Source organism: Leguminivora glycinivorella, chromosome 18, assembly GCF_023078275.1.
Source record: "Leguminivora glycinivorella isolate SPB_JAAS2020 chromosome 18, LegGlyc_1.1, whole genome shotgun sequence".
In the NCBI taxonomy this organism is placed as follows: domain Eukaryota; kingdom Metazoa; phylum Arthropoda; class Insecta; order Lepidoptera; family Tortricidae; genus Leguminivora; species Leguminivora glycinivorella.
The window spans coordinates 12,026,571-12,098,659 of NC_062988.1; the positions used below are offsets into that span (position 1 = coordinate 12,026,571).

The 72,089-nt window shown below is 37.2% G+C and overlaps 2 protein-coding genes and 1 long non-coding RNA gene across 5 annotated transcripts; 1 reads left to right on the forward strand and 2 right to left on the reverse strand.

Moving 5' to 3' along the window:
- Positions 1-38,895: 38,895 nt before the first annotated feature.
- On the reverse strand, positions 38,896-40,313 carry LOC125235949. Its single transcript, XR_007178144.1, has 2 exons — positions 40,082-40,313; positions 38,896-39,843 (listed from the first exon to the last, which is right to left on the reverse strand). It is a non-coding gene; the product is annotated as an uncharacterized LOC125235949 (long non-coding RNA).
- Positions 40,314-41,038: 725 nt separating this feature from the next.
- Positions 41,039-44,027, forward strand: LOC125235947 (protein ANTAGONIST OF LIKE HETEROCHROMATIN PROTEIN 1-like). 2 transcript variants are annotated; one of them, XM_048142603.1, is made up of 3 exons: positions 41,039-42,323; positions 43,041-43,692; positions 43,850-44,027. In XM_048142603.1, the coding sequence occupies exons 1-3, from the start codon at positions 42,048-42,050 to the stop codon at positions 44,011-44,013; spliced, it is 1,092 nt and encodes a 363-aa protein (XP_047998560.1). In that variant the 5' UTR covers positions 41,039-42,047; the 3' UTR covers positions 44,014-44,027. The 2 variants fall into 2 exon arrangements, with proteins under 2 accessions (XP_047998560.1, XP_047998561.1); XM_048142604.1 differs by having other exon boundaries at positions 43,041-43,992.
- LOC125235948 lies at positions 42,356-44,586 on the reverse strand. Of its 2 annotated transcripts, XM_048142605.1 has the most exons (3): positions 44,270-44,586; positions 44,025-44,116; positions 42,356-43,007 (listed from the first exon to the last, which is right to left on the reverse strand). In XM_048142605.1, exons 1-3 carry the CDS (start codon positions 44,511-44,513, stop codon positions 42,375-42,377), a joined length of 969 nt encoding a protein of 322 aa, XP_047998562.1. In that variant the 5' UTR covers positions 44,514-44,586; the 3' UTR covers positions 42,356-42,374. The 2 variants fall into 2 exon arrangements, with proteins under 2 accessions (XP_047998562.1, XP_047998563.1); XM_048142606.1 differs by lacking the exon at positions 44,270-44,586 and having other exon boundaries at positions 44,025-44,110.
- Positions 44,587-72,089: the final 27,503 nt, after the last annotated feature.

Below are 72,089 nucleotides of genomic sequence, written 5' to 3' on the forward strand. Positions count from 1 at the left end.
CTAAATCTAGATTGTTGCTCTATAGTTTATGTAATTAACAGAAAAGCAATTTTTTTTTAATGTCATGCTTAATTGTCGTCACAAAACTGACATCGAGTTAATTTTTGTTAACAACTTTCACTAATTTTAGGTCCCAATTTTTGAAAATGCCCAATTCCAGGTAATTGCTAAACCTAGTCATGCAACGTGTTAAAATTAAGCTTGTAAAATAAAGTATATAAAGTATACGAGCCCCAATGCAAATGATATCGTCTAGTATGAAAAAAATATTATGTCCTAACTTCGACCTCAAAATTCAGGATGAATTAGATGATTAGTAGAACATGTAACATAAAAACAAGAGAGCTTATAATGCATATTTTATTTATTCAAAACATAAATTAACAATTTTCCTCACTAGTAAACAAAAAAACATAATTTCACCAAATGTAACACTCGCAAAAATGTTCGTCTTCAGCGTAGCCGATGCAGAAAAGAACAACTACCACTTGGTGGCGTCACCTTTTGCATCTAAAACGGCCTTAATTCTGAGCGGCATTGTATCTACCAACTGTCTATACTCCTCAGGGGTTATTCCATTCCAGACACCCACAAGTTTCTCCTTAAAATCAGCTTTGGATTTAGAAGGATCTTTTCGCAACTTTTTCTTCATTTACCACTACAAAGTTTTTATGGGAGACAAGTCTGGACTGCTGGATGGCCATGATATGGTAGGAATTTGTTTTTGTTTCAGCCACTCCATCGTTGTCTTGCCAGTATGACATAAAGGCACCATCTTGTTGAAAAGTAAATCCATTTATATACTTGAACTTTCTTATAGACGGTAGTGAACTCTATTCCAAGATGCTTTTGTATTTCTCTGCATTGACGGTTCCATCTATAAATTGCAGACATCCCACACCCTGTGCCGACATACAGCCCCAAATCATTTAAAGATACTGGAAACTACACCTTGCGTTCAAGACAGTCTTTGTGAAATGCATCTCCTTTTTCTTGAATGACTTTACTTCGTTCATCGCCAACTATGACCTCAAATTTGGATTTGTCGCTCCATATTATTTTTCGCCACTGATCGGCAGTCCAGTTTCTGTACTTTTGTCCAAATTTCAACCTGTTAGTTTTCTGCTTTTGAGTAAGTAATGGTTTCTGTTTAGCGGTGTGAAAACCGAAGCCCATTATTTTCATTACTGTCTTTCAGGTATCGACTGAAATGTTTATTTTGATCGCGTCATGCCATAGTTAGGTAAGTTCTCCTGCTCTTGCATGACGATTTTTCCTGATGATGCTCCTCAAAATCCTGTTTTCTCTTTGGCAGTTATTCTTCGACGGCCAGATTTATTTAAACAGGAGACGGTTCCGTGTTTTAGTTGATGCTGGATGATTGTATGCGCCGTAGATCTTGGCAAAAAAAGGTCTTTGGATATTTTGGAACGTAGATTTGCCGCTATTGTTACTGGAAATTATAATTTTCCTCACTGATTCAGGCACCGACTTACCTCTTGCTATTTTGGTATAAAAATGTTGTAGAATAATTATATTTTTTACAGAATTTACCTTTTTATGTAGCCGTATATCATATCAGACGACTTATAATATTATTAATTCAATCTATATACATATATAAAATGCTAACGCTAATGTACGTATGTCCGGGGTTTTCTCTATCACTATCAATTCCAATCAACCCCCTGTTGGGGTGGTAAATACGCCTTGGTCTCTAGATGAAAGTAAGGGAGTTTGGTCGCGGTGGGTGGAAGTGGGTGGCTGTAGGTGGCGAAAATGTTAAAAAAATATATATCTGTCCTTCTTCTGTACTGTACATCTCTACTTCTGTATCACGCAATATAATTTTAAATGTGTCACGCAATATAAAAAATGTGGGTAAGTGCATCTGTACTTATATATCTGTACTTCTGGAAAGTTCTAAAAATTTCTGGAATGATCTATAAAAGTCCAGAATTTGTGTAAATGTTTCAATCGATCTGGAATGTTCTAGAAAGTTCTAGATACTTCTGGAAAGTTCTAATATTTTCTAGAATAATCTAGAACGTTCCAAAATCTGCAAAACTGAATGTAGTTGATATAGAATGTTCTGGAAAGTTCTGATATTTTCTAGAATGATCTAAAACGTTCCAAAATGTGTAAAACTGAATGTACTTGATATATAATGTTCTGGAAAGTTCTAATATTTTCTAGAATGTTCTAAAACGTTCCAAAATGTGTAAAACTGAATGTAGTTGATATAGAATGTTCTGGAAAGTTCTAATATTTTCTAGAATGATCTAGAACGTTCCAAAACGTGCAAAACTGAATGTAATTGATATAGAATATTCTAGAAAGTTCAGATATTTTCTAGAATGATCTAGAACGTTCCAAAATGTGCAAAACTGAATACAGTTGATATAGAATGCTCTGGAAAATTCTAATATTTTTTAGAATGTTCTAGAACGTTCCAAAATGTGTTAAACTGAATTAAGTTTTACATATTTATGAAATTTCTACATTATTCCATAAGTTTTCAGAACTTTCTAGAACATTCCATATCGATTGAAACATTTACACACAATCTGGACTTTTCTAGATCATTTCAGAAATTTTTAGAACATTCCAGAACATTCTTATGAACAACATTAAGTTTTACACGTTTTGGAACGTTCTAGAACATTCTAGAAAATATAAGAACTTTCCCGAACATTCTAAATCTAAATATATAAAAGAAGAAACTGACTGACTGACTGACTGACTGACTGACTGGCTGACTGGCTGACCAACATATCAACGCACAGCCGAAACCGCTGGTCCTAGAGATTCCAAATTTGGCACGTAGGTTCCTTATATAATGTAGTCGCTACGGGACGAGACGGGACGGGCCAGGACAGGAACAAGGTTAGGGATAAGGATAGGGATAGGGACAGCGACAGGGACAGGGATAGGGATAGGGATAATATGGGTATCGTTAGAGGGATATGCAGGCAGTCTAAAACGCAGTGCAAAAAGCAGGCGGCTCAGTGGGAAGGGATCATTGTTGTAAGGGATAATGCAAGAAAGTACTTTTTACCCACCGACCATTAGTGTCGAAATACGGGCTATGTGGGTTGTTTATAAAGGTTTCCCCAGCGTATATAGAATACATACCTACTCATACCTACTACCTACGCTGTGGTCGATGTGGCAACATTTCTACAATCATTGCAAGCATTTCTTAAAAAACAATAGTATTATGTGTAATCGAAATAATCGCAGACAAATGTACCTACAGAGAAACCTACGGATCCAAATGAAAATCTTCATTTTTGTATACGTTTGAATAAAAATACTTTTAGTACGCGGGCGAAGCAGCGGGTAAAAGCTAGTTTAAAATATTATTGTATAATATAAATCTTACTAAACTATTTTTATTTAAAATAGACGACCTATTATGCCTCAAATATGAACTAGGCGTATTTTTTTGCTTTAGATATGTTATTTTTATGATATGATTATATTAAAACATATAACATTAGGGCATTTTGTACGGCGCAAGATTAAACTAGTTTTAATGGCTTAGTGTGTCGTGTATTCCATTTATCATCAAAGTCAATCTGGGTTTAAACACCAGTTTCGGAAATAAATATCGCACGTTGAAGTGTGACTAGACGATATCATTTGCATTGGGGCTCGTATTTATATTGATATAAGAAGTATGTACATTATTTTTCATTTTATCAGTAAATTTATTGATTAAATAGAAGGGGTGACATTGAAAGAAACGTTTAAGTTTATTTTTTAATTCTGTGCTACCTATAAGTATTGTCCGTTAATTTCATAAGTAGACCCTGTTATCTTGGCGCGTTGATATTGTTTTTCCATTGAGTTTGAATGTTTTTTCTTCACCACACCAACTGTTAAAAGACTCTCTTTGTTCTTCGAAAACAGATAGCAAAATTGCAATTTCATAAAAATTTTAACTTGATGTCTTAAGCTTCTGGTAGAATTTACCTATAAATGAAATATTTTTTATTAAACATGATATCAAATCATAATATTAATACCATCTAACTTAGGATATTATATCCTGCAGGATATCAAGTTAAAATTTATATGAAATTACTTTTGAACTGCAAAATCGTACAACTTTCTCATCCGTAAACCTTTACCAGTTGGTGTGGTCAAAAGTATTTTGTATTTGAAATACATTTTTAGAAACGCTATATTTTGTATTTGGTATTTGAAATACATTTTTTTAAACACTATATTTTGTATTTTGTATTTGAAATACCCGTCACCAAAGTATTTAGTATTTTGTATTTGAAATACTATTGGCCAGTTTTTATCCATGTATGGGTTAACCCTGTAAGGTGTTAACCCATACATGGATAAAAACGCATGCATTAAAGTATAAGCGTTCAGCTAGTTTTGCAAAAATTTAGAGTTGAGCTTAATGATTATTGTAAAAACACAACTGGCTATTTAGCCCGTAAGCTAGTCGTAAATAGAGTTAGCAATTAATTTTTTTCTATGGTCACAGCCAATGCACTCCAAAATACTGGAACATTGGCACGAGTAGTCTGTAAATTGTGCTAACAAATACTTTTATTAAGGTGTACACCTTATTGCTAGTAACTGAGAAGTTTGTTGCGTCTATTAATTCTTCTTCTTCTTCAGGTGCCATATCCTCTTCGGATGTCGGCTACCACAGACCGGAACTCCTCTCTATTTGCAGTTTTTCTGCCTAGCATGGCAGCGTCTATTCCCGTCCAGCTCCTAAGGTTATCCATCCAGGTTATTTTTCTTTTTCCTCTGCCCCTTTTGCCTTCGATTTTTCCTTCTATTATGCCTTTAACAATTTTGTATTTGTCATGTCTATATACATGTCCAAAATAAGCTGTTTTCCTTTTCATTATTGTAAGTACTAATTCTTGTTTCTTTTTCATTCTTTTTAGTACTTCTTGATTAGTAACTTTATCTTGCCAGGTTATCTTAAGCATGCGTCTATATATCCACATTTCGAAGGCATCAAGTTTTTTAACATTTGTTTGGACAGAGTCCAACACTCCGATCCATACAGAAGTACTGACAATACATAGCATTTAACCATTCGCCATCTTAATTTTAAATTTATATCTTTGTTTAAGAAAAAAGACTTCATTTTCATAAATGTGCTTCGGGCAATTTCTATTCTAATTTTAATTTCTTTGCTTGGGTCCCATTCTTGGTTAACCCAGCAGCCTAGGTATTTATATTTTTCTACTCTTTCTATGTCCTCACCGTCAATTCTGACTGGTTCACACTGTTTCTTTTTCTTGCTAACCAACATAAATTTTGTTTTTGAAATATTCATCTTCAAGCCGTATTCTTTTACTTTGATGTTTAAGAGATTTAGTATGTGTTCAAGGTCTTCCTTTGATTCCGCCAAGATAGCTGTATCGTCGGCATATCTTATGTTATTTATTATGGTTCCATTTGATTTCACGCCAATGTTGATGTTATCTAAAGCTTCTCGAAAAATGAATTCTGAGTATAGATTGAACAGAGCTGGAGACAAAATGCATCCTTGCCTGGCTCCTTTTAGTATATTGAGCTCTTCTGTGCAACATTGGCCAACTTTTATATGTGCAGTTTGCTTCCAATACAGGTTTTTCAGTACATAGAGGTCTTTGCTGTCTATCTCAGTTCTATTCAGTATCTCCATTAATTTATCATGTCTTACATTATCAAATGCTTTTTCGAAGTCTATGAAGCATATGAATACGTCTTTTTTAAATTCTAAACAATTTTGTACCAGTACCTGAACGGAAAGTAGAGCCTCTCTGGTTCCCAGTCCATTTCTGAATCCAAATTGTGTTTCACTGATGTGCTGGTCAATTTTGTTGTATATTCTATAATGAATTATCTTTAAAAATATCTTGAGAACATGACTCATTAGACTTATCAGCCTATGTTCACCGCATGATTTGGCGTTAAGTTTTTGGGCAGGGGCAGGAAGGTGGATACTAGCCAGTCCTTAGGTAGGTTTCCGGTGTCATAAATTTTATTAAATAAGTTAGTTAAATTACGCATGCTATCCCTATTCAAAAGTTTAAGTATTTCAACATGAATTCCATCGGGGCCCACCGCTTTTCCATTCTTCATAGATCTAATTGCTCTTTCAACCTCTTCCACCAAGATTGGAGGACCTTCCAGGTCTTCCATTTCTTCTGTATTTTCATTCATTAGGGATCTGTCATCGTTGAAAAGATCTTGTATATATGTTGCCCAAATCTTACATTGCTTCTCTTTTTGTATAATGGGCTTATTACTATTGTCGACTAACTTTGAAGCCATTTTCTTTCTGTCCTTATTTGTGAACTCTTTAATTTTCTTGTGTAAGTTAAAGCTGTCATAACATCTATCTAACTTTTCTATTTCTATACATTTTTGTTGTAGATATGTATCTCTTTCCTTGCGGATTTTATTCCGTATTAATATATTTATTTGCTTATACTGGTTTTTATTATTCACGATTTTAAATTTCCTACGTTCTTCCATTAATACCAATATTTCATCTGTTATCCACTCTAAGTTTGTACTTTTATTTTTACTTCCTACACATTCTTTCGTTGCGTTTATAGATACAGTTTTTATACAATCCCATAGCTCCTCGATGTGCTCATTGTTGCTTGCAGATTCCAGATGTTCCTTTATGTGATGGTTGATGAACTTTTCTGTTGTCTGTTTAACGTGTGGTTGTTTCAGTTTACGTATATCAATTCTAGTGCTATTTTTGTCACTTAATTGTATTTTCTTTAACTTTATCTTAAACTTCGCCACCAGAGGGTTATGATCCGATCCTATGTCGGCCCCAGGATATGTTTTAACATTAAGAATAGCGTTTCTGTATCTGGATTTTATCATTATATAGTCTATTTGATTTCTCACTATCTTATCTGGTTTGTCCTGTGGCGATATCCATGTATACAATCTTCTTGGTGGATGTTGAAAAAATGTGTTGGTTACTATCATGTTATGTTCAATACAAAATTGTAGCATACGTTCTCCTCTATCATTTCGTTTGCCAAGACCAAAGGCTCCGATTGTTTTTTCGACTGCACCTTTGCCAATTTTAGCATTCATGTCTCCTATTACCATTGTTATCTCTTGGGAGTTGATACTGCTGATGATATCTTCTAGTTCTTTGTAGAATTTTTCTATTTCCTTATCATTACTTTGTGCTGTAGGAGCGTAGACTTGTATTAAGTTAAGTTTAAATGGAGCAGCATTTAATTGAAGAAGCATACACCTTTCGGAATATGGGATGAAATTAGTTACGTATTTCGCAAGCATTTAATTCAAGTTTATTAATATTTTTATTACAGATCTTGCCGACATACAATCAACACCATCACATACTTTGACACAAATACCAGATCCACTTGAGCCAGTCAAAGGTTTGTGTTTTATGAAGTTGTGTTTTTCAATTTTGTATCTAGATGGCGTCTCTGTAGATGTCTCATCATTCTGGCGTGACTTATGCTATGAGAGCCGTGAGACTTTCATACATCACTGATCATCTAGATACATGTACCTAAAAAGGAATATTTTTTTGCGTTTAACGCCGTTTTGCACCGAGATTGTCAATCTTTGTATTCTAAATTAGTCCATATTAGGTACATACAATAAAGTCGCCGTCAATAGAACTTGTGAATAATGTAAACAAACCTTGCAGTCAAAATGTCTTTAATTTCCATTGTAACTCATCAGATACTGGCTAAATCCATGTGTAATTTAATCAATTCATATCACTTATGATCCTCAAGCTTTAAAATAATAAAATTGTGCTAGAATATTGATATTTTATATTTTATATAATGGTTTGTTTACATTGTTGACAATTTCTATTGACAGCGATTTTATTTGCTCCCAATGTATACATACGTATTCATTTTTAATAATTACAGTGCCAAGCGAATACTTTTACAGGCCATAAGAAATATTATCATTCATGCCAACCTGTAAGCGATAAAATAAATAAACAAAATGGATAGGTAAATTCTATGTCTAAGAATTCATAGGCAGGTATTGACAATCCGGTCTCATTGTTTGTCTATCTTTCAGAATCGAATACTGGAACATCAAACAAAGAGCCAGAAATGACTACTGAAAAGAAGAAAAAGTCACTGAAACGCAAGCGCTTAGTGCTAAAAGTAAAGAATCTCTCACCGATGTGCAAAATACTGTACAAAGAATAATTACGCTCGAAGAAAAAAGCAGATTTTTACAAACGAGCTAAGAGAGCGATGAAATTCGTTGAAACTACCGCGTTTGATAAATTAACGTCGAGTATGAACTCCTTGGCCAAAACGTTATTTTGGATGCAGATAAAACAGGCGTCCAAAAAAATGAAAGGGCGTAGATTTACTACTAATGAAAAAGGGCGTAGATTTACTACTAATGAAAAATTAATAGCCCTGTCTTTTATGAAGCAGAGTCCTAAATGCTACCGATTTTTAAAAAAAATATTCATCCTGCCATCTAAAAATACTTTGAACAAAGTGATCTCAAACCTGAGAATTAATCCTGGAATTAACCAACAAGTGTTCGACACAATGAAAAAAGAGGTAAGTGGCGCGCACTTTTTTTATACATCTACTTTAATGAAGATATAATGTTACCTTGTGACTGTAGTTTAATATATTTTTGTAAATTTCAGGTGACTTCTCGGACTGAAAACAAAAAGTTTTGCTCAATAATATTTTATGAAGTCTCTCTAGAAACTGGACTTACGTACGATAAGTCAAGAGATGCAATAAATGGTTTTGTGGAGTTGCAAACCAGAACGAACGACTTTGCGGACCATGCCTTGGCATTTATGATCCGAGGAGCAGCACACTCAATGAAGCCTATCTCGCGGGAAATAATTCGTGTATAGGCGAATTTTGGCATAGTTGTAGGGAATGGTGTTCTAATCCACATACTCAAAGTACTGATGGGTAGCGGAGGAGCTAACGGGTGGAGGGGGTGTAAAGGTCCCTTTTTTAGTTTTTCGCGAATAACTCTTAAACTGTGGCACATAGCAAAAAATGTTCTGAAACACAAGTAATCTTCATAAAATTCTCTACAAAAAAGTCGTATACACTTTTTATCTGCGACCAATCGTTCATGAGATATGGAAGGGAAAAGATGGACAATAAAGGAATAAACTCATTTGTTTATGAACAATACGTTTATTCTTTACGCCTTTTTTTTTTCGTGTCAATAAGCCAAATTTACCTAAAAAAGTTGTAAGCAGCACGTGCATTCAATATTCAAGCAGGCGAACAAATATTTTGTATTTAACGTACCATTTATTTACCACCTACTGAATGGGGATGAACTAGAAGAGGCGATGGCATATTAAAGCCAGTGACAACCAACGACCCAGTGGCACCTGACTCCATTCTCAAAACTATATTTTGCCGATGCAAGACTGGGTGTGGGGTGCGATGCGGCTGCCGAAAAGCAGGAATTGCCTGCTCCAGTGTCTCTGGTGTATGCTCGGGAGCATGCACTAACGGAGCTCCCATCGAAGTAGAGACGGAAGATAATTAGGAATTTTATTTATGAATTTATCCCATCAAAGCATCCGGTCGTGATGCTTTGCTCGTCAAGTCAGCTACAATGTGATCGGATCGCTGCGCGAGACAAACTGAGCGAGCGCTCCTGTAATGTCGTTCAACACCCCTGCTGGGGTGTGAGTAGCCCCTTCCGCGCTGGGCGCTGTGAGGGCTGTATCTGGTCGCGCCCCATCCTTGTGGGGCGGTCTTACGTCGACGTTTTGAGGACGACTGGGATGAGCGAGCGCCGGCCGCGCGGTGGCTTATAAAGGGCTGCGCGCGCGCGCGGGGTAAGTGCGTTTTCACATTATCCGATCCGATATCGGAAGTAGGATCCCGTACATTTAAGGCGCCGTCTTGGATTTTTGCCTTTGAAATCCTTCCGACATCCGATATCGGATCGGATAATGTGAAAACGCACTAAGGCGGGCTGCTAGTACCGGGCTTATTGAGGAGCGCTTATAGTTCATACTTTTACTACGCGCGTTGGTTTCTTTTTACGTTGCATTATAACACGTTTATGTGAAATAGTTTTTGAGTTAGAAGGGGGTCAAATGTGGCTCCAAACGGTTCGTGTAATATTACACACGGTGCTGCTTGCAACTTTTGTTACTTGAACCTGGCTTGACACGCTACCGCATCTCTATAAGAATAAACGTATTGTTCATAAACAAATGAGTTTATTCCTTTATTGTCCATCTTTTCCCTTCCATATCTCATGAACGATTGGTCCCAGATAAAAAGTGTATAAGACTTTTTTGTAGAGAATTTTATGAAGATTACTTGTGTTTCAGAACATTTTTTGCTATGTGCCACAGTTTAAGAGTTATTCGCGAAAAACTAAAAAAAGGGACCTTTACACCCCCCTCCACCCGTTAGCTCCTCCCCTACCCATCAGTACTTTGAGTATGTGGATTAGAACACCATTCCCTACAACTATGCCAAAATTCGCCTATACACGAATTATTTCCCGCGAGATAGGCTTCATTGAGTGTGCTATAAGGTTGAATTTCGCACTTGATTCGACCTCTTATGATATACCTCGTCAAGATTGAGTTTGGCGCATCGTTTTAAAAAACCGAGGTATCTACAAACACAGAGGTATTTCCAGACACACCTCGATTAAGGTTGAATTTCGCACTTGATTCGACACTTACCAGCATTATTGTCTGCTTTAATTTGTTCACGTCTGGTATCTTCGGCGAGAGAGTTTAGGGCTGACTGGAAAGAAGCTCCCTGGTCACAAATCAGTGCCACAGGAAGCAATCCTATGTCCATGACAGCTGCCACTAACTCTTTAATAATTACTTTTAATTGGTCCTTTTTGGTGGCGCCTTCAAAAATAGTAGGCAATGGGCTGTTGCCATTTGTGAACTGCTCCTCGGATCATAAATGCCAAGGCATGGTCCGCAAAGTCGTTCGTTCTGGTTTGCAACTCCACAAAACCATTTATTGCATCTCTTGACTTATCGTACGTAAGTCCAGTTTCTAGAGAGACTTCATAAAATATTATTGAGCAAAACTTTTTGTTTTCAGTCCGAGAAGTCACCTGAAATTTACAAAAATATATTAAACTACAGTCACAAGGTAACATTATATCTTCATTAAAGTAGATGTATAAAAAAAGTGCGCGCCACTTACCTCTTTTTTCATTGTGTCGAACACTTGTTGGTTAATTCCAGGATTAATTCTCAGGTTTGAGATCACTTTGTTCAAAGTATTTTTAGATGGCAGGATGAATATTTTTTTTAAAAATCGGTAGCATTTAGGACTCTGCTTCATAAAAGACAGGGCTATTAATTTTTCATTAGTAGTAAATCTACGCCCTTTTTCATTAGTAGTAAATCTACGCCCTTTCATTTTTTGGACGCCTGTTTTATCTGCATCCAAAATAACGTTTTGGCCAAGGAGTTCATACTCGACGTTAATTTATCAAACGCGGTAGTTTCAACGAATTTCATCGCTCTCTTAGCTCGTTTGTAAAAATCTGCTTTTTTCTTCGAGCGTAATTATTCTTTGTACAGTATTTTGCACATCGGTGAGAGATTCTTTACTTTTAGCACTAAGCGCTTGCGTTTCAGTGACTTTTTCTTCTTTTCAGTAGTCATTTCTGGCTCTTTGTTTGATGTTCCAGTATTCGATTCTGAAAGATAGACAAACAATGAGACCGGATTGTCAATACCTGCCTATGAATTCTTAGACATAGAATTTACCTATCCATTTTGTTTATTTATTTTATCGCTTACAGGTTGGCATGAATGATAATATTTCTTATGGCCTGTAAAAGTATTCGCTTGGCACTGTAATTATTAAAAATGAATACGTATGTATACATTGGGAGCAAATAAAATCGCTGTCAATAGAAATTGTCAACAATGTAAACAAACCATTATATAAAATATAAAATATCAATATTCTAGCACAATTTTATTATTTTAAAGCTTGAGGATCATAAGTGATATGAATTGATTAAATTACACATGGATTTAGCCAGTATCTGATGAGTTACAATGGAAATTAAAGACATTTTGACTGCAAGGTTTGTTTACATTATTCACAAGTTCTATTGACGGCGACTTTATTGTATGTACCTAATATGGACTAATTTAGAATACAAAGATTGACAATCTCGGTGCAAAACGGCGTTAAACGCAAAAAAATATTCCTTTTTAGGTACATGTATCTAGATGATCAGTGATGTATGAAAGTCTCACGGCTCTCATAGCATAAGTCACGCCAGAATGATGAGACATCTACAGAGACGCCATCTAGATACAAAATTGAAAAACACAACTTCATAAAACACAAACCTTTGACTGGCTCAAGTGGATCTGGTATTTGTGTCAAAGTATGTGATGGTGTTGATTGTATGTCGGCAAGATCTGTAATAAAAATATTAATAAACTTGAATTAAATGCTTGCGAAATACGTAACTAATTTCTAAACGTGTCACGTAGTTTGGGTATGTTCCCTTATTCACTGGAAAAGACTGGATTTTCCAACAAGATTCTGCCCCGTCTCATAAAGCGAAATCTACCCAAAAGACAATTTACCCAGCTTTATTAGGACCGACGAATGGCCTTCGTCAAGACCCGATTTAAACCCGTTGGGTTTATGCATTGTGGACAGAGTTGGAGCTAAGAGCATGCCGAAAAACACATCCGAACCTTCAGTTCTTAAAACGCACGCTAGTGAGAGAATCGAAACGAATCCCCATAGAAAAGGTGCGTGCCGCTATTGACGAGTGGCCAGCCCGCTTAAAGGCCTGTATAAAAAAACGAGGCGGTCATTTCGAGTAAATTTTATTTATTTATTAATTATTTATTGTATATCGATAGTCCTATGTTTGACATATTACAATAAATTGTTTCAGTTTTTTATAGTGTCAGTTTTTTTCTCGTCTCAAAACTTATGAACACACGAGGTATAAAAAAATCTCGTTTTAGGATTTTCCCATTTTCTTTTGTATTTTTATTTTAGAGGTCATTTTTTTTTGTTGCAAACATGAATTCCTCGTCCTTCATTTATCCGAAAATGATATATCGCATGCCCTATTTTGTATAGTTTTCGAGAAATATGGTTTCAAAGGAAGCGCGGATCCCCCCTCCCCCTGCTCTGACCTGACCCTGACCCCCCTCCCTCTCAGGCTCCCTAGCCTGAGAGGGAGGGGGGGTCCTTAATTAAGGGGCGCTCTCGATGCTTCCCGGTCTTTATCTACTCACGGCCACCCAAGGAACAACTGTGCCAAGTCTCAGTGCTTAATCATAAAATGCAGGGTGTTGTGCAATAGCCTCCCAGCTATACAGTTGGCCCGACGCTACGCTTGCGAGACGTTAGATGTGGGGGGACCCTAAGTACTAGACTGGGCAGATCATAGGTGCAGCACGGAGGACTGTGTACTAGTTTATCTCTTCTTTTCTTAGTAATAAGGTGTTATTAACGTATACTGTAACTGTTCTAACAAACCATGGAATGTTGTATTTTGAAATAAAATTTTTGATTGATAATGACAAAAGAAACGGTAATGCCTCTTGACGACGACAGACGTATAATGTCAGAAAACTCCACGAAGTTGAATAAAGTTATTCAAAACAACTTCGACCCGATTCGATTTTCGCTTGTTTGCCACCGACGTAGTATAAAACAACTAAAAATATAAAAATGAAAATTTGTGTAAAGTCATTATTTATTTATTTATTATTGAAGTGTAGGTGTAGTTAAAGAATAGATGTAAAAAGATAAATGTAAAAAGAAACCAACCATATTAGGAACAATGGAATGTGACAAGACCCGAACCATAATAAGGAACAATAGTATGTAACACCTACTACCATTAATAATTAATTTACTTTAATGAAATGTAAGGGGTACACCGAGCGGATGTTGCCCTTACCCGTATCATGGGACACACGCAGAGGCAACACCCGCCAGGGTGTAAGGACTATTTGAGAGTTAATGGAACCTAAAATGAACTGGACTATTGGATGAAAGTGATGGACTAATACTGGCCTATGGGATAAAAAACCACGCCTTCCAGGCTTGCCTAATAAAACGGTATCCAAACTTATTTCTGGCAGACGGTGACTCGTCCCCACAAAAAGCGACATCCAAGATGGCTCAAGGGCAACACCGGTGTGAGAACTCAAGGGTGTCGAGAGGTGTACACCGATTTCTGCCCAGTGGCCGTTAAGCCACTGTACCAACTCGCGTCTTAGGGATCATCCATAAATTACGTCACACGTTAAGGGGGATGGAGGGGGTCGACGAAGTGTGACAATGTGTGACAAGGAGGAGGGAGGGGCCCTAAATTTCGTGACGTCACATTTCAAAATCTATCATAATCTAAGGGTTAAAACACAAACTATTAACTTTCTTTATGAAAACCTCATAAACATATACATCTTATACTTTTAAACGAGCGAGCAATTCTTGTATATTTATTTATTTATTTATATATTTATTTATTTACACTGACGATCTCGGAAACCGCTCTAACGATTTCGCAGAAATTTGTTATGTGGGGGTTTTTGGGGGTGAAAAATCGGTCTAACTTATCCTTAGGTCCCGGAAAACGCGAATTTTCGAGTTTTCATGCGTTTTTCTTCGCGCGCCATCTCGTGTGCAGTAGTTGTACTGTTAAGACAGAATTCTTTCGGTCGATGTAAGTACAATTTATTGCAAACACTAGATGGCGACACAGGTCAAGGCTAAAACGAATAGAAAATACACTATTTGAGTTTTTGTGGCGAAATGCGCGCCATCTCGTGTGGAGTAGTTGTGTTGTTAAGGCTGAGAATTCTTTCGCTCGATGTAGGTACTATTCATTTTTGAACTAGATGGCGACACATGTCAAGGATACGAAACAGAACCGAGCGAAGCTCGGTTGCCCAGATATTATATACAAATACAGAATGTTCGGTAACCCTTTATACTCTAGGGTAAAAAAGTGGAAACCCGCCGTGATGGCGTCCGAATCAACGAGTGCGATGCCCGCTGAGCAGCAGAAGACTACGACAGAGGAGAAGCCGAAGAAGAAGCCTTACCCACGACCAAAGGCAAAATTGCCTAAAGATGTTAAGGTACCAAAGCCAATGAACAAATCAACAGAATCAACTACATTAACGAATGATCCATTATGGCTTGAGGCTTTCATCATCGAGGGAGAGACAGGCTTAGCTAACTCCAAGCCTAGAAGCCTTGAAGAGGAATACAAGGCGATCAACGATTGTGACAAGCATTATGGGAAGTCAATTCCCGCTTCCGCGCATGCGTATTACTTATCATCACATCTTGTGGTGGTACAAAATTGCAAAGCTAGCTGAAAAGCATGGCACTATTCTATTCGTGGAGCTGTATACCACGACCATGGGATCAGGTGCGGCATCATATCATCTAGCCGGAATGGGTGATTACGAAGACGCAACAGGTGTTAAACACATCCTGAACGCGAGTGAACCCAATGCACAAGGTCATTTTGGACGTGCCGTATCCACTCATGGGGCTTACGAGTATACAATTGCACCCGCCTTCTCCGACGTGTCAGCGAGGATGTAGACATGACGAGGGAGAGAAATCCAGACAGCAGGGAAAAAAAAACCGGACGAAAATCCAAAAGTAGGCGATAGTCCAGGCCATTTAGAACATTCTTATGTCTTGGACAAAATTTGATTTTTAGGTTTTTTTTAAACTTCTCGGTGAAAACTCCAAAATTTCAGACTAAATCGATAAGCATACTCTTGTTACTGTAGATAGTTGTTTTGGTTTTATTTTGTATTGTAAAATGTCTATCGTATACCATAAAATAAATTAGACATATCTGGGTCTAAAGAAAATTAAACTACAGCAATTTGAAAATTGAATAACATAAAAAAGTTATTTGAGCGAATGTGTGACGTCACACAAGGGTGGGGGGGGAGTCTAAAAAATGTGACCAGCTGTGACAAGGGAGGGAGGGGTCAAAAATCACGATTTACGTAATTTATGGATGATCCCTTACGCAAATTTTCACTTCCACCCCTGGGGCATGTAGCCCTAACGACTCCACTCTGGACGGCCAGCTAAGGCAAGCCAGAGGTAGTCATTATTTTTATCATTTAGAATTATTATTAATCTAAACAGAAAGGCTAACAAAACATGCGGAGAAATATATACCTTATTGTTGCCGGTCGCAAATCCGTTGGAGTTGCCGAAAGTAATCCTTTACCTATAATATATACTTTGGTAGACCTCTTACCTCTCGCCCTTGTTGATGGTGGAAAATGCGTTAATAGAATAAAAAGCATGTGCAAGTTAAGAAATCCTAAAATGCTTGTATCTACTGGTATTAAGTAGTAGGCGTGATACATATTGGTACCAAATTTCAACTTTCTAGTTCGGTCACTGAGATTATTATACGGACGGACAGACAAACATGGCGAAACTATAAGGGTTAACTACGGAACCGTAAAAAAACATGCTTTAATAGCAATCAAACTTAAAACCCGAGTGCCCTGCGGTATCGGCATGTATGGATGGGAATGGGGAATGTCTGAAAATTTTAAAAGTGCCTGCTATTTTTTCTGGTGATAGGAATGACCATTTCTAATTTACAGAAAAAAGTTACAGATTTTTTGGTCGCACCATACATTTTATAAAAATAAAAACGTGTTGCTTGACTGAATGTACGGCCCACTCCGGCTGTTATGAGATTTGTCTGAGTCTAAAAAAGTAAAACCTTTTCGAATCTGTGCTGGCCAAAGACACTGACAGTTGATTGTCAGCTTGACATTCTTTTCGGAGAATTCATAACCTTATCTGGTGAACTGTTTGCGACTCACTTTCTCTCCCTGACCTCTGATTTTGCCTCCTTCTACGACTACCTTCGCTCGCGAACCCCGGACTTCGATTTTACTGGCTTAAAACGAACGACCTTTGACTTTAAACCCGGATTCTGCTTGCATTAACGAAGACGTTTGCTTGCCTTAAGCTAGGTTTAGACGAAGCCAGTGCTGGCTGCAAGCACTGGCGGAAATAGAGCGCCGGCCTATTTTTCAAGCCAGTGACCCCCGCCCGCATGCCCCGCAATCCCGGCGTCAGTGCTAGGACGCGTGTAGACACGCCGCGCCAGTCGCTGGCGCATATCAGTAGATTGCACACGCGCTTGTTTTTTTCAGAGATTTTTCGCGATGTCTAATAAATGGAATGAGGACGAAACATTAAAATTTGTTCAATTATATAGATAGCATGAGTGTGTAAAAACACTAACAGCACTCACTACCGGCTACTCAAAAACGTTTCGCCGCGAAACTTGTATTGCGGTTCCACGTTGCTGATTTCGCGGCGGAGGTGTGCTAATAGCCTAAGTACATATATTTTAAACAGTTACAGTGTCTATAAAAAGTAGTAGCTATTCGAGAAGATGGTGTCGCCATATTATTTTGCGCCCCTGCCCAACACCCGCCGCAAGATTCTGCAAATTTCTAGCGGACATATCCAAAGTGTATTCTGGATATGCCCATATCTGAGGCGTGGTACTAAAATTAATAACTGGCGCTGTCGCGCTGACTGTCCCCGTCGATTATCGCTGTAATAATTCGTCTGGTAAAAAAAAACAATAAACCTAACGTATGCGGAATGAAATCTGGACAAAATTCAATGTCTTATAAAATTAATATAACATAGTTTATTTTTGATATATTTCGTGATTTTAATTATGTATTGAATATCGATAAATAAAAGAGTTAGTTTTCGCCAATGTGAAGCTTCTAACAGAACTTGTGATACTTTATGTCCATCGGTGTCGACAAAACCAATGTTAGCATTTTTTAAGGTCCGAATTTATCTTCCATGTGATAACTTTTTAAAGAAGCTTCGTATGCTCGACATTTTTCACATTCTTCTTTTGGGCTGTAAATACACTAAACTTAAAATACACTAGTAGTCAATATGCTACAATTTCAAAACGACCTTTGCTCATAACACACGAGACCCTAATTACTATATTCCCAAAAGGACCCTGTCCTCGATATGCACCATTCTCGTTGCGTACTATTTCCAAAATACTATAATCCCAAAATACCCTAAATGATCTCCACTCGGAAGTGCCAAAATACTCTACTGTCATAAGGCATTAATTCCAAAATACTCTAATCCCAATATACCCTAGTCCCAAAATACACTATTTTTTTTAATGCCAATTTCTCGTTTCACGGGGAGGGCTCACCTGGCGTTATTGGATTGAAATATGTTTTTTTTAGCAATGCCACTACTTACTTAACTTATTATTGGGTTCCATCGTGGTGCGGGCGGTGGGCTGGCAACCGGTCACCATCACAATTTCGTTTAATTTCAACTTCTTACTTAGGAATTCATAATCATATCATTTCCTATTCCTAACCATTTGCACCGGCCGTAGCTTAAGAAATTAAATTAATTTTAATCCCAATGCCAATTTCTGTTTTTACGTTATTAAATTTTCTTTCAACTCCTTAATTGCCAAGAGTGGCACTGAAATTCATAGTTTCATTTGCTCTGTCTACACGATTTGTGAGTTTATGTACGTAAACTTATTATACAGGGTGTATTTTGACAACACCTGGTTTCAAGACTTAGCCGTAAAGCGTTCAAAAAGACACAGTCGCGATACTCTCTCCTCGGCGGTGGGGCCTCAATTTACGTGTACGAAATGCGGACGGGCATGTCGCTCCCGGATAGGTCTATATAGTCACGCGAGGCGTTGTCTCTCGCATTCGGACGCTGCTTAAATCATCTGTCAAGATGTAAGAGGCCTTATGATTTTGATAGCGGGTCAGTAAGGGCAGCTATGAGATGCCGTAGTCCGACGTGAAAATGGTCTCCACCCCCTCCCCCACCCCCGCCCTTCCGCTTAACGTAGAAACGAGAAATTGGCATTAAAAAATAGTGTATTTTGGGACTAGGGTATATTGGGATCAGAGTATTTTGGGAATAATGCCTTATGACAGTAGAGTATTTTGGCACTTCCGAGTGGAGATAATTTAGGGTATTTTGGGATTATAGTATTTTGGAAATAGTACGCAATGAGAATGGTGCATATCGAGGACAGGGTCCTTTTGGGAATATAGTAATTAGGGTCTCGTGTGTTATGAGCAAAGGTCGTTTTGAAATTGTAGCATATTGACTACTAGTGTATTTTGAGTTTAGTGTATTTACAGCCCAAAAGATTATTAGTCATTCATAAACCCAGAAATGCAAAAACAGCTGTTTTTTAAATTTTTTGACTTAACGGCGTAGCAGCATTTTTAAAGTTTTATATTTTATTTTTGAAGACTATAGATCTAACTTTCTTTGAATGTGTATCGATACTCATGTCTTCAAGATAATTTTTATCACTTTCGCTGCCCCATTCGAATGCTGTCTCGAGCTCTCTGTAAGATTTTGTGCCTTAGGGGGCCGACATTTCTTTTAATCAAATCTCTCCCAGAAAACTTGCCAATGCTGTAATGTTTTCTTGAACCACGCTTTGTTGCGGTAGTTTTTGTAAAGAAAAAGGACGCAAAAATATTATAAATTGACTGTTAGCTTCTAACCCTTCCTACAAAACTTTCCTCGGGCTTTTGCATTCGGTCACAGAAAATTGGTATGTAGAAATTACAAACAGTTTCGCTAGGTCGTCCTTCTCGATTGACCATCATTTCGAGAAAAGGAATCCAATACTCATGAAACTTACTAGTTTAAATGACAGATATGTAAACTTTAATCTGGCATTTATACATTATTTTAGTTTATTTATTTACTTACTCTTCTACGATATCAAAACTTTGTCCAGATTTCATTCCGCATACGTTACTCCTACCCAGACACAGTCCGATTAAGCAACGCACGCCTGCGTCAGGTCTGACTGTCAATGGCGAAATTTCCAGATGAAGGCAGAGCGGGAGAGGAATAGGTCAAGAGAATTAGAGATAAGGATACAAGAAAGGTTCAGTCAATTTTTAGTATCAGTTAATATAATTGTAAAAAAATACAAATGGTTTAAATGTGAATGAATATTTTTTTTCTTTTACCTGTGTGCCCATACAATATTTTAATTGGACCAATTGTTTTACCGGGAAAAATAAATGGTCCCAGATTTCTAGAATTCCTGCAAACGCAGTTCCAGGACGCATTAATGGAACTACCCATTGCTTACAGAATCTGGATGATCTTGCAACTGGACAGAGCTTCCCCACACATATCAAGAGATGTGCGGAAACGAGCACCATGCTCCGTGGGTTGGACGAGATGGGCACATATCGCCTGGCCACCTCGTTCACCAGACTTAACACTTAATTTTTTTTGGGCACTGTGAATTAAAGAGTACGTCAATATGCCAGCGACCAGAGAGGAATAAAATTGATAAGGAGAATCGTGGAACAGAAGTGTTAAGAGAAGACAATGAAATGATTCTGCTCCGCAGCATGTTGCGATAGGAGCAGCTGCTTGTCTTAAAAATAGAGACTTCACTTTTAATTAGTTTTCTTTGTTGGGTTAACTTATTCAGTACGTGAATTCCAAAGCAGAATGTGAATTCCAGCAAGCAAGCAAAAATTATAAAGACACTGAAGGCCAAGCTAACTCAAATTCTTCCTGGACCCGTTATGATACCACGGAAAAAAGTATGGCGAATTCCAATGAATGTAAGTATTGCTTTTTATTTACGAAAGATTTAGTCGTTTAATCTGCTTAGGAAATGCGGTTCAAATGGAGAACGAATCCTTTAACAATATCAAACAAAAGAGGCTAGCGAAAGTTCTTTCGCACAGAATGAAGTTGATCGGAATTCACAAGAAACTGGTTTGTTAACAACCAACTACAAAATGAAGAAATCGATATCGAGTAATTGAAATCTACGAAGGAGTTAGTGTACAATGTGTGGCACCACGTAGGGCGACCACTGTAAGATTGGGCAAGGCAATCCATTCGCTCCGGGCCGAGCCCGTAAAACTCGACTTAACACAAAAATATGTGAGCCAGCAATAACATCAACAGAAAAATTAAACAGCCAGTCTTATTTCGCCTTCTGTCCACCACGCTGCCATGTGAGTACGTGACGGTGACATCCAAAGGATAACAATGAAAACATCCAGTGTTACTGGGTGTTTTTAAATGGGTATATGTTTCCATATACCTAGCCTGCTACAATCCTGATTTAATGTCCTGAGCTGAAGTTAGCAGTTTGCTGTAAAAACTAATCGTGAGGGAAACCGTCCACGTTTAAGAAACTGGTTAATACATAAAGCATTTTTATGCCTGTAAAAAAAAATTTTAATTAAGGAAGGATATCCAGTGTTAAGGACAATTTAATTTAGTGACAATATAGACATCCTTCCCTTCGTAGAACTTTTAAATAAATAATTCCATCACTGTTGGACGGTGTATTGGTGAAAGAGTGGACTATAAATTAGTGTCTCACTCAGTGGTTAAAAATAAGAAATTAGTTAAGGTTGTTTTTTTAAATAACAATATATTAGTTAAATTATTCAAAGTTGTTTTCTTCAATTGCGATCATTCGTTAGCCAAGAGAGTGAGGAAAGGGGCGCTCAAAAAAAACATCAATTTGTCCGCTAGTATTCTCTTCCATGAGTTTTTAATAAAAATACCTACCTCATTCTTGGCTCCCAGGCGAACGATATCCCATGACCCTGCTCGAGTTTCTTTAAATTAGCTGAGGCATAAATAAAACTGGTGTCCGAACTTATCCCCATAGAAATAAAGTGGGTGTCCGAACTTATCCCAATCTTACAGTGGCTGCCCTACGTGGTGCCACACATTATAAGTTTTCCTGTAAGGCAATGTCATACCAAGATGGCGACACCCTTGACGACTTGAGGTACTAGCCACATGGCCAACCAACGGAAGGAAATTTAGATTGTGAACACTTTCACCAAAAATTAAAAATAACAACCTACCCTTCCTTTTAAAATTTCAAGTACACTCGGGTGCAAAGAAATCGGACCACCTCAGCATTTTTAACGTTTTCTCAATTTGTGTAAAAACTATAAGCGTGACTGAAATAATTTTAATACCACGTGTTAGATAATTTTCTGCCCTATCAAATGACATCAATATTCAAGGGTGGGGGTGGATATTGAGTAAAATTTGGGCAGGGAATTCAACCCCCTCCAAATGTCTCGTTGAGACATGTACTGACAAGAACTTGCAATTAGGCATAAAACCAGTAATTGTCAATGTGTGTGCATCATTCCTGATTGATACGTCATCTTGAATACTGCTCTCATCGAATTGCCCCGGAAAAACTGAAGAAAAATGGATACCACCGAGGCTGAAGCTGGCCAAGCAGTTGCCCTGTTGCAAAATGGTCTTAGTCAGCGTGAAGTGGCTCGCCAACTCAACCTATCGAAATCATCAGTTCAACGTGTGTACCAGAGGTTCCTCAACGACCACATTCTCTCCAGAAGACCCGGATCAGGCAGACATCGCATCACTTCAGAGAGAGATGACCGATTCATCGTAACATCCTCGCTGCGAAACCGTCGACTGAATGCTGTTCAGCTTCAGCAGAAGCTACGAGACACCCGGAATGTGGTTGTTAGCAGATGGACCATCAGAAGACGACTGCTAGAGAAGGGATTGACAGCTCACAAACCTGCCAATGGCCCAAAGCTCACCCCAGACCACCGAACTGCACGACTTGCCTTCGCTCGGGAACATGAAAATTGGACCGTTCAGCAATGGAGGCCTGTGCTTTTTTCTGACGAGTGCAGGATCACTTTGTTCGGCAACGATGGGCGGACACAAGTCTACCGAAGACCTGGAGAGCGGTTTTCGCAATGCTGCATCGAAGAACGTGTCGCCTATGGAGGAGGATCAATAATGGTCTGGGGAGGAATTTCTTTGGAAGCGAAGACGGACATCGTTTTCATAACAGGGCCAGGTACCAGGCCAAATCCGGGTGGTTTGACTGCTCGTCGGTACATCGAGGAAATCCTGGATGAACACGTGATCCCATTCGCGGGATACATCGGCGACGAGTTCATCCTGATGCAAGATAACGCTCGACCACATACGGCCCGGATCACTAAGGAGTACCTGGAGGAGGTCGGAATCGAGGTTATGGATTGGCCAGCACGAAGTCCAGACCTGAACCCGATCGAGCACCTATGGGACGAGTTGAAAAGAAGAGTTCAGGCCAGAAATCCCGCCCCTGAAACCTTGCTGCAGTTGCGGCATGCGATTGAAGAAGAATGGGCGGGCATCCCTCAAGACGTCGTGGTGAAATTGATAAGGTCAATGAAAAACCGAATGATTGCTTGTCGTAAGGCTAGAGGAGGCAATACACGTTATTGAAAAGCTGAAAATTGTTTTCATTTTTCCTTATTTTCCCTGCAACCCCACTTTTCCCGTTAGGCATAAGTTTAACTCCAGTACGCATTTTTAGGGCAGCAACGATCGAAGCCCTGAAAATCTGAAAATGTTGGGCGGAAACTTTTGAAAAGCATATGAATGTGTAAAGGAAAGCCGTAGCTTTCATTTGGTATATAACACATCGCGGTGTTGCTAACAGTTTTTACAGAAATTGAAGAAATGTTAAAATTGCTGGGGTGGTCCAATTTCTTTGCACCCGAGTGTATTTTTATATGAAAAGAAATATTTAACTTACAATAAACCAAAACTTTCAATCTTGCAACGCAAACAGTCATCTTTGCTATGACCGTATCATAACACAAACGAGAACGAAGCCAACGCCGCAGAAAAGGAAACAAATCATCGACTAAATTTTATTTCAGTCCAGTATCCTAAAATTACTTTGCATGTAAAAAATGTTAATATATACTTAAATGAAAAGGAAATCGGATTTCATCCGAAAAAAAAAACTTCCATTGAACGGATATATTCGTAGTTCAAACCTTTCCCCATAGAAAACGGAACTTCGAACGCTTCCCTAAACGTCAAGCTGTCAGACGTGACAGTTTTGGCATGTCGGCCGTCAACAGACCTAACCATTACATGGCCCCAAAACAAAGCAAATTCATTACGAAATGTGAGCGAAAACGAGATTAAATATGCGTGGTGAAATACTAGTGATGTGTGTCTCACCGTGCCGTGTTATCAGTGTTGTGAGTTACGTGTAAAATGGCAAACTAGTGCACCAGTTCCGGCGTTAGAATTTTACCGGTATGTTCTTACACTTTAAAACTACATTCTAGGGCTCAGTGTTATGAATCAATACTGCATTACGTTTTCCATTTACCCATCCATCTACCTTCAGCTTAATACGTTAGAAACTATAGAGATGTGTAACCTCGAAATTGTTACAAGTGAGTGACTTGGAACGTTCCGCGGTGCCACGGCGCACATATAATTTAGCTATAGCGGCGGATAGCGGAGTAGGCAACATTTGACTTCAGACTTGCCGCTACTTTTGGCTCCAAGTCTAAAGAAATAAAGAATATGAGTTCACGAGATAAATAAAAACAGAGAACAATCGGGGAGTATCACCGACTATGCCGTTAGTTGAAAAGCGATGCCGCACATAACGGGTTGGCTTAAAGTAATGAGAATGTATTCGGTGGACACAGGCCGGCGAGAAAAAAGCATAAATCGATTTTCTTTTGTTTTAATATACGTCAAAAATGTCAATCATTTTCGTTTATGACTAAAAATTACTAAACTATTATAAATAATGTCTGCAAGAGGAGTTGTTGCGTGAACGTGTCTATGAACTTCTTGGACGACGTGAAAAATCTGAAGTGATTGCACACTTCAAAACCGAAAATGTCCCTTTGTCTACAATTTACCGCCTGATCCGCCGGTGGGAACTTGGTGTTGATACAAAAGATTTACCAAAACAAGGTAGACCTCCAATTCTTCCTGCTCGTGTTCAGAAGAAAGTGGCTAAGTTTGCACAAAACAGGGTTGGCGTATCACAAAACAAGTAAGCACTAAAATATAAGGTGTCCCGTGGTTGTATAAGGAATATTTTGAAGAAAAACAACATTCAACACTTTTTTTTTTATACCCCGTCGGTGGCAAACAGGTATACGGCCCGCCTGATGGAAAGCGGTCACCGTAACCTATGGACGCCCGCAACTCAAGGGGTGTCACGTGCGCGTTGCCGACCCATTAGAAACTTGTACACTCCTTTTTTGAAGAACCCCATACTACATAGTTCATCGGGAATACCTCGACAGGGAGCTCATTCCACAGCCGGAGCGTTCGTGGGAGGAAATTCCTCTGAAACCGCACGGTGCGCGACCATTTAGGTTGCAAGGTGTGTGGATGAGCGCCCTGTCGATGGCGAGCGGTGCGATGATGAAAAGTGGCCGTTGGCATCATGTCAAACAGTTCTTCAGAACACAACCCATTGTACAGGCGATAGAACACACATAAGGAGGCGAAGTCCCTCCTTAGATACCGCCTGTGTTTGGGATCGTCGACAATTCGTACAGCGCGTCTCTGGATCGAGTCAAAGGGTCCAAGCTGGTATCCAGGTGCTCCTGCCCAAAGGTGACAGCAGTACTCCATGTGGGGTCTAACTTGCGACTTGTACAAAAGCAGTCTTTGCCCCGGAGTAAAGTATCCCCTCGCTCTGTTGAGCAGTGAGCACACCGAGCTTTTTGGATGCCAACGCAGCTTTCCCTTCCAAGTGACAACGGAATTGGACGCTACTCGAAATGTCGACTCCGAGGGTCCCAATACTTCCTGACAAGGTAAGCACACTTCAAGCGACAAAAGGCACCTAAATATTCCGATAAACAACTTGAAAAAATACCTAGCAAGTGCAGGCGATTACGAAGAAACCATTTGGGTAAAGGAATATCAATAGTAATGGATGACAAAAAGTACTTCACATTTACCAACGATAATATGCCTGGTAATGACGGATATTACACTGCCGATAAAAGTACTGTTTCGGACAGCGTTAAATTTAAATGTAAGCTCAAATTTGAAAAAAAAGTACTCGTCTGGGTCGTAATATCTGACAAAGGAATTTCAAAGGCAGTAATCAGAGATTCAGCAGGACCAGCTATCAATGCCGAAGTATATCAGCGGGAGTGCTTTAGGTACATTGTGTGTAAATTTATAAAAAAATACCATTCTGATGGAAAGTACATATTCTGGATCTGGCCTGATTTAGCCAGCTCCCACTATGCAACAAGTACCCAGAAATGGTTGACGGAATGAGACATACATTTTGTACCCAAGGAGTCAAACCCCCCGAACGTCCCTAAAGCTCGTCCAATTGAGGATTTTTGGGTAATCCTGAGTAGATTGGTTTATAGTGATGGATGGGAAGCAAAATCGCCTTAACAATTAAAACGCAGAATACAAATTCAATTGAAAAAAGTAAAGCTGGATGTCGTCCAAAGTATGATGAGAGGTGTTAAAACCAAGTTACGCAAAATTGAAGATGGGGGTCCTTTTTGCATATTGTAGTCAGATATTGAAATACTAGTTTTGATGAATTTTAATAATATATTACTGTTTTCACCTATAACCACTGGTTTTATTAAAATATATATATATATTAAAATTCTCATTACTTTAAGCCAACCCGTTATCAAAAAAGAAAAATAACTATAGAGCTTCAAAAATTGACATGACGACAAGAAAGAGCTTTAGCTCTGTCCTTTAAGAATTTGAAGAGCGATGCAAGTTTTTACCAAATGAAAAAAATTGTAATTGTGGCCATATGTCACCAGCAAAGATTCCTCAAGCGCAATGTGGCCCTAAATACCACTCTGGCCGTGCAATTCGGATTATTATAGAAATCAGTGTGGCGGATTTTAAGAAAAGAACGCTTGCATCCTTACTATTACCGAAGGGTACAACTTCATGATGATGAAGACTAGCATCCAAGGTGGGTCCACTTCAACTTGGGTCCTGGCTAAAATAAGAGAAAATCCTGAGTTCATGAGAACAATATGGTAGAATGAGGATGCATGAAGCTACTGTAGTGAGTGAGCGATATCATATTTGGATGGTGTCATCTGACAATTTGGGTTCATTATGTAATGAATCAGGGATTCTTCCTCCTTTATATAATGGTAAATGTGGTGGCTTATTTATTAATGATCCTATCTTCAACTGACGTTACGGTTGACCCTTGCTTGTGGGCGGTGTATCAATTGTCGTCCCTCTTTGGGATGACGATGGAGTTGGGCTCATATTATCAACTCTTCGTACTACTGCGGATGGAAATAGGGAGTACATAAGCGTTTTCGAGGCGCCTATTGGACACCCGCTACTGTGTCCGTCGAGCCCCGCGCCGGAGCTTCACCTGCTCCTGACTGTGGAGCTTAGCAGTGTCTACGTGGATCCACAGCTGACTGCCGATGGTTTGTGGCAATATCTTCTGGCGTCCTGTGGATCCTGAACAGCTATTGGAGGACGTCAAGGGTGTCTTAGCGGAATCAGACAATGTTTAGTGTGTGCTGTTTTTTTTGTATGTAATGAAAATTTTGTATTTCTTTTCTAATGTGTTTTTATTTACATGTTGTATGCTTTAGTCCTATTTTTGTGCAGTAGATATTCTTTTCTTGAAAGTAATATTTTTACATTTGTGTCTTGATCTTCAACGATTAAATAAATCTACCTTTTAAATAGACATGAAATTCATACGACGGTACCGTCTCACAAAAGAACTAGCGATATAGATTTAGAAAGAAATGAGCACGTATACTTTTGTAACATCTATTTATAATACCATGAGTGCAATAAATAAATATGAATATAAATGAAACAAAGGTAACCAACTTTATACCCATGTACCAGAAGGCCCGGAGGGTAGGCATCATAGTGCGTATTCTATGGCGCAGCAGACAGTGTCAAATGTAATTAAGTACCCAAATAACCGTTTCATGAAATAGGTACGGAATTCATTACAATAAAATACACAGTATTTCCCAATGCTCTGGAAGAAAGGAATGTGACAATAACTTCGTGAAATAAGAAAAAAAATCCCTTTCAAACATCTTTTTTTTTTTCACCATATGCATGTACACCATATACACTCGGCGTCACGGAATTTGCACACCCACGGATTTTTCTTTCAAGCGATTATAGCTCTTATCGTATTCAATTTTCATATATAGTTATTATTATGATTTTAAAGTACATTTCAAGAGCTGATGACGCACTCTGCGGTTGCTCGGCAACTCAATATAAGCCGATTTCGAGTTCTACGAGCATATCATCGATTTCTAGCAACAAGAACCTGCGAGCGGTCCGGAGAACAGCAGTAAGCGTGTCTACAGTGAGGAGGAGGTTGCGAGAAAAGAAGATCAAACCCTATAGAGCTGCTACGGGCCCCCAACTGACAGCAGAGCATCGGCGAATCAGGCGCGAGTTTGCTCGCGAGCACAAAGACTGGACTCTCGACCAATGGAAGGCTGTCCTTTTCTCCGATGAGACCAGGGTGTGCCTCTTTTGCAACGACAAGCGTAAAAGAGTATACAGAAGACAGGGGGAACGATACTCACAAGGCTGCATTGAAGAAACCGTCGGATATGGAGGAGGAATAAGCTGTATGTTCTGGGGTGGCATATCCCTCGCCGGCAAGACGGAGCTTGTTTGCGTTTCCCGGACTGGTGGCGGTCGAGGTGAGGGGTCTATGACTGCTCACCGGTATATCACCGAAATCCTGGAGGACCATGTGGTTCCATATGCGGAGTTTGTCGGTCCTGGATTCACTTTTATGCAAGACAACGCCCGCTGCCACACCGCATTGATTGTGCGAGACTACCTGGATCAGGTTGGCATCACCGCTATGCAGTGGCCTGCAAGGAGTCCTGACCTGAATCTCATAGAACACCTATGGGATCAACTGAAACGACAGGTGCGGTCACGTGATCCTGCCCCTACGACCCTGGTTGAGCTTCGAGATGCTGTCATTGAGGAGTGGGATGCCATTCCTCAGGAGTACGTCGTGACTCTCGTGAGGTCCATGAAAGCTCGCATGGAGGCTGTAATTAAGGCAAAGGGAGGCAACACTAGGTTTTAAGTTTAGTTATAAGCATTGATTTTGTATTTTTGTTGATTTTATTTGTTTTTTTTTTTGTGAATAAACCGATTTTTACTTTTGATCAGAAAAATGTTTTATTTTTTAACTTTTCTGGACACCTTTGTATTGTTGTTAGATAAAGGGTTAAATTCACTATCAAATGAACCCAAAAACTCATGCCCCACCATCAGCACAGTAAGGTTTACAGTTGCTTGAAAGAAAAATCCATGGGTGTGCAAATTCCGTGACGCCGAGGTACATTGGTTACCTACATACATTTACTATAACTTTTCAGATTTTTGAACACATTTGGGCTGCTTGGAGTTCTAGGGTGTATAGATTGTACAACAATTCCAGGTTTACGCCCGTCACAATATGAGGAGCGATACTACTGTCGAAAACAATACCACTCCATAAATGTAGGTACATCTAGTAAGTACAAATACCTATATGTAACTGGTATTGGCTCAGTGATCCAGACTGAATATATAAAAATATATTTCTTCTCACATAAGCATATGTAATTATGTATAGTAGGTATTCATCTATTTATCACTTCAATAGCATTAACTACAGATTTGTAATGCATATAATATTATATGCAGATCACCAGCACAGACGCTAGTTTCGGTGGAGCAACCCACGATTCATTTAAGTATTTGGAACTGCCATCCTAAACACTTATATGGAAAGTGGAAAGTCTGAATGAGAATACTTGGCTTCTTGGTAATTATTTCATTTATAATTAGTAGATTCTATAAAAAAATACAATTATTAACAGATGTCTATTTGAGATCATTTTATAAGTCCATCTCCAGATGCATATAAATCATATTAATAATTTTAATTTTATTTGAGTTTAGGGAAGGTAAACAATTTGGTAGGTAGGTACCTACGGTACGGTTTGAGTCTACCTACACAAATGCTAAAAATCTGTTTAGTTACCTACATAATATGTTTTCATGTGTTCTACCGCTGTTACGATAAACACACACGTATAGTAAGATAGGTTAAAAGCCGGCTGCGCCCGGCGAGTAAGTCGTTCAGTAAACGCCAACTAAGAATATGCATCTTTTATTTACCGTACCTTCTGAGCCACCTATATTCATTAAACACTATAAAACACACGGTAAAGTATAGTGATTCAGGATATCCCCTCAGGAAGTACATGGCGACCCCCATAATCGATGCCGTAGAGGGTTAACGTGCACACCAGAAACGTTGTTGAAATAACTATCGGTCTATTCAAAAGCCGATTTCGATGCGAGAACGTTGTATACATAATTAAGTACATATAGTGCGCAGTCGCAGTACACTATACGTGATAAGGCCGACAATATTTTGGATTCCGCTACAACTGTAATTGGGTGAATTCGGTATATATGTAAGATTTTAGTATTACACGTGTTAGCGACCATAAAAATAAAAAAAAATCAGTTTTTATTCAGGACTACTTTATGATTGTAATTTTGGTATGATTTATTATGAGAAGAAAGGTCTACTAAAAATTAAAGTGCTGCTGCTGGATTATTTATGCTTTTATTTTACTGAGTGATTTACAATGCAGGCAGGTCACATTATTTGAATACGTCCTTTTCTAAACAAAACTTTTTTAAACATATATTTTTTTTTCAATCCACACCTTTTATGACAAACACTATTATAATTTAGAATACCAGTACAATAATTTGTTGATGAAATATTTAAATTAAGAATTTATTGCTCAATTAGTTCAAACTCTGTCTTGTCTTCAAACATCTAGTTAATTTTACTTGATTGGTTAGATTATTGCGACTGGTTTTAATGGACTTGTACAAAAAGCAGTCGGTATATTTAAGTTGCCTAGCTGAACTTTTAGCACGTAAAAACGACTCCTGGAATAAAAGACTACTTGAATGGCGACCATGGGGAGAAGAACGCCGTCAAAAAATACCGCAGATGCGCTGGGCGGACGATATCAAAAGGACAGCTGGGAAAAAGTGGCTCCAGATCGCACAAAATCGTGACGAGTGGCGCATGTTGAAGGAGGCCTACACCCGAAGAGTAGAATCAGGCTAAAGAGAGAGAAAGAGAGCTGAACTTTTAATGACAAATAATATTATCCCCCCAGACATTTACTTGTATAATAGAATTGCTAACAAAATATGCAAAGGTATTTCAGCTCTGACATATGGACCACAATGACGAAAGGTTTTGTAAGCTTCACAACCCTTTGGCTACCGGGGCACTAATAAACAATTAAATTAAATACACTGAGATCATTATTTATTCAAGTCTTACAAATCTCTGGTGCGCCAAACAACAGCATTCCGCAAATGCAACAAGAGAGTGATTTCAGGTTGCAATATGCATAAACCAACTACAATAATTAATTGAAATGACATGATTATACTCTATATTCATTTACAGAATAGTCACAACTGGTCAGGTCAGAACTGACTCAATAAACCAAGCTTACATATGCAAAACTTATTTATTAGCTACTTACTAACTTAATTTGTAGATTAACAGGCCATAAAAGGCCAAAGCTAAGTAACTTTGGTTTTAGCGAATTAGTAATTAATCAAATTATATGGCTGAGTGATGACAAGCTTACTCCTGTTGAACCCTCTATCCGAAAGAGAACAAACAACAGCTAGCAGGACAGAACTGACTTGTGAAGAAAGAATCTGTGGTATTATGGACAGACAACTTTTTGCAATTACAACAATAGTGCCCAGAGGAGCAGGTAAGATAGATACACAATTACTTAAACACTGGAACAGCTTACAAATTCAGCAACAAATGGAAATGAAGTACTTATTTAGATTACACAACTTATTTGTTGGCATTGTGTAATTTTAGTTGTTTACTTAATTGTAAGTCACTAACCTCAGTTAATCTTAAGTTTACTAACAATAATTAAGGATCTTTGGTACAATCCCTTTTCAAACAACCCAGACGAAATAAAAAAAAATACTTTTAATACTGGAGGACAAGCTGTTTACAATGAATTTGGTTTGCCGAATAGTGTGGTAGTACTATGCTGGCATTGTCAGCAAGCACTTGCAGCATTAGCCTGCAAGGTATGTACAATTAATAATTTTAAACGAGATGTATATGTTGTACTCTTTTGACATATAAAATTTGCGCTCCGGACATTTGGCCTTAGTGGGCAACAAACAATACACTTTTTTTAGTACAATACAGGCCCATCGGCCAATATAATATATGGTGACCACATAAATTTTATCGAGAGGCCATAAAGTCAGGCCCACATCAGATAATTATGACACACTCGATTTAACCACTGCAAAAGGTTATCAATTTATCACAGAGAACTTTAGAGCTTACGAATCTGAAAACACAACGAGTAACAAATAGATACTATAATACACAGCCATTGGCTACGACTCGACCGAAGATCGCCTCAAAATATCACAAAGAAAAGAAGTCAAGATAATATCAAGAAGAACAGCAAGTTGCAAGTAGATACGTTATTTTTATTTCAGTCATTTTCATTTAATTTGTCAAGTGAAAGGAAGCCAAGCCAAGGAAAGGGAGTGCACTGCAAGTGACAGTGACAGTATGCTTATATAGTGTTACCGGCAGTAAAATTACGAAGTTAATACACTACCAAATGATGTCCACCACAACCAGCTTAAGGTCCGTCACAGACAGTCTGAAAAATTCATAATCTTAAAAAAAAATTGTATGCAAGCTGACAGTTCAAACTGACACTGACAGATCTGTCAGTGTCAATTTGCATACAATTTTTTTCTAAGATTATGAATATTTAAGACTGTCTGTGGCGGGCCTAATACAACTAAGGCCCCGCGCACACGGAGGCAACAGTTGCTCGGCGACTTTCGTATTTGTATGAAAAGTTGCGTCGCCTCGTGTGCGCACCTTCATACTAGCGATAGACCGAGCGACGGAGACAAAACAGTTTTGTCTCCCGTCTGTGGGGGCCCTAAACAGTCGGATAGAGATGTGACTCCGATCACTTAAGGGTCAATTACATCTATGCGGTTCGACGTGCTTTCTGTTGTGTTTAGCTCAGATCAATCAGATTTAGTCAAGCAAGGAACACACTACGCGGACGTCCGTCGTGAATCGACCGCGGACGGGAATCTGGACAATGGAAATACACATAACCGTGCAAACTATCGGTCGACGGACGTGAACGTGGCCTTGAGCGCATAGACGTCCGATCGAAATCTGGCTCGCTGGATGTTTTGTTCCGTGCACACTGTTCGGTCTAGGGTTTGCAGTACCGGTACTGTTTTAAAGAACCGGGAATTTCGGTACCGAAGTAATATGGAACCGGGATTTCCCGGGATTTTCGGTACTTTCGGGACTGGTCAAATTTTTTCGATTTTTCAAATAAAACAACATACTTTTTGGCATTTTACATCTTGTATTATTATATTACCAATTTACCATAACCGAACCGCACCTGCTTCGCTCGGCGTATTATTTTATCTGCCTTTTTTATTATAATGAATCGGGAGTCGGGAGAACAAGCAAAAAATCGTGAAGAATTCCGCCTAAACCCGACTATCTGGCAACCATAGGCACCAATGGTTACCGTTGCAATACATTGCTCCGATTAAGCGATCCCCCAAACATGTAATTTGAAGCAAAGAATATAAACTAAAGGAAACAAAACATTTGAGATGGTGCACTATTTTTTGCTAGTCAGAGGGAACGTTCTCGAGAAAATTAGTCATTTTCTGGAAATTTCTGTGGAATACCGTGATACCACATTATATGTAAACATTTTTTTTAAAGTTAAGCATGTTTATAGCAGTTACCCTTAAAAGTTAGACATAAGCCACCGCCGACTTTTTTCTACACCTACATTTATGTATAAGAGCGACAATTCCACAATAAATTATTTTGTTATAAGTTGATCGGTACATACGGCCAGGGTTTTCGATTGAAGCTCTTAATCAGCGTAATTATTATCGACTTTTAGCACATATCGTCATGTTTTAATAATCAATTTATAATAACAAAACCTTCAACATTCCTCAAGAATCACTCTATTCATACATAGGTGAAAAACGCATAAATATCCGTTTAGTAGTTTTTGAGTCTATCGCTAAATTCGCGAACACAATAACATGCAGAGAAATGAGTCAAATGAGAAATGAGATTGAGAGAGAAAAAAATAATACACATATTAATATAACAAACCTTCACCAAAAATACAAAACTCGACTATTACTGAACTGGCTAGTGGAGCTAGCTAGGGTATCGCGGTGGCCACGGATACCAGGCTGCCACTGCCACCCGCTATTAAATAGTGATTAAGCGCGTGTTACTGTACCTACGCCTATTTTTCAACTGTTTAAATAATATTAACAGAAATAAATAAATTTTGTAGCAAAAAATGTCACTAAAAAGTATTTCCCGAAAGTACCGAAAGTACCGGGATTTTTCAAGTTGATTTCCCGGTTCTTTGCTTGGCCAAAAATCCCGGGAATTCCCGGTACTTTCGGTACCGGTATTTCCCGGGAGCAAACCCTAGTTCGGTCGCGGTCGCGGTCGATTTACGACGGACGTCCGCGTAGTATGTTCCTAGCTTCATGGATTCAGTTGCGTACGATAGTTTAGAGAGCGCCACATGGGCAACTTTTGGTGGCGACTTTTTTGTCCCTTACATAACTTATATCATCGATCTGTGGGCTAGTCTGAAAGTGCGCACACGAATGACACGAAGCGACGCAACTTTTCATACAAATACGTAAGTCGCCGAGCAACTTTGTTGCCCGTGGCGCACACCCTTAAGCTAGGAACATACTACGCGGAAGTCCGTCGTAAATAAATCGACCGCGGACGGGGATCTGGACAGTGAATAATTATACACTGAAGCTAGTATCTTCTTAGTAGTTTGTGACTGAAGCTAGGAACATACTACGCGGACGTCCGTCGTAAATCGACCGCGGACGGGAATCTGGACAATGAAATTACACATAACCGTGCAAACTATCGGTCGACGGACGTGGACGTGGCCTTGAACGCATGGACGTCCGATCGAAATCTGACTCGCTGGATGTTTTGTTCCGTGCACACTGATCGGTCGCGGTCGCGGTCGATTTACGACGGACGTCCGCGTAGTATGTTCCTAGCTTTAATTTTATGTGTATTTCCATTGTCCAGATTCCCGTCCGCGGTCGATTCACGACGGACGTCCGCGTAGTGTATTCCTAGCTTGAAGCTAGGAACATTCGTGTGCGCACCTTCATACTAGCCCACAGACCGAGCGACGGAGACAAAACAGTTTTGTCGCCCGTGTGCGCGGAGCCTTAACTGTAACATAATTTGAACGGGCAACAGTGGCAACACGTACCATAATGTCAATGTCAATTTATTTTTTCATGATTTCTTTTCATCTTTGCACTTGCAGGCTTATAGATAGCATGTTGTAGCAGAAATTAGAAATGGCCTCCTTTCTCTTTTCTTTCTTTCTTTAGAATTTATTTCATATACAGTGAGTCGGGTGTGAGAATAATTTTGTTCGGGTTGAATATTTTCTATAAATACGCGGTGAGAGATGTTACATGGGGAAGGGGATGTTATAACGATGTCTTACTCATTTCAAAGAGGTACTAGGATAGTACAGCCTAAAAAAAATAAGGACATAGCCTTCCGGTAAGCCTCACTGCACACCCAACTACGGTCACAGACTTAATCTAAATATGGACTATATATTTACATACTACCTATTTTTGCCTTGTCTTTTAATATGAAGGTTGAAGCACGCTCTCTGATGGCTGTAACAACTAACCAGTATTACCAGCCAACCAGCTCTTTGTTTGTTTTGAGGTCTTGTTGTTGATGGCTGTCTCTCTCAAAGTTGTTTATTGCCCAGGAGACAATTCTATCACTGATGCAATATCATCATGAGCATCTTGTTTTAAAAACTTTACAGCATTACAGCCAAGCTGAAGCTGAAAAGTTCAAGCAGTTTTATCTTTGTTGTGAGGTTAAGGCTGGAGTCACATGAGCATGTGACAATTCTGTCTAATTGTTTGTTCTTTCTCCTCTGTTGACAATGTTAATTGTGTGTAATGGTGTGGTTGACTGGAAGAGGGTTTCTATCTAATCCTAGTCATATTGCTCAAGACTTTCAGGAAAATATTGTTCAAAATGATTGCAAATTGATGGGAAGTGCTGGGTAAATATCATTTTCAACTCGATCTAAATCTGTCAAGGGTTTCTAATGATTTTTCTTGTAAAATATCTTTTAATGCAGGGAAACAGTCTGTATTTACTGATGATGAACATTAATCATTGGTCTGAGTTTTAACCGACTTCAAAAAAGGAGATGGTCCTCAATACAACTGAAGAACAATTTCAAAACAAAGCATGATTAAAGCAAGGTCTTTGAGTTTTTGGTTTTGAGTATAAACAAATCCTAGTTTGTAATATGTTGTATTTATTGTTCTCCTCTGGCAGTTTCCTAAGTTTGATATACTATAAGTTTGTTTGGTAGAAGGAAAAAACAGAACAAGAAGCTGCTTTTTTACAGGTTTGTTACCATCGTAATTTAATTTGCCTTTGAATAAAATTTAATATAGCATTCACGAGCGGCACCAACTATAATATTAATTGTAGTGTTTACAAACCATTCTATTAATTTCTGTTAATGTGCAGTACAGTCATAGGAAAAGTCTGTTATAGGTAATAATATGCTCTTTTATGTTTTTTCGTGGCCATGACTGTTTAGGTACCCAAGTCATATTTTGGGTGTTCAAGCAAGCTATTAGGCAATCCGATGGATATGAAAGCCACGCTTTACCTTTCTCGAATTCCTTTAAAAACTTTCTGTAAACATTTAGTTAAGGCACACCTACAGACATTTTTTGATCAGTGCCAGAATTTTTAACTGCATCAGAGGCTGATCAATTACAATATTTTAGGATTGCGTGGGAATGTTGTTATTTTTAATTAAAAAGAGACAACTGAGACAGATTAGTGCTATATGGTCTTGGATAATGACGGAAACTTTCTTTGTTTCCACCAAAGATGTGTACAAAACACTCAATACATTCTAAAATTCAGAGAAATCCTGTAAATGATGATGTGGATAATACGGGAGTGTAGGCTTTAACGGTATTTTTTTATCATTCAGGTCTTTATAGCTGTTTTTTGAGAAGATTTTAGATTTAGGTTTAAAATGAACTGTTTGTTAGGTAGTATATAATCAAAGTCTACAAGTTAACCTGTGTGAGAGGACATTTCATCAAATATTGATTTACACACAGGATTGCGTGGCAGCGTTTTTGTTACTGTTAAATGTATTAATTTGTAAATTACAATATATTTTATTCCTGGGTTTAGTTTAATTTTTGCCAATAACGCCCTACCTTTCTGGAAGGCAAGGTGAAGTGCTGACACATTAAAGCATTGGCTTTTGAACTCATTTCATTGAACGATAAAGATAAAATCTTGTACATTTTTTCTTTTTTTTCAGCCCTTCTAAATATTGCATTCTAATAACAAATGACTTCACCGTGGAAGATATATGTGGCTTGAATTTCTCGAACTTCTTTCTGGGTGACTGCTTCTCCATGTGCTGAAGACGAAATTCTTAAATTTCTTACCTTACCTGCATATTTCATTTTTAATTTGTCAAAGTTTCTTGTGCAGTCCTTTCGAGTTTGGGTCTTATACGTTTAACATATACTTAGTTGTCAGTTTCTTAAATAACATAATGAATCGATGAATGTAATACCTAGTCTAGTCTAAAACAGACGCTTCTAGCTATTTTAGCTAAAATACCAGCCGTTTCCGAATGACTACTTGGGCTGCAAGTTCGAGTCTCATTATTTGTTTGCGTTAGAATTTACATGTTACTCACTCGGGAATTGGGGTAGATGGCGAGTGCGTACACGAAGTGAGGATTTTGATTATGGCTATCATATTTTTTTTTATATGCTCCCATTTAGCTTTACCGCTAAAATTATATTTTCATCTGTTAGGTTATGCTTCAGGCAACAAATATAATAAGAGAACAATGAAAACAATAGCCGGTTCTCAAAATCACTTAAAATGTTCTGTGCGAAAATAGTATTGCCATCTGGCTAAAATAGACGGGATGATTTTGGTAAAAGTAAATTGTCCTGTTTTATTTCCGTTTCCAGTTGGAAAACTGGTTTCCAGGTTTATAAACATGGCCTATGCCGTAGACAAAAAAATTACGGAAAAAAACCTCATTTAGGTACTTACCTTATTTAAATTTTAACTTCTGATTAGCAGAAACGTCTGCAATCGATGCCACTAGGCTTAGAATAAATTTAAAAGTGGAAAATGTCTGCTTTGGGTGAGACTTGAACTCTGGAGTATCTATCCAGAGGCCGTGAGTTCAAGTATCACCCACGGCAGACATTTTCCACTTTTAAATTTACCTTATTTAGTTACCTCTTTGCTGCGAGGAGGAGCATCTGGCAATAAGAACCTCTCCAGCTGCTTCTCCCTCTTTTTACCCATCGTACCCACGTACATATCCCGGGTATATAGCGTAAGAAGATCTTAGTTTCAAAGTTAAAACTATGATCTTTTCCTCTTTATATTTCCTTCAAAAATACATTTAGGGGGAGTCCGGGAGACTTGAACCTCTTTTTACTCTTAAGCCCCTAGAATTTTATCTGTCACTGTCAGCAACTCGATGTTTTTTGTATAGATGGCATGCCTAAATAGCTATCTTTAGATCGTAGTAAAGTGCTGATAAAATACAAATTGTGCATTCTGCAATTTTTTTTTCTAAAACAGAAATATGGCTCAAGTCTCCCCAACCTATGGGAGACATGACCAGGGGGTGAGGGAGACTTGACCATACATATGTTCTTTGGGAAAAGCAGTGAAAAATGCAATAATATTTAATACATTTTAATAGAAAACCAACTTAGTTCCTCTAACAACGTATTTATACCCATTAAAACACTTGTTAAACTTTTAAAATTGACAACATGAACATTTTCTAAACATCAGAAACTTTACATTGGTACTTGTTTGTTTTACAAGGGGGAAAAGTTGTTGTTTAAAACTGCACGTGCCAATATTGATACCCGAGAAAGCAAACATTCCAATATTGAACCGCAAGCGTAGAGAGTGGTTCAAAATATGGAATCATGAGCGTTGCAAGGGCTTCAAGGCACGTAGGTTAAACAAATTTGCCCCCGAATGAAACGAAAAAATTTTCGACGCACTGACACCAATAAAATACTTGCCAAAAAAATGAAACGAAATCAAATATATCACAATTTATTAAATATATAAAATATTTACAATGAAAAATTATCATTAATAAGCTAAATCTACCAGCCAGCCTATGACATCAAATTAAAATTTGTATGAAATTATCTTGCACTGTTGTGGATAAAATGCAATGTTGCTATCCGGTTTCGAAGAATCAAGTGAGCCTTTACCAGTTGGTGTGTTGAAAAATATTAAAGGCACGTTCAAGACCAATTTTCATTTTAAACAAAATAATAGTCTTAAATATAATTAATATTTCTGACAAACAAATTTTTCCAAATCTGTTTCAGTTAATCCAACGCAAAGTTCGTGAACATATCCTTTGCAGGAACCACATACTTAGTCTCATAACCATGACTGCTTCAGTTTCAAATATAGAATAATACCAACGATAATCTAGGCTAGGGTTTTCTTCATCCGATGTACCAGCATAGGAAATAACCTTTTCATCTTCGAAATCACTGTCACTTATCTGAACAATTTTCCTTTTCCCAGTTTGGGCTTTGCTCGTTTTCTTCTGACGTTTATTTTTGTCTTACGGTTTGACCCCATCTTAAGCATGTATTTAAACGTCAGTATCATCTATAAAAAAATATATAAACAACATAAAACAAAGCACACCCTTACCCAAGCACAGTGCGGGAGAATTGAACCACTGGTCAAGTCTCCCTACCACCTTGCGGTTCAACTCTCCCGCACCCTCCTTTACTTTATTTAGGTCATGTTTTCTTAAAACTCTTACAATATACATTCCAAATGTTCATTGTTAATAAAAGCACAATAACCAACAAATACAACAATAGTAAAGAATACCACTCACCTGCTTAATAGTCCAAATAATTTATAAATCTAATGTTATTATTTTTTTCACTCGCCGGCCACAAAAACACGTTCATTGCAGTGAGATCTAAATCAGACCAATGGTGGACAAAGTGGCATCGCCTAATGTTGCGCCATTGGTTAGTCTATCATGCGACCTACCAACGGCGGCGGTGGCGCGAAATTTGAATTGAAATTTTGATTGTGGTTCAAGTCTCCCACCTGGTCATATCTCCCGGACTACCATTCCCCTACATATTACTATATGCATCCTTTTCTTTAGGGTGCTAGAGAAAAGGATACCTATAGTTTTCTTAGTTCTTATTTACTGACGGACTTGTTTGACAGAATATATTACTTACACTTTTCATCAGGAAGTGTTTGTTTGGCATCGTGGTCGTAGGAGTTGCTTTCAAAAATACCGGTTCTAAATTCAAAATAGTAGTTATTTGATTTGTTCCCTACATCGTTAGTAGTTATTCATTATAAATTTAAGCAATTATATACCTACTCGACTACTTTTACAATTATATGATTAACAATTTTGTGTGCCAATTTAGTGAAATTCGTTTTTAAAAGCTTTTGTATAATGTCTTCATTTGATGGATGTTTAAGGCTACCTCTCTATTTGTATTTCATTAGGCGTTTTGCGTTATCCTTAGGGACTCCTAATAACACGCCAAATGCATCTCTTACACTAATTGTCTTTATACCAGGGGCGGCTCACTCCGCGATTCTATCGCCGCGCTACAAGTACATGCTGGCGGCCGCGAGTTCGCGGTCTAATCAGGGGTTCTCGCGGAACGCACGTTCGCACTGTCTATTGTTACTTTACGTCGCGAGTTTTTTTAAAGGTTCATATGCGATGTCTGCGTGTGGAATGTCTAATAATGATTAGTTAAATAGACATCATGAATAAAATAAATACCATAGGCATTCTTACACAGATTCATTAAGTCCCACGGAAAAGTTCAATAAAGCTTGTGATGTTGGAAATTAAACAAAAATATATAAAAACTTTATATATACTTAGAAAGTACCCAAAACTTGAATATAATAGTACAACATTTTATTTGAGTATTAATACGTTTCAATCCACAGGCAACCCTAGCGTCGGGCGCTGCGCACGTGCGGCTCGTTTCTTTGTGAAAATTTAGTAGGTATTTAAAAAGGCGGCATTTCGTGAACATCAAAGCAGTGGGCCTTCTGTACTTGTACTATTATATATTCTGTGTTTATACTGCAAAACCTTTACAGCAAAAAAATCTAGCTGTGCTCTGTGCTGTAAAAAGCAACACTGTACTGTATATTTTGAATGTGCTATGTAGGTACAAAATGTGTTATGGATACAAATCACTGTCAGCTTCAGGTATATTTACCTACTTACCTGGAAATGTATTTTTAGGACGTATAAAAGGGGAAAAAATTTCGCGCTCGCTGCGCTCGCGATTTTTTTCCTGGCGTAGATTACCCAAGGGCGTCGAAACTCAAACTCGCTCTACTCTGATAGAGTGCACTGGTATAGCCAAAAGTAAATGGCGATAACTACCAACTACAGATTTCGTTAATTTTAGTTTTATAAAACCAGAAATTAAAGTTTGACAGTTAACATAAAGATAAAAAACCGTAGGCATAAAAGTATGAACTGCCTTGCAAATTTTAATATTTCGTAGAAAACAAACATATTCCAGAAAAAAAAATCTGTGACAGACGGACAGACAGACGCACGAGTGATCCTATAAGAATTCCGTTTTTCCTTTTGAGGTATGGTAAAAACTTATTTTTTTTTAGGTATTTTTTTCAATACAGAAAAAAAAACGTTTTTTTGCAACTCTAAGCAAAATGGGTAATAGTTGAATGAAAATTTGGTCAGGGAAATTTCCTTAAATGGTCATGGAAAGTCAGGGAAAAGTCAGGGAATTTTATTTGGGTTTAGTGGTGGACACCCTGCAATATTAAAAAACCAAATGATTACTGGACAGTATAAAAACTTTGTACGCATGTCTCCGATTGATTTTGAAGAACTATTGAATTTAATTGGACCAAAAGTACATAAAAACGATACAAATTATAGAAAAGCTATCAGTGTCACGGAACGGTTAGCACTAACGCTTCGTTTTTATGCTACAGGAGATTCCTATACTAGTATGCAATATCTTTTCAAGATATCAAAACAACGAATAGGATTTATAGTGAAAGAGGTCAGCGAAGCCCTTATTGGAGCATTAAAAGAATATGTAAAGGTATGTATTATGTATGTATTAATTAAGAAAATGTAGTCATTACATATCAAATTAAATTAAATCACCAAATTCTGACATAAATTGTTCGCTCATAGGTGACCCATAGTCACTTTGATGGGACGTTTCGGTCTGTGGCATCGATGAGGCATCATTGTGATGAGGAGTTTCAGGGCTTTGCTGTGGCTCATAGTCATTTTGATGGGACGTTTCGGTCTGTGGCATCGATGAGGCTCTTGAAGTTTGTGGTCGTGTAGAGTAGCCTGAATAACTGTAGCTGTTCATTGTATTTCCAACATAGTCAAACTGTCCGCGATCAGCACTAAACAATATATTTGATATGTAATGCTGCACATGTATTTGTGTTGTCTTTGAATAAGATCGTAATTTATTTGCCAAAAACATACCATAGGCTTCACATTCGTCAGGTCTGTGCGAAGTTGCCTCCGTTTGCTCGGTTCTCTTTTTTAATATATTTAAAGTAGATACCATTATCTCTTCTGGGCTTGGGGCTACTGATTTCTTCCTTTTTGGAGGCAGAGGGCAATCATTGTCGCTTTTTTTGGCAGGCGGAGGGCAATCATTGTCGCTTTTTTTGGCAGGCGGAGGGCAATCATTGTCGCTTTCTTTGGCGGACGGATGGAAATCATCAGGCAGTTGTTCTGAAGCACCTTCATGTCCACGTAGCTGAAAATTAATTATTATTAATTATTATTTCAGATGCCAGAAACACCGGAGCAATGGCTGGTTGTAGCAAATGACTATGATACTTTGTGGAATTTTCCACATTGTTTAGGTGCAATCGACGGTAAACATATTTTACTGCAATCACCGATCAACAGTGGCAGTGAATTTTATAATTACAAGGGTTTCTTCAGCATCGTATTACTGGCAGTTGTTGACGCGAAATATAATTTTTTGTATGTAAATATTGGGTGTCAAGGAAGAATATCTGATGGAGGAGTTTTCAACAACTGTGTTTTAAATGAAAAACTAAAAAATAATGCACTAAACCTCCCTCAGCCCACTGCGTTGCCAGCAAGAACAGAAGAAATTCCATTTTACTTCGTTGGCGATGAAGCTTTTGCTCTTTCCGAAAATATGATGAAAGTATATGCAGGATATCATGAACGTGGTTCTAAAGAAAGAATATATAACTACCGACTTTGCAGAGCTCGTAGAGTAGTGGAAAATGTGTTCGGCATATTGTCAGCAGTGTTTAGAGTTTTGCGGAAACCAATGTTGTTAGAACCGAAAACCGCGACATCTGTAGTAACAGCAATAACATCTCTCCACAATTTTTTAAGAAAAGGTAATAATGCTCATGTATATACCCCTGCAGGTAGTTTTGACGAAGAATTAAACGGCCAGGGTGGCTAGCCGAATGGCACAATCGCTCACGAAACGCTCACGAAACGAAGCGCTAGTAGATATCTATCTCTATCGCGCTTGCGTATTGGCGCGACAGAGCCAGCGGCGTATCGCTTTCGTTTGGCGTCGGAGAAATGCCATTCGGCTACGGGGCCAGGTCAGATTAGGAAACTGGAGAGAAGGTAACAATGATATGACTAGTATGTTACCCTTGCAAATAAGACCGCGAAGGGCTACAAGATCTGCTCACAATATTCGTAATGAAGTTGCTGAATACTGTATTCAGCAAGGGTCTGTAAGTTGGCAAGAAAATTATGCTTAAAATGGACTTACAGTATCTGTTGTGTCACGAGGTGTATTTCTATCCAGTAGAAATAACATGGATTTGTAAGCGAACCAAGTGCTGTGGTAAACTTCATCTGCACCTGAAATTTAATTTGTAATTAATATTGAATTATTTTAAATAAAAAGAAGCACTATACAGATTAATACCGAGTTTATATTGTTTTCCCCACACTAGCTGCCTTGCCCCCCCCCCCCCCCCCCCCCCTACTATAACCCGCGTTAAACTTACATACCTTTTCCAGTACCAGTTGATTGTTTAGTTTTCTGTTTTTCCCTCCTCAATGATGCCAGTAAACTTGTCATTTTCTTTTTACAGGCTTCTCTTTCGCTATCGAGTAACGAAGCCAATCTATCCCAAGCGTCTTCTTTCTTTAATTTGTTATAATGCTCTGGGTGAGCTGGGTTCCACAACCACAACAGTGTTTCTTCTTTGTATTTTTCAATAAAATACAAAGTTTTTTCTTTATTCCACTCCATGCTTCACGAAACTTAAAATACGAGAGGAACAACGGGTGATCACTTGCGATGTCCACGTGCGCTCGTGACGACTCGCAACGGCGTAGGTACTGACTGAACCGCGTAACAGTCAAAGGATTCGTCAAAAAACCGACAGGCGGGTGGAGCACTCGAGGCGAGCAACGAGCGGCTCGTCGCTCGCTGGTTTCCCCGTAACACGACGTACTGACTACACGAATGCTCGCTATGTAACATGTTACATTACACCTCGTAACGTTGGTCAGTACCCACCTTATTACTAATATTTTTATGATTCACTGAATTTGGGTTGTTCAAACCTCCGCGAGCTCTGATGGGAGAAAAAACAACTCCACGTGATCTTGACTAACCTTATACAAGGGTAAACATATAAAGATGTTTGTGTCTTCTACCAAGTACCGGAAAAGTTGCAAAGCATTTTTCATGTCTATGATCAGTCCATAAATCTGGTTCTTCTTTTTGAGTTTACCACTAGCTCTGCTCTCTGAATGAATTGTAGCTATAATCTATATATATGAATGCTCCTTTAAAGCGTGCTTCGACAAATCCGACATTTTCAGGGCTTATCGCCTTTTTTCCCATCCAGACTGATTGTTTACGTCGACCAGAATAACTGTTTAATACTGCGAAGACGTCATCGATAATACAGTTAATAAAGACTGATATTTGGTTTATTACACTTGTAGCTGAATCCAAAATATTGTCGACCTATGTACTGCGCAAGTGCGCACTATATACAATGTTCTGATCTTCTCCGTTGCGCTCAGATTAGATTTCACAATCGCTGTTAATCCATGATACCTACGAATTTGTACCTTCTAATTTCAGTCTGCATCTTTAGTTACGTCCGCCCGAACTAATGTGACTAAAATATATAGTGCACTTATCCATTCCATAGCGCCTCCTGAACTCTACATCAGGCAAATCGTTTAAAGGACCTATCTTTTTTAAGTAGACTTTTCGCCTTGGTTGCGGCAGTTTGTTGACAACTTCAACCGCTTGAATTGAATAGCCTAGAAGCCTCAAGCCGCTCCTTCAGGGAGCACTCGTTGAAAATTCTGACGTCGTGAGTGCTGCCTCGCCGTCTGGCTACAAATTTTGAGTTGCGTCACATGTAACTTTAAAGTTTTGATTATATATCAATATTCTGTTATGTAGGTACTTAGTTCAAACAAAATTTATATTCAAATAAATGATGACTGCCCAAACTGAGTATGTCGGGGTTAGACCCCTTATTTGCAACAATGTATGTACTATAATTTACTACCTATTTGCTACCTACACATATATTTTTTTCAGATTTTTTAGGTAAAAAATAACAATTCTATGAGCAAAAAACCATTTTAGTGTTTATCTTTCATATAATAATTTTTAAGAAAAAAAAAACCGTCGCCTTTCGGGTTCTGGTGAAAGCTACTTGCGAATGTTGGTTTATGTAGAAATGTGTAAGTATTTTTTAAAACTGCTTTTAATGCTTTAATTATTAGATGGCAACACAAATGAATATACGTATAACGTTAAGGTTTGAGGAGTTTCCTCAATTCCTCATGAATCCGATTATATTATAAGAAATCGAAGCTTGACAAACTTTGACTTCAAAACATATGCTTAACAAACATAACTAAATAAATGTCACTGTTCTGAACTTAAATGCATGCTTTTCTTACAAAAATACCAAAGTCACTATGAGTGTGCCGTTCAGGTTTGAGGAGTTTGGTTCTGGCCATCATCAGCAGTTCCACTGCACCAAATGTCACTGTTCTGGACGAAAGTGCATACTGTTCTTATAAAAATACCAAAGTCACTATAAGCGTGCCGTTCAGATTTGAGGAGTTCGGTTCTGACCATCATCAGAAATTCCACTGCACCAAATGTCACTGTTCTGGACGAAAGTGCATGCTGTTCTTATAAAAATGGCAAAGTCACTATAAGCGTGCCGTTCAGATTTGAGGAGTTTGGTTCTGGCCATCATCAGCAGTTCCACTGCACCAAATGTCACTGTTCTGGACGAAAGTGCATGCTGTTCTTATAAAAATACCAAAGTCACTATAAGCGTGCCGTTCAGATTTGAGGAGTTCGGTTCTGACCATCATCAGAAATTCCACTGCACCAAATGTCACTGTTCTGGACGAAAGTGCATGCTGTTCGTATAAAAATACCAAAGTCACTATAAGCGTGCCGTTCAGATTTGAAGAGTTCCATTCTGGCCATCATCAGCAGTTCCACTGCACCAAATGTCACTGTTCCGTACCTAAATGCATGCTGTTCCTTTAAAAACACAAAAATCACCATATGTATGCCTTTCAGATTTGAGGAGTTCCCTCGATTTCTCCAGGATCCCATCATCAGAACTGGGTTCTGAGAAAAATGGGACCAATCTGTATGCATATACATTCAATCAAAAAAAAAATTTTCAAAATCGGTCCAGGAACGACGGAGATATCGAGGAACAAACATAAAAAAAAAAAAAAAAAAAAAAAAAAAAACATACAAACGACTTGATAACCGTCCTTCTTGAGATATGAGGCGACGGTTAAAAATGGGTACTCATTCAGGCGGCTGGATGACTGCCCAAACTGCATGAGTACCTATGTAAGGGTTGGACTCCCTAATAACATTCTATGTCCTATGATTTACTACCCATTTGCCTACCTACGTAATATATGTATGTTTTCAGTTTTTTATTAACCGTCGCCTCATATCTCAAGAAGGACGGTTATCAAGTCGTCTGTATGTTTTTTTTTTATTTTTTATGTTTGTTCCTCGATATCTCCGTCGTTACTGGACCGATTTTGAAAATTTTTTTTTTGATTGAATGTATATGCATACAGATTGGTCCCATTTTTCTCAGAACCCAGTTCTGATGATGGGATCCTGGAGAAATCGAGGGAACTCCTCAAATCTGAAAGGCATACATATGGTGATTTTTGTGTTTTTAAAGGAACAGTATGCATTTAGGTACGGAACAGTGACATTTGGTGCAGTGGAACTGCTGATGATGACCAGAACGGAACTCTTCAAATCTGAACGGCACGCTTATAGTGACTTTGGTATTTTTATACGAACAGCATGCACTTTCGTCCAGAACAGTGACATTTGGTGCAGTGGAATTTCTGATGATGGTCAGAACCGAACTCCTCAGATCTGAACGGCACGCTTATAGTGACTTTGGTATTTTTATAAGAACAGCATGCACTTTCGTTCAGAACAGTGACATTTGGTGCAGTGGAACTGCTGATGATAGTCAGAACCAAACTCCTCAAACCTGAACGGCACACTCATAGTGACTTTGGTATTTTTGTAAGAAAAACATGCATTTAAGTTCAGAACAGTGACATTTATTTAGTTATGTTTGTTAAGCATAATTGAGTTTTGAAGTCAAAGTTTGTCAAGCTTTGATTTCTTATAATATAATCGGATTCATGAGGAATTGAGGAAACTCCTCAAACCTTAACGTTATACGTATATTCATTTGTGTTGCCATCTAATAATTAAAGCATTAAAAGCAGTTTTAAAAAATACTTACACATTTCTACATAATCCAACATTCGCAAGTAGCTTTCACCAGAACCCGAAAGGCGACGGTTTTTTTTTTCTTAAAAATTATTTTATAAAAAAAATGATTAAAATGCAAATTTGTTGGTATATATGTAGGTAGCAAAGAGGTATGTACCTAGTAAATAATAATACACAAAATGTTGCAAATTACGGACTTTAACCAATACATAGTAAAGGGGGTAGCTTTGTTATCAAAGTTTTAGTGACAAAAAAACTGTTATATTAGCAAAAATAGTTTTATTTTTACACTAATCAACTGAATTAATCTTAATTAAATATATTTAGCCTGAATTTATATCAACTCTTCCCCTCCGCTCAGCTATTTTATTTTTTAGCATATATAATGCCGCGTAAAAGCTTTTGCTGCTTTTCGTTATTCTTGTCGACAAGTCGTCAAAACATTGCCATTTTAAACCCCTGCGGCAATGAGATTTATAGTGTCCAATACCACTAGGATCGCATGGTGGTACGAATTCTATTACACACAAAAGTGTGTAATCAAAATCTTTCAGCTTCATATTTGTTGGCAAATCAGAAATGAATATCTTTTTATCGTCTCTTGGTTCGAATGCAATAATATCCCTTAAATTATAATCGACAGTTTTTGCGCCCGTGCAGCCTTGCTTTCTGCAAGTTGATATATTATGTTCCGTCATTATTGATGCATTTGCAGATTCCCATAATGTCTCTTTATTGAAATCGAGAGGCAATATTGCACATTTCCTTTTTACGTTGTTAACATGGCAGTTCACATTTGTACACGATTCTTGTATGTCTGCGCTGTATATATTATTGTCAATCAATATTTTCTCAAATATATATGTAACATTACACTCACAAGTGACGTAGGTTTTTCCATCTTCGTCAATATTTGTATTATAATAGTTTTTCAAAATCACACCACGTTGTTTGTAAATGTCATTCGGATTCTCATTGGTCGCAATCATCTTTATAAATTTACAGTAATCATTATTACTATCTCGTAAACTTCTGCTGAATATAAAATCATCAACTACCCCAATTGCAAGTGCTTTTGCGATCGAGTCGAATGCACATGTATTCGAAATTATCGTGTCTTTACTTGCAAATCGTGTTATAGAACCATTCCTTAACAAAGGTATTTTCTGTATTTTATCTTCTTATCCTTTTTAGCTAATCCTTTCCAATTTTCAATCAATGAAGGACAATCAGCGAATATGGACTCTTCTTTTACTGCATCCAAAGCACTACCAGGTTTATTTTCGGTAGTTTGAGGCAGTTTTCTCCGCTTTAGTGTTTTTTTCTCATGGCCTAGATTTAATGAACTATGCGCAGTTTTTAATTCTCCAGAAAGAAATTCAAGGTGTTTCATAATAAATTCATCGCTGCGATATCTGTCTGTCTTAGTATTTATTTGGCACAAATGTCTTTTTAAGGTTTTGAAGAAACTCTCTACATTTGATGATGTAGGATTTAGTATTTCCGAATTATACGTGCGCATCATTATGTTTGACCATAGTGGAAGCTGTCTCACGAGTCGAATCAAAGTTTTAATGAATTCGGGAAAATAGTATAAATTGTCATGCGAATCCAAGTCTCCGTCCGTTAATGTAATTATTAGTTTTTCAGCGTCTATAGCGTCATAAAACCATTTGGGCATTTTCGAAACAGATTGGCTTTTGTCAATATTTTTCGGCACATTCTCATTGAATACCGATTTGTTGTTGAAATGTTCTGCGACTTTACTGGTGTCTTCCATTTCAATTTCTGATTCATTTGTTAGTTGAAAAGTAGCCAAACTTTTTAATCTGGTTTTCGCTTCTTCACACCTTGTTTTGTTGCCTTGATTATCAAGACCATCGTACTTGTTCAGACACAAAGTTATCATATCGCAAATAATCTGCTTTACTTTGATGTAATCATCGCACCTTTTTACTTCCAGAAGACATTTCAAGTAAAAAAACTTTGTTCTCTGATCTATGTGCTTGAAAGACGGCAAATCAAAAAGAATTTTTATGAAATGACTCGTGTCTATGCGAATATAGCATTCATTAGGTGTTTGCTGTTTTGTCTCTAATTTGGTGTAAGATTCAGTTACGTACTCTTTTGTGGAATCACATTTTGTGAATGCTCTCACTGCAGCACCTATCAAAGCCGACGAATCATCTAAGACAACTTCGTGAGGCGTTTCGTTGTTAAGATTTTTAATCCAAGCACGAAGCCAGTTGTATATAGCATCCATCGTGTGATTATCGGATATCATTTGTGTCATAGGCACACTACGGTCGTTACCCAAGTAGCACAGATAGCTGTATAACTGCACACATTAGGTTCTATTCGTTACTTTACGCGTTTTAGCACTGTTATAAGAGCATTCAGAGGAACCTTCGGCTGCATAGTAGCATTCAGTGAAATTTAAACCGCTTAAGCAGTTTAAGAGCTGCATTACGGTGGAGAACAGTACCACTAATTCGCCAATAGTGCTGTAATGGTATATTTGCAACGACATTATTCAGCTATTAGCATTTTTGACAGCCTAGAATGTAATAAGAGCTGCGTAGTAGATCACACTACTCCAAAAGCGGTATAAGAAGCCACTTGTGACCTTTTAAAGCGCTGACTTTTTAAGATAGCACATGTGGACCATTAAAGAGCCAAAAGAGGTATAATGGAGAAAATGTGGCGTATAATACTGCTTAGAGTTGAACATTTATACCACAAATCAGCCTTTATATCGCCTTTATTATTATCTGCATAGCGGCTGTTTAAAATACCCACTAGACGCCTGGTAGCTATTTTGTGGGGCACTTGTGTACCGTAATAACGGCTATTGCTTTATAGTGGTACACGCGTAGATTATTAACTAGGAATAAGCTGAATAAATGTTATTTTATGGTAACTTGTAACCTCCTCGTCTTTATTATGAATCCACCATTTTTATTGTTTAACCTATAAATACATCCTGATTAATTTCGACTTTTATGATATTTTGGGTATAAATTATGAATGTATTGTTTCAGTTATTACTTTTGAAAACCATAATGCTTACTTTGTATTGTATAAGTAAATGTCTCCAAAACACAAAAAATATATTTCATCACATCTTATTTATTTATCGTAACTAATTAAATACTGAATATTTACGTGGCGCATTAAAATTTTGTTAGTAAATATGTATATATAATGTCGGTAAACTTTCATTCCCAAACATATTTGCATAAGATATACAAAACAAAACGTAGTTACCAATACCAACAGATAAACCATTCACCATTAAATTTCACTCACTAAAGTTCCAACCAAATAGCTAGAATATAAGTAAAAATTTGTTGCATTTCACCTAAATGTATGAAATCACGTATATAATGTGACCCTTTAGCTGAGGAAGTGGCTACTTGTGTTCTCTTATTCTGCCGATATTCAGCCCTTATAACTCTTGCCCCCCCTATACCCCTGTTACATTGCTGCTATACCGCTTTTGCTGAGTAAGTGGCTACTTGTGTTCTTTTATTCTGCCGATATTCAGCCCTTATAACTTTTGCCACCCTTATACCCCTGTTACATTGCTGCTATACCGCTTTTAAAGCACTATGTACCCTTAAGGCTGTCTAATTTGTGCCCATTTAAGAGTATTAAGGGCTGTCATAGCTATTATAGAGCTTTTACATAGCTCTTTATGTACCTTTAGTACAGCCTAAAGCGTTAAAAAATGCCTTTATTCAGCTGTTATACAGCAAATGTGTGTTACTTGGGTATGGACGGAAGCCATAATGCAGGAATATAAAAATATCGATTTAGTTAAAACGAGGTCAGCATTTAATCCAAAAGGCTTAAAGATGCTACCGGTTGCATCAATACTTAGTACAGTCCTTTCTACTTTTTTGTAGTCTTTGAAATATTTTTCTTGATCTAACGTCCAGTAGTATACGCAGAATGGCAAAACCGATATAAATCTAATGACATTTTTGTATCTGTCTAATTTAGACATTATCCACAAAGCCATGATTTGGTTAGGGTCGTAATAGGAGGCTTTACGACTTTCATATTTGATTTGCCTTAAAGCACCAACAGTTGGAATGTGAAGAGATTCTATATCATCACTGTCCATTATTGCATTGGTCAAACGATTGCGAACTGTAATTGCCGAATCATGTTTAAGTTCTTGACTCAGTTCTGTTCGTTTAACTGGTGACAGTTTAATCTTTCTTTTGCCTAAATCAAGTTTGAAATTTTCTTTTATGCCACGGACGGTGCAAACACAACGAGCAATTTTATCAGTGGGCCAATAAATGATAACTTCTATGTTTGCTTCGCACTGCTTACAGCTGCCATAACATCTTATTTTATTCTCGTATTCTATTGAGTAATTAGAAAATATCCAACTGCACTCACCGCGATCTTTCTTCCAAATTTCTTCCCTAAGCATATTAGCCCACTGGTGCTTTGGCAATGACGTTCTGTAGCGAAAATCAGATAAAGTACCTTTTGTCCGTTTACTACACTCTGAGATAGGTAAAATCTTCTGCCATTGATAAGTATCAATTACGAATTCAAATTTCTTCCAATCGCATGAAGTCTTTGGGACAATTTCTTCATCAGCGCCGTCATTAATATTAACTTCAGAAGCAGTATCCGATTCCACAATATCAAAAAAAAAGTCATACTCTTTTTTCAATGATTGATATATTGCTTTTGCAAACATTTGATGTGATAGTAATTGACTAATTTCTTCGAAGACAGGGTCACACGGTGAAGGAAGGTCATTTTTATTTGCAAAATATTTTTTAAATTTACAAATCACTTTCTTTTGATCTTCTAAAGACACTAAACCGAGAAAAATTAATATTGTGGGTAGTACGCTAAAAAATGCCATCGTTCAGAAATATCATCGTTCGTTTAGGTAGCCTCCGGGGCGCCGGCCGGGGGCGGGCGGCGGCGCGGGGGAGTGCGAGCGACAGGGTGAGTGCAGAAACATTGCAGAGGACAAGTCAAAATACTTATAGGAAACAGTGCGAATTTCACGAAAGTTATTCTAGAAAACTATTCAAAAGTAAGTGCATGGTCGTAGAAAAAGTATTGTATGCAACGGTGTTTAACTGAGTCAAAAAATACTCGTGGCGTCTTAATAACAATTTTCGGCTTCGCCTCAAATTGTTACCCACGCCACTCGTCTTTTTTGACCTCCTTTAAACGCCTGTTGCATAAAATACTATTTCAGTACCTACAGATGGTGTTTTTTTTTACGCACTAGTGCGAGAAGTGGTTCATTATATAACAAGGTCGAAACTTCGGAGTGCCATCTGTACTGAAAAACGTCGTACGATACACGTGCGAAAAGGAAATTCTTAACTCGTGTCGATTTAAAACACTCCCTTCGGTCGTGTTTTAATTTATCGCCGCTCGTTTCGAACTTCCTTTTTTACGCACTTGTATCGTAATGTACTATTTTATCATAGGGGGGTAAGTTTATATCACATCACTTTTTGGGGGTAAACGTCAATATACTTACAAAATATCATACATAGCCAGTGAAAGAGCTTATTAAAAGCATCTCAATGTTTTTTTTATTTTGTATTAGATAGTTTAAAATAATTTAGGGCAAAAAAAATTTTTTTTGAAAAATCCGACCGATTTTCATGAAACATGGCTAAGAACACTCCTGACTAACTCAGCTTTCAAACAAAAAAAAAACTAAATCTGAATCAGTTCATCCGTTCGGGAGCTACGATGCCACAGACAGACACACAGACAGACAGGTCAAACTTATAAACACTTCGTCGTTTTTGTGTCGGGGGTTAAAACAGGCAAAAATTAGTTAGGTAGTTCATAATGGCCAGTAACTTTAATTCTCAAAGGCATATTCATTTTGGTTATAAAATACTTAATTAAGATTTTTAAAGTTGACCATTGAAAATTTGCTCACTCGATCGTTATTTTCGCGTTAAAAAATCTGGAAAAAAATGTATGCGTAGGTAGCATAAATGTAGTAAATCATACACACACATAGTACAATCGCCATCAGATATATCTGAGCGGGTGGGGCGTGAAAAATGCGCGTTCAGATATTTGTGGCTGCCTTGACTACTCCGACAACCGAGGAAATTGAAAATTAGGGAGTTCTAACCCGACATAATAAATATTTGCAATGATCGTGACGTCTGAATGGGTACCCATTTTTATATGAAAGAAAAGACTCAATTAGTTTTTTGCTCATAAAATTTTTATTTTTTACCTAAAAAATCTGAAAAAAATATATGTGTAGGTAGCAAATAGGTAGTAAATCATAGTACATACATTGTTGCAAATAAGGGGGTCTAACCCCGACATACTCAGTTTGGGCAGTCATCCTGACGTCAGAATGACTGCCCACTTTATGGAAGAAATCTCTAAAAATAATATTTTGCTCATAAAATTGTTGTTTTTTATCAAAAAATTCTGAAAAAAATATATGTGTAGGTAGCAAATAGGTAGTAAATCATAGTATATATATTGTTGCAAATTATGGGGTCTAACCCCCACATATTCAGTTTGGGCAGTCATCCTGACGTCAGAATGACTGCCCACTTTATTTTTGAAATATCTTTTTTCTAACTTAGGTAGCAAATATGTCAATACAGGTAGTAAATAGTAGCAAATAGGTAGTAAATGCTGATGGTACTCCAACATCGATCTGCCATTTTGGTCAGTCATTCTGACGCACACTCAAATAAATGAGCATTTCAAAAAAATTGACTAGTAATTACAAGAAATAACTGTAGGACCTACTATTCTTGCCACCGCATTTCCTGATTTGAACAAGGATACAGTCAATGAGTGCATAAGAGTCGGGAAAGCCACCTACGAACAACATACGCCCGTCGTAGACGAAGTTCTGCAAGTGGCTTCTTACAAAATCTTTGCCGTAGAAGTTGTACTTGCTTGCCAAAGAGTCAGAGAATGCAACTTTCATAACTTTAGATATACAGGGTGGCTCATTCAAATCGGTCAGTTTGGGTAAGTCCGAAACTATAAGACATACGAAGATCTGTTCTCAGGACCTATGTCATCGGTTTTAATAAAAAGGAAAACTGCATTCATACATTTGAAAAAAAAAACTGTACCCAGCTGGGGAATCGAACCCGGTTGCTATGAAAAAAAAAACTTACATTTTTTTCTATTCAAATATCGATTGTGTAGGTCTTAAGCTGTAAATGTCTCTATGAAACATGATGTTTAAAATGATTAAAATGAATTGTTTCACATAATTTAATTTATTTTAGTAGATGTTTGATTCGAAGTAGGTAACCAACGTTAGAGTATTCAACAGCTTCTTTTTCAAATGCATGAATGCAGTTATTCTTTTTATTAAAATCGGTGACATGGTTCCTAGGAACAGATCTTCGTATGTCTTATAGTTTCAGACTTTCTCATACTGACCGATTTGAATGAGCCACCTTGTATGTATAGCCTGTCAACCAAATTTTGGCAGAAGCAATGTACATCAAATTAAAGTACGTATATGGTATCCCTATGAAACTAACAAAAACCAGCAATGTACGTTGAACAGCCACACATATTTTTTCCAAAGGTTTCGCTCGGCCTGCAGTAAAATTGAAATAGTAGTCGATCCAAAATTAATTATTCGTTTCTGATGTTTTTATAGATTTCATTATGAAGTTAAACAATTACAACATAGAAACTGTAAATATATATTGGATTCTAGTGGGAAAGTGTACAAATAAAAACCGGCCAAGAGCGTGTCGGGCCACGCTCAGTGTAGGGTTCCGTAGTTTTCCGTATTTTTCTCAAAAACTACTATCAAAACAATTTTCCTAGAAAGTCTTTATAAAGTTCTACTTTTGTGATTTTTTTTATATTTTTTAAACATATGGTTCAAAAGTTAGAGGGGGGGGACGCACTTTTTTTCCTTTAGGAGCGGAAAATATTAATATTATCAAAAAACGATCTTGTAAACCCTTATTCATTTTCAAATACCTATCCAACAATATATACATACGTTGGGGTTGGAATGAAATAAAATATAAATAATAAAACATTTTTTTCCATTTTTTAAATGATTAACATACATATTGGTACCAAATTTCAGCTTTCTAGTGTTAATGGTTACTGAGATTATCCGCGGACGGACGGACGGACGGACGGACGGACGGACGGACAGACGGACAGACGGACAGACAGACATGGCGAAACTATAAGGGTTCCTAGTTGACTACGGAACCCTAAAAACGTGAAAAATTCTACAGCACATCTTTATTTCATTGACTTTATATCCAAAAATGTTGTGCTTCCAGATTGTACTTAAGGATGAAAACAAGATATAATTTCCTTATTTTAATTTTATGTAAGGTAATGTAATACAATGTTTAATAAATTAAAAAAAGTGATTTTAATTTGGTGTTTATTTCCTTATTACACGCCGTTGATGTTGTAAGTGTAGGTAACTGTACAAATTTGCAGATTAATATGTAACATCAGGCTAGATACTTTTCATTCTTGGCTTTTTGCTTCTTATTTGATGAGGATCTTTTAACCCTATAACAATAAGGTTAGGTATAACTTAGGAACAGCAAATATTCCGTCTATATATAAAATATAAAATAAGTAAGTTATAACTAGGGTTGCCACCTTTGTCTGACGGTTCCAAAATAAAAAGTACACAACATAAAAATAAAGTAGTTTATTGTTTTTTCTTAAATAAATACTTTTATTCGATTTAGCACTGGCTAATATTTTTTTTCGGCTTGTAATATACATATTTATAGAAGCTGTATAATATAATATGCATATTTCATGCAAAGACATATCTACACAGATTTAAATAAACTAATAACTCATTTCTTATATTGTCATATAAACATCTTGTTGGAAATGTCAATAGTCAATTCTTTATTGCGTTACATGTGTGTGTATTATTATGATTTTAGGCTAGTCATACGAATTGTCAAAAGCGACAAGGTACAGAAATCATCACTTCTTTATGCCGGTGACTGTACAAGCTGAAAGCCAAAACTCTGCTTCAATAATGGATATTTCTTTAATATGTCTTGTAAATGTTGTTTAGCGTTTTTGTAATAGGTTTCTATGCGATATTGCCTAGTTTGAAGTCGTTTATCTTTGTCTTCTTGAAATGGCTCTTTATTAAACTGAAGCTATATAAGGGTTTCCTCGTCTTCTCCGATGTGTCCTGAAAATAATGATATTTTAGTACAAAACTAATATGCATAACAATATTTGAAAAGTAAAACACTTGTAAGAGCAGGCAGTTTTCTTTTCCGACAAATTACACCTTCTCGTTTTAATAGCCTTCTTTTATTATTATTACCTATCTATCAGTTTGCCTCTGGCAGGTCTATATTTGTTGCTATATTTAATCGCAGGTATGTAGTATGTTTTCTAAAAACAGAAAAAAACGAAATACATTAAAATTTAATGTATCATAAGGAGCGAAGTAAATAAATGAAAAATATGTTCACAAAGAAAACCGTTTAATATCTGAACAAATCATTATTGTGGGAAAAGTTACAAAAAAACTTAAACGTTACGATCTGCCACAACGCGATAAGATTTCTTATTCCTTATTTAACTGTCACTGATCACAAATATCACAAAACACAAGATATGGCTCACGTTCCTTGGACTATGAGGGATCCAAGAGATATCTGTCTGCTGCGAGCGTCCCGAAGTCAATGGCGGCGGCTAGCTGTGGCACCGCGCGCTCGCCTGAATGAATTTTGTTGTAGACGTATTCTGTAGGCATATCATCTTTCAGAACAATATCTTTAAGTAGGTATCTTTATCACATTCGCGAGTCTGGCTGGGATTATGTTCTTTCTGATCCTTGCCGAGTATTAATATGTCATCAATAAAGTTGACAATTCTCTTGCGATTTTGATTCGGTATGTGACACAAGTCCATCCATTTTTTGCCATCATACAGGGTCTGCTGTCTAATTGCCATTTCGTCTACAATAAGGACAAGACACTTTATGATTATGAATGACTCTACTGTGCAGCCAGGTTGTTATCGACTGTTTGATACCATTTATTTGCTAAGCGTTGATGGATGTGGTAACAAAAAATCAAACTGTCGACGAACATACTTATACGCAGATTTAATAGGTCTTTTATTTCAATTATTGCCTCATTAGGAGTTGCTGGTCTTGCCCCACCACCTTTTTTTTTTTTTTTTTTTTAATACTACGTCGGTGGCAAACAAGTATACGGTCCGCCTGATGGAAAGCGGTCACCGTAACCTATGGACGCCTGCAACTCAAATAGTGTCACATGCGCGTTGCCACCCATTAGAAACTTGTACATTCCCTTTTGCTGTGTTAAGTAAGTACACAGCAAAAAGGAGTGTACAACGGAACAAGTCACCTGTTTTGTTAACTTCCTGTATTTTTAAAGGTGCTGCATGTCTTCCAGTGCATTTATCTTCATTTGGTTTTCCACTGTATTTTTAATTGGTTTAGATCAAATTGGTTCTAGATCGGCTATTTAATGTAAATATTAAAACCTAGAAACAAACAGTGCTTTATCAATTTAGTAAAATAAATAAGGTGAACAGTCTACCAATTAACGATTTCAAAACATCCCACAGTGACAATGGTTCTTTGAGAAACTGCCAAATCAAAATGACATGTACTTACTTAATATGAACTGCGTTAACAGTTACTTTGCTTGTAAGATTTATTTTCAAATTTGGCTCACGGAGAAATCTGCTGAAATTGGTTGGCTATACAGTTGGAACAATAAAATTCTATCGCAAAACCATCAACGTAAATAATTTACCTTTTCTTCTTCATCCTAGTTAATAGAACGAAAACGTTTTTGGCTCATTGTAAATAAGAATGATAAAGTCAACAACAGAGAGTTACCTATAAAATTGGGTGTCCTGCCGTTTCGCCAAAAAACGTTTCGTCAAATTTCATTTCCCAATAATCATTTCGCAATAGTTTCATTTCCCAAAGTATTGTTTGGCAAAGGTATGTTTCGCAATGATTTTGTTTGGTCAAATTATCATTTGGCACAATTTTACTTAGTCAAATTTTATTTAGTCAAAACTTTATTTCGCAAACGTTTTTAATGGCAAAACTTATATCCCAAAAACATGTTTGGTCAAAATTTCACATCGCAAATTTCGAAAATATTTAGGCATTTGCATTTTCATTTCTACGGGATTAATTTAATTTACCGAAGATTTTTTTGCCAAATTTAACTTAAAATTGTCAAATGATAATTTCAGTTTTATTCCCAAGGCTTCAGTTGGATTGGACACGAAAAGTTTGCTCAACTTTATTTTTGTCAAATTAATATTACTGGACAAACTTATTTTGTCAACTATTTTTTTGTCAAAAAATGTTTCTACAAATTACACCATGCAAAACCACGTTTGACAATAAATATTACAAGGCATAAATGTAATGTAATAATTCTATTAGTATTGTAACAGAAAACTTGTGTGTGACAGGGTCAGTTTAGGTGCGACGACGAGCGAAGCGAGGAGGAGCGTGTTAGGTTGACAGTGAGCAAATGGCGTTTTAAAGTAATTAAAAATTAATAGAACATAATGGTCTTGAAATATAAGGTTTCTTATTAATAGAATGTATCCGGACATGTAAGTGAAATTGTCATCCTTGACATTTGCAGCCGGAGGAAAAAAAGTAGGTACGACATACACATTATTTCACACAAATCTTGGACACATAGTATAAAATTAACAAACAAATTTCCAGTGCACCATTTAATTACAATATATTGGGAAATGGAAATTTTGCCTAACAATACCTTTGACTAAATAATATTTGGTAAAATGAAATTTGACCAAGTAAATATTTTGGGAAACAAATACTTGCCAAAAAAAGTTTTGCTAAATGTCAATTTGCGATAAGTTGTTTTGCCAAACGTTTATTTGGGAAATGATAATTTGGGAATAATAGTTTGGGATGTGAAACTTTGGGAAACGTTTTTTGGCGAATCGTCAGTAAACCATAAAATTGTTAATATTTTCACCTAAAATCGCAAATCGCAACTAGGGTTGTAAATAGAAAAAAAAAACAAATGTTTTTTTTCAGAATTGTGAAAAAAAACCGAGCACCATGGTTTTTTTTTCTAAATATGGTTTTTTTTTTCAGATGAACAAATAATACGACAATAACGGTTTTTCGTAAGTTGTAACGTGTTTCAATAACAATAACTTACATTTTAATTCAATTAACATTCAGTATACAAACATTTATTGGGGAATCCCCGATGCTGCGTGTAGCGTGGAGAGGCGGTGGTGTTGCCAACAGTAAATAGTGATAACTACCAACTACAAATTTCGTAAAACTTACTTTTATAAGACCAGAAATTAAAGTTATTTGATTAAATTCGTTTAATAGTTAACATTAAGTCTAAAAAACCGTATAAAAGTATTAACTACTTTGCAAATTTTGAGATTTCGTACTTTAGAAAAAAAAACATACTCCAGAAAAAAAACTTTTTTTTTCACGGTTTTTTTTCATGTTTTTTTTTTTAAAACCAGAAAAAAAAACGTTTTTTTGCAACCCTAATCGCAACTAAACATTCAACACCAAACAAACGAAAATGACAACCTGCCGTTGAAGTTTATACTAAATGTCATTCCGTTCATTTCATTCCGTTGCTCACTCTTTTTACTTTTAAATTATGTGGGGTTGCCATAACATTCGTGTTAATCCCGTTGTAAGGAATGTATTGCTACTCCAAGGTTACTCCACGTATATTAATAACCTTCTAATTACAAAGTTAATACTTAAGTACTCTCGTAGTAGCAAGTCCAATTGTAACGGTAGATTAACTTTGGAATAAGCGATTTTTATTAATAACACTGAGTAAGTCTAGTAATTTAGAATCAGGGCGGTGTAAATTTTGTTCTACATTTTTTTCTGGAGGGCGAGCAGTTTGAATCTGTAGGCTGAGGCTAAAATATCCGTAGAATTCCGTAGATTGCCGTTTAAAAAATCTGTAGTTCTACAGACTTTTCTTTTAAGTTTTTATGGCCCATTCCGTCTCTAGAAAAAAAACGGCAAATTAAAAAAAAAACTAGAAGAGTATGTTAGCCGCTCAGCGACATGCTTTCTTCCGCCACTACATTTTAAATCAACACCACAAAAGAACAAACCGTCCCCTTTAGTACTTTTTCTAATCCAATGAAATGATTTCTCCCACGCCTCTTTGCTTTTTTTTTCTAGAGTTCCTGGAGGAGTTTCATCTTGTGAACTTGTATTTTCCATTTCTTTAGTACAGACGGTGGAAGTCCAGAATAAATTTTAACACATATAGTACAGTACAAACATATAAAACTATGACGCAGTGACGCTACCGACTAGAAAGAACTCGATTTTTGAAGTGTGGCTATGCGAATAGGGATTGCAATCAGGTAATTTTTCATGCTACCGGATCCGGTAAAATTCGCCGGATCCGGTAAGGTAACTAAAAATGTTGGTTTAGAGCAAAAACTTAAAATTTATGCCAACATGCCAACATTTGATCGTCTCTCAGCAGGAGATTGCAATCCGCTCTGATTTCCAATCAAAAAATAATTTACTACGTATGTTCTTTTCATTACAAGGCAGCTTAGAAGTCAAATAATATGCTAACGCGACGCGGCAAACTTATGTCTTAAATCTGTGCAATTGTTTGTTTGGATGCAAAATGTGGAGTGGTGGAGAGTCACAAAGGGCCATACTGAGACGGACTGAGAAAAGTTTAACGCTGACTTGTAATAGATATGCTTAATATATATGATTGTGATATTTTTATGTTCTTCTCTGTTCACATGCAAATGTGCATAAAGTTAATTTTAAAATAACACAATACATGTTTGTTTTTAATACTGATCTCATGATGCTGGTAGGTATGTTATATTTATTTATTTAAACTATATTGCACAGTAAAAATATACAGTTACAAAAGGCGAACTTAATGCTCCGCTTAATGCTTAATAGTGTCCGTTCCTAAACTTATCTTCCGCCATTTCAATCACATGATATTACATCATATTATTCATTGCTATTGAAGTACAATCAATATTTGGGTAGGTAGCAGTGGCGGCGCGCTCATACAATCCAATTCCCACCGAGTTGCCCTAGATGTTCCGCAACAAATACCAAAGTTACAAACCACCATTAAAAATATACTTATAATTAAAACATTACGTATTGCCCCACAAAAAATAACACCATTTGCTTAAATTCAAATATGTACCTAAAATTATCGGGCGCGCGAACGCGAAGTGAAGCTACTTATGCCTAAGCTTTCATATTCATTCATGGTCACTCCACACAGATACAAAAATCACGCACACGCTGATAAAGACAGCCCGCTCAACTAAACTCCAAAGCAACTCGGCTTCTTATCGAGTTATTCATTTGAATAAAAACCGTAAACAATGCGTAATAAGGTTTATATTTGAAAACACGCACATACACATTTACAAAGTCCGCGCGTGTGAGTGTTTGCCTATCGCGAACTCCTATGTACGTAATTTGGGCGCAACTATCTCTTTTACTCTACTCATAGCAGGATTGAGATGACAGAGACGGGTGACCGCCATTTGCGAACACATAGACAGCCAAGCGCACAACATTCGATTGCTCGCACTTGTTCATTTGAATTTAAAGCTTCGAGTGAAACAAATAAGATTGATATTACAGTGTAATAATTGCATGCTAAATATTGCCATACTAAAATTATAATCTTATACTTTTAAACGAGCAATTCTTGTATATTTATTTATTTATTTATTTATATATATATTTATTTACACTGACGATCTCGGAAACCGCTCTAACGATTTCGCAGAAATTTGTTATGTGGGGGTTTTTGGGGGTGAAAAATCGGTCTAACTTATCCTTAGGTCCCGGAAAACGCGAATTTTCGAGTTTTCATGCGTTTTTCTTCGCGCGCCATCTCGTGTGCAGTAGTTGTACTGTTAAGACAGAATTCTTTCGGTCGATGTAAGTACTATTCATTGCAAACACTAGATGGCGACACAGGTCAAGGCTAAAACGTATAGAAAAATACACATTTGAGTTTTTGTGGCGAAATGCGCGCCATCTCGTGTGGAGTAGTTGTGTTGTTAAGGCTGAGAATTCTTTCGCTCGATGTAGGTACTATTCATTTTTGAACTAGATGGCGACACATGTCAAGGATACGAAACAGAACCGAGCGAAGCTCGGTTGCCCAGATATTAAATGTATTAATGGGTAAAATTTGATTGTGTTTTGTTATCGCACATATATTTATTTTAAATAAAAGCCTTTAAATATTAACAGTTTCTATTAAAAAACCGAGAATTTTATTTAATTTAAGTTTAGTAATGTGATAATGAATGTTTCTTCAGATATACTTTGTTTGTATGAAAAGGTTTTTAAATTCGTGGGTGAAATTGGAATAATATCACTGCAAGACTTGCGTCCCGCTTGTTACCGAGGCTTCGTGTGCTTTCAAATGTTTTGTGTTATTCTCTCAGTTTTTTTATTAACTTGCTCATTACGTGCTGATATATTCAGTGAAATTTAAATAGTTTGGAGTGTTTCGGTATCGTGTTTTAGTGACAGTGCAAGCCAGAGTTTCAAGGTTAGATACTACCTGTTTTTAAGAGATAGGACTTTCTTTGGTTTGTTTAGTAATGGCAGCGTTAATTCATTTTGACTGTTGTATGACAGATTACTTACTAAATTAATCAACACGTTTTTCGACGCAAACATTCGAAATAAAGAAATGTATTGTCATGCGAGGCCGTGATCGTCCAGAGTTAAAGATAAGTTATAAGAGGAGAGATGGCTTTTTAAGCGCTTTCATAGCGTAGCGGACTGTATGATAAATGCACTTGGATGGGCGCCTAAGGTACCTAATATTAAGGTAGGTTGCGTTTTTAGGGTTCCGTAGTCAACTAGGAACCCTTATAGTTTCGCCATGTCTGTCTGTCCGTCCGTCCGTCCGTCCGCGGATAATCTCAGTAACTGTTAGCACTAGAAAGCTGAAATTTGGTACCAATATGTATATGAATCGCGCCGACAAAGTGGTAAAATAAAAAGAGGAAAAAAAGGTTTTGTTAGGGTAAAAAAATCAGTAACCACTTTACACTGGACTGATTTTTTTTTTCATTCCAACCCCGACGTGTAATATATTGTTGGATAGGTATTTAAAAATGAATAAGGGTTTACTAAAATCGTTTTTTTGATAATATTAATATTTTCGGAAATAATCGCTCCTAAAGGAAAATAAAGTGTGTGTTCCCCCCCCCCCCTCTAACTTTTGAACCATATGTTTAAAAAATATGAAAAAAATCACAAAAGTAGAACTTTATAAAGACTTTCTAGGAAAATTGTTTTGAACTTGATAGGTTCAGTAGTTTTTGAGAAAAATACGGAAAACTACGGAACCCTACACTGAGCGTGGGCCGGTTTTTATTTTTTGCTCTGTGTTGCCTTCCAAATATATTCACGCGCCGCCACTGGTAGGTAGGACTTACTGCACCAAGCTAAAAGCTTGCATTGACCTTTGAGTTTTCAACGACAATTTGCACGATGTCATTCACGAGCTCAGGATCAAGACGTTTCTTCGCGAGTTTTCCCGGGAAGGCAGGAGAAGATTTCCCGGTCAAAGAATGAGTCGCTCTCTCTACAAAAGCATATACATGAAATTAAATATATCATACAAAATATATAAATAAAAAATGTTTTATAATAATAGACAATAGTACATCACTACAGAGGCCGGGACAAATGAGCTCGCTTCGCTCGGCCGTCTATATGTCTTCGGCCGGCAACCCCATTTCCCGCCGAGGTATGTATAGTGCTTTTCTCAAACATGGTATGAAATAAATAAAGTCTACTGAAAATAGTAACTTTGGATGGCTGTATCTCCTAAACGGTGCGTCGTAGCGCAAAAATAATCGAATTTTCGTTCCCCTTTAATACCCCGTATACGCCTATAAAAAAACAAAAAATTAAAAAAAAAAAAACGAAAAATTTTTTTTTGTATGAAAACGCACCCCAAAATAAAATATTGTCTAGGGCCCGTACCAGTTGCAGTCGGCACGTCTATAAAGCCCCTTATAGTTTTTTTTTTTAATTGGCTAAATACCTGGATGTTATGTCACAATTATCTGTGTTTGGAAATTAAAAAAGAAGACTTTGCCGGCCTTGGCCTGCAAGGTTTGTATGAAATTCCATTATCTATCAATCGTCCTAGCCGCACCTGCAACGTCATACTTCGCTGCCAATTATAAGGCACATAACATCAATATTTCATACCATGTTTGAGAAAAATAAGTTACCGGCGTTTAAACACCGAAGTCAACAGTTTCCTTGTCGCACTAGTATGATGATCTATCTATTTGCTTTAGGAGCCTGGCTGGCACTGTTGCGTATCCTTCTCCAATTGGGACCTGAATAAAAAATGGGAATTGTTAGTAACTATAAATATTCTACATACTTGACTACTAGACACATGAACAGCCAGCTGCAGAAATACATGGACGCATTGTAAATTATTAAAATGAATTAATCTATTAAGTGGAGTTGCAATACGATGGCTGGGTACGTTAGATATAAAAATATTTACCAGCTCATTTACCTTAGGTATCTTCATGTCATTAATATTTTGCTTGCTTGACCTGTAATCGTCGGGCTTCCACTCATCATCGGATGCATCAGTGTCCGAGTTTGGAGTATTGGCCTGCAAGTAAGAAAAAAAAGGGACTAAATAGGTATTGTTATAGTATTCATGACAACTAATCATTTCATTCGATGAATTAATCGTTGTCAATTATAAATAATCAAGTATCTACTTAAGTATATTAAATTAATTATTGAAATGTTAAATTAATTACCGTAATACAACAACTCGAGCTGCGCTTATGGTTTCTTTTGGGAATCGGGGCATTTTTCTGCTGATTGAGCTTGAGACTTTCTTGTAGCTGTTGGCGTAACGATTTTATCCTAATCGATACGAAACAAAAGAATCGAAATCCTAGTTTTAGTAGTCGGAGAGCTGGCTTGCATACATATTTACGTAGCCAGGTTTTGGATCTAAGACCATTTTTAAAGTACAGTCGTACTTATCTCACTTCTTGTTCATTATGTGCATGTATAGGTGGCCTATTACGATATCACTAAGGCGATTCTTATGCTTGGTGTATTGGTGGCTTATGGTTATTGGCATCCATTTACTGCATAATATTGTAAAATGCTTTGCTGCATGGGCTGGTGGTTAATAATGTGTTTAAATCAAAATCTTCAAAGGAGCTTCGAGTAGGAAACAAATCTGATATCAAAATGATAAATCGCCTACAACACCAGCTCATCACAAAATAATAAATACGTAAATATATTTATCGACTTACGGAACCCTCCATTATCGGACTAGATAGGTATCAATAGCTCTGTCTCTCTCTCTCTCTCTCTCTCTCTCTCTCTCTCTCTCTCTCTCTCTCTCTCTCTCTCTCTCTCTAAAACACGTGCAATCTGCACCTGTTGATAAGCAAACATCCGTGTGCAAATGTCGAACGTCGGAGATAGAGGCTGTAAAAAGGTCGGAGCAGTAAAATCACCAAAAAAGTTTGAGAATGGGATCTGCACTAGTTTCGGCGATATGTGAAATTAAGTGACAAAGTGCCGCTCCTAGCGTAGTACTGGGGATATTGGGGATACATTAGAAACTCAGCCAGGTAAACGTCTTTACTTAGAAATGAGAAATAATAAGCTCGAAACTGATATATAACTGCAGCTTGGTTACGTTGGCCTGTACGTAACCTTAAGTGTCAGGAAATCTCGTGTCTGCGTCGGAAATTATTCAAGGTCAAAATCCCCAAAATCGGTTTATGTCCAATACAGAGTGATAACGTTATGTTACGTACAACTAATGTGTTTCGAGTGTCGATTTTGTAGTTTGTTATACTGACAGGGTGTCCCACATAACACACGCCAATTACACTGGAGGTAGACCGCCCATAAATGACAAATATCTCTGCACTAAGTAGCAAATTCTTGTTGCCCAAAGCTGGCTTGTAGAATAAATTATTGATGTTTAAATGATGTCTTTTAATCACATATGTTAAATAAATTTAAGGATTTGTTTTAGTTTAATGACTTTGATGTTTTTCAAAACGCAAGATGCCCAAACACATCGTTATTGAAAATGTTTGTGTCTTACATACATACAATCACGCCTGTATCCCGTGAAGGGGTAGGCAGAGCACATGAAACTACTCAAGTTTCAGTGCCACTCCCCGTCACCGCACGGGCAAAAACGGGGGTTGTGTCTTACTCGGTGAAAAAATTGGTTTAACCTAGCTACGTGGCTTAAAGCAATCTCAACACTCAAGTTTCTACATCTTGAACTATGAATATCCTCACGTTTCAATATTGGAATCTTTCGCTTGCTCGTAAATCAATATTAGCACGTGTGGTTAAACAGTAACATTATATATTGTACGTAAATAGGAATTATCACCTTATGAACGCCACATAAAAAAAATTAGAAGTAAGGTTGCAGAAAGGTTGAAGAGTCTTTGCCCTTTTAGCTAAACAAATAGTAAATAAGTACCTGTTTTATCTGTTCAATTTTCGTGTAATTCTTTCCTCTGTTGTTTTTCACCTTTATATCCTCTCACCGCTTTACCACACTTGCCTTGTATAGCCTTCTATTTTTGTAATTTATTATATTTTCTTCATACAACTCGTTTCAAATTAAAGTCAATGCTATTTGTTTTTGCTGTAGAAACTTTCACTGACACATGGTAGTTGATTAGGTTAAGTCTGGACAATTTCATTGTTTTATGTAGTAAACATTGGACATAAATAAATAATATAACAAAACAAAAATAATATAAACTTCATAATTTTAATGATAACTAATAACTATTCATAGGTTTCTACGTGGTACTTACAATACCTACATCTTTGTTTATACGTGTTATAACGTGGATTTGGACCTTATCCTCTACGAATAATAATCAGTAATCACAAATGCTACTTAAAACATGAAAATGGATAGGTATATGTATTTTGATTTTAGCTAATAAGAAATCTGAATATGTTGATTTCAATGGTGTTCTGTGATTTTAATATAATTTTATGAATAAATATAATACATAATTATGTATTTATTTTAGATTTTATCCACGTACCTAATGCCTATTATGACATCACTGTATACCGGATGTGACCTGTAAACCTGTAATAGGAGCAAATAATTTAAACATAGACTATAATAATATCTATACTCCGCAAACAATGATTTTTTTTTATAACTTTAAAAACTTTGAGATTTTTAGACATTCCTTTTTTCACACAAATTAAATATTACTATCAATGTACTATAGGTATGTACTCCCTTAAACAATCTACTACTTTTGAAGTATGCTAGAAATTAAAATACAAGTAATTTATAAAAGGCTGAACTTATTAATATTGATCAGTTGGATGAGTACAAGCTACAGTTCAATTGTTTGCTCCTATTACAGGTCACACCCGGTGGAACGGATTGAATAGATAGATTTCTGTTACAGATGTAGGGGAAATGCCAGTACCTGCCCAGTGTCCAATAACTGGCCACCCTATACTGAAAATATATAAAAATGATATATATATATATCAATTTTGTATAAAATTTCTATTAGTGGTCACGGTATGCTAATATAAATTTCGTTTATCAGTATATAGAGTTCATTTTTAGTACAATATGGCCAATTACTGGAAGGGGTCCATTACTGGCAATTTACCGTTGGTACCCATAATTCAAAATTGACAATAATAACAGGAATACATAAATCCACATTGTTAAACCATTCATAATAAATAAAATTGTGAGTGTGTTTAGTAAAGTCTCCCTCTTTGTCGATTGCTATAAAGTCGAAATTTGCTTGTATCTTTGTATGAATAAACCAACAAAGCGGTTTTATAGCAATCGACAAAGTGGGACGTTTTACTAAACACGATCAGAAATAAACATTGACAATTATTTAATTATATGCAAAATATGAGCCCAGCCACTTAAGTAACATTTCATGTCCAGTTGATCTTTTTCAGACAAATGTTGATTCATTCTTTCTTTGTATGCAATAGTGGTTTTTCTGCGTTTTGGCATAGGCTCCGATGAATAGATGCATTCTATTACGCCTTCCGTATGTTTTTGCTCCTTCTTGAACTCGTTGATTGTGCAAAATAAGTTCCATTTTCGTCGGCCTAAAAGTGTATTCCATCGATTGTGCCATGATTCAAGAGCATTTTGTGACAGTGGCACATTTGATATGTAGCTGTCGAGCACTGACCACATGCTAGGCGGAAATTGGGGTGGCCGTTGTTTTACCGTAATTTTGGAGCTAACGGTTTTTGAAATTTTCGCTGATCCATTAACATAATACTTTCCAAACCATTTTGTAAGTTCTTCGGCTTCTTTGGGGATAATTTCGTGTTTAATTATGTCGAATGCATCAGCAATTTCCGTTGGCTCCAAAAATGCCAGAGCCGCAAAGTGTCTTATTTTATGAGCAAACACTGGGTCCGTGTTATAAAGCCTTACTAGGCCTTCTGACTGAACGTGGCGCCATATGCTTTGATTTAAATGGAAAAAGCAAAGTTTATGTACACATAATGGAAACTTTTTTTTTATTGCGTTCATAGCAGCGCATTCAAAATCAGTGAGAATGATTTCTGGATTCAAATGAATTTTTAATTGATGCAATGCATGTCTTGTTAATATCTCAAGGAAAATTAAATAGCACCTCTCAGTTTTGTGCGACAGTAATCCATAAACTAATGGGACTACTTTACTTGTGCCTTCCGCTGCACCAACTAGTGCATGAATGGAATATATTTGACAGAACGGATGGGGACAGCATTCAAACGTCCCATCCATGAGCCAGTATTTTGCTGCATTTAGAAGTCTGCAATTTTCATTAGTGGCGTAAACTATAACACACTCATCATTTTCTATGAAATGACCGATTAAAAATTGCTCATGGTCAATTTTAGTGTATTCATCGGGAATTGTAACATCCCGTAATTCCTTGGGAATATTAGGCAAATTTTTGTTTCGCACTCGGTGAATCATCATTCTTAAGGCATCTTTGTTAGGTATGTGAGGAGCGCAAGTACGTGGTACTTCTTGAGTGCACCGTTGAACGATTTGTGATGGAGCATCCATGGAACAACTCGCTTTTTCTTTTATATCGCACTTTAATTTAAATTCTACCAGCTTTTCCGGGTCTGGTAAATGTGTATGTTCACGATTCCGTGTAATAACTGTATGCTTATTATCCACAAACTGCGTAATAACAAATACATTGCACCGAACTGCATCTTTTCTTATACACCTCCAGTAAAACTTGGTATCGCGTTTGTTATTTAAATGATAATAATATCCTTCACTAACCAAAATATCCTTGCCACGTTTTGACTTCACAATACTGCACTGTTCACTCATTTTGACAACTTTTTAACCATTAATCTTGTGTAGGACACAGCAAACGTAAGGAAACACTTTTGACAAGTAAATAGTTAAAATAATCCGACGAATAAGTACCTACCCACATTTTTATGCATTTCAATGAAACAAGTTATGACTACCCCCAGAAACATTATATTTATCACTAGAATGATTAGGCCGGCTACATACACTCGGAAATCCGTTTTGGAATTTTATTTGTAACATCCATTTGTAAATCGAACACAGTTAATGCATACAAATTACGTTGTTCAACCGAATATTATTATTATGAATTGTAATTAAATACACATACAAAATCCCGAATTAAAATTTTAAATAAAAATCCAAAAGGAATTTCGCATGTATGTAGCCTCCTTGAGTCGGTAGTGACCCTGCCTGCTGCGCCGCGGTCCCGGGTTCGAATCCCGGTAAGGGCATTTATTTGGGTGATGAGCACAGATATTTGTTCCTGAGTCATGGATGTTTTCTATGTATATAAGTATTTATATATTATATATATCGTTGTCTGAGTACCCACAACACAAGCCTTCTTGAGCTTACCGTGGGCCTCAGTCAATCTGTGTAAGAATGTCCTGTAATATTTATTTATTTATTTTATGGTTCTTATTGGCTAGTTATTTGTGATGTAGTAACTTTGTAATGAATGAAAACTAAACTTATAAAAAAGATTGCAAATTCAACAATTTGCAATTTTATTAGGTAGTTAATTTTTATCATTTAAGGCAACCGTAGTTCTCGTAATTAAGCTTATATTTAGGCAAGAAAACAAAAAAAAAAATACAATCTTATGTGATGCGCACAGATATTTTGTTCCTGAGTCATGGATGTTTTCTATGTAGGTATATATTTATATATTATATATATCGTTGTCTGAGTACCCACAACGCAAGCCTTCTTGAGCTTACCGTGGGACTCAGTCAATCTGTGTAAGACCGTTTTCACATTATCCGATCCGATATCGGATGGAAGGATTTCAATGGAAAAAATCGAAGATGGCGCCTGTAATGTATGGGATATCGGTCCGACATCCGATATCGGATCGGATAATGTGAAAACGCACTAAGAATGTCCTATAATATTTATTTATTTATACATATATACCTCTTATAAAATAACGATGCGATTAAGCAAATAGGTATAGGTAAGTATTTAGCACGGCTGAAAAGTACAGTCGAAGAAAATATAACAATGTCGCTAACCATGGCCGTCTGTGGAGGAACGGGATTGCTGGTCCTCCACCTCTGGCTTAAGTACCTACGTCGTCCAACCAGAACGGAGTCGCGGGAGCTTAGAGTTCAAGGGTGGATGTGGAAACATAAAACGGCGAACTGGATGTGTGACAGACAGTGCAGCGGTGCTGTCGGGGAACGGTTCCGTCGACGACTCATATACTGTTGAAAGGTTCTGTCATCGAAACATTCGCTAGCGAAACAACTGTCGGCGAACGATTCTGTCGGCAGCTCATATGTCGTCGAAAGGTTATGTCGTCGAAACACTCGCTAGCGAAGCGTTCTGTTGGCGAATCGTTCATAGTCCAAAG

Excerpts from the sequence above, each read along its gene's own strand:
- LOC125235947 (XM_048142603.1), top strand. The coding sequence starts at position 42,048 with ATGATTACTGGACAGTATAAAAACTTTGTACGCATGTCTCCGATTGAT. Across the intron at positions 42,324-43,040 it reads CATTAAAAGAATATGTAAAG|ATGCCAGAAACACCGGAGCA; the intron begins GTATGTATTATG and ends TTATTATTTCAG. Across the intron at positions 43,693-43,849 it reads CGAAGAATTAAACGGCCAGG|TCAGATTAGGAAACTGGAGA; the intron begins GTGGCTAGCCGA and ends TACGGGGCCAGG.
- LOC125235948 (XM_048142605.1), bottom strand. The coding sequence starts at position 44,513 with ATGGAGTGGAATAAAGAAAAAACTTTGTATTTTATTGAAAAATACAAA. Across the intron at positions 44,117-44,269 it reads ATCAACTGGTACTGGAAAAG|GTGCAGATGAAGTTTACCAC; the intron begins GTATGTAAGTTT and ends ATTAAATTTCAG. Across the intron at positions 43,008-44,024 it reads CTCGTGACACAACAGATACT|CTACGTGGACATGAAGGTGC; the intron begins GTAAGTCCATTT and ends ATTAATTTTCAG.